This window comes from Anomaloglossus baeobatrachus, chromosome 2 (assembly GCF_048569485.1).
Source record: "Anomaloglossus baeobatrachus isolate aAnoBae1 chromosome 2, aAnoBae1.hap1, whole genome shotgun sequence".
Taxonomy (NCBI): domain Eukaryota; kingdom Metazoa; phylum Chordata; class Amphibia; order Anura; family Aromobatidae; genus Anomaloglossus; species Anomaloglossus baeobatrachus.
The window spans coordinates 142,706,654-142,778,742 of NC_134354.1; positions in this window are offsets into that span (position 1 = coordinate 142,706,654).

The window sequence follows — 72,089 nt, forward strand, 5'->3', positions numbered from 1 at the left end:
CTGTATAATACAAAATGAAGGACACCTTATACATGGAATATAGGGGTGCATTATACATGGAGGAGTATGGGGCTGCATAATACCATCTGAAGTTTTATGGGGTTGTGTTATAATACATATAGGACTATGGGGGCTACATTATAATATATGGAGGACTATGGAGCCTACCTTATACATGGACTACGGGGGTGCATTATAAAACATGGAGGACTATGTGGTGCAGTATAATATATGAAGTACTATGGGGTGAATTTTAATACATGGAGAACTATGGGAAATGCATTATAATTGAAGGGCTACTTTATACATGGAGGATTATGGGGTGCATTATAATATATGGAGGACTATGTGATGCAGTATTATATATTGAGTACTATGGGGTGAATTATAATACATGGAGAACTATGGGAAATACATTATAATATATGGAGGACTATAGGGCTGCATTCTAATATGAAGGGTTATGTGGGACCCTTTATACTATTTGGAAGGCTATGTGGGGGCCATTATAGTATTTTGAGAACTTTATACAAGGGGGGACAAAGATACAAGCAGGGGATGGGAACGTTTTGTGCTGAGGGAAAAAGGCTCTTTCCCTCAGCACCCGGCTTTCCCATGCTCTGCTATACATCTCTCAGCACCCAGCTTTCCCATGCTCTGCTATACATCTCTCAGCACCCAGCTTTCCCATGTTCTGATATACATCTCTCAGCACCCAGCTTTCTCATGCTCTGATATGCGAAAGCTGGGTGGTGAAGACAAGATAAATATCAGAAGATAGGAAAGCTGGGTGCTGATAGAGGGATTTCAGGGTGCTGCGGGTGAGAGCCAAGTGTCAGCGTCATTATCCCCTACCCCGAGTGTCGGTGTATGTGGAGGGGGGGGGCCAGGTCTGAACTTTGCACCGGGGCCTATCCAACTCTAGTTACGCCACTGAAAGCAGCTAACCTCACCCCAAAGTGTAAGTGAAAAATAGCAACAGACCCAACAGACGAAAACAGCAAAGTCATTAGTCAGATACAATGTTATAAGTCTATAGAAGAAAAAAAAATCAGAAAAAATACAATGCTACGCCACATTTACACACAATTGATTATTCTAAAAATGTATCTGAAACAATTTGCTGCATGCTTTACAGAGCCAAATTTATCAACTGCTACCCAATACACATTAGACTAATGCCAACCAAACCCACCAATATCAATGGATTAGAAATACAGTTTAACGTACATGGGAAACTCATACTTTGGACTGACAATTGCTGTGTTCTCTGGATGAAGTCAGCACCAGACATGTCTGGTGATGGCTTTCTCATAGAGACCAAAGGAGCACTTAGCTGAACGATCGCTTCTGTGTGTTGGAGAAATGGCCAAAAAGGCTGCTGGTTGAATGATCAGCCCAACCATTGTCTGGACTACAGCCATCTAATGTGTATTTGGTCTTTAGTGGATTGATAAAAGGTTGATTGATGCGTCTCTTCATGACCGGGAGCTCCACTGTCTAGGTGTGACGCCCTGACAAAATCAGGTTGTCACAGAAGACTGCATCCAGCTTCAAGATGCAGGATTCCCTACGCCTTGTTCTACCAACACAACCCCACACACAGGTACAAACACCAGACACAAAGCCTAGTCACCCCCCAGAACAATAGGGACACACCAGTGGACGGGGCCAGGCAGATGATGACGCCCACCTAGGGGTTCTGAGGTGTCAGTGGAGGGAACACGTCAGTAGAGTGGTGGAGACAGAAAGAGTCTAGCAGTTGAAGTGAGAGGAGGGAAGTGTTAGTCAGGAGTTGTAGCTCCCGGACTACCAGACTACCTGAGCTGAGTAGGTGGCAGACGGCAAAGCAGGGCCACAGGCGATGAAGATCCAGTCGCGGGAGACCTTAAGTTGACCAGTTGCCAACAGCGGGAATCCGGTCTGGAGGCCGTGCACAGTCGGGGTACCTGGACCCCAGGGCGAGGACAGCTGCAAGCACCTTGTCAATTAGCTAGCAGGGGACAAGGTTGCAGCTCTTGTCCCACGAGTAGTCCAGATAGAGCGAGACGGAAGCCCAACGTGGGGGATAGGGCATCTGCAAGTGCCTGCAAAAATCCCAAGGGTCAGATCACGCGGGCCACAGCTCCCACAGCAAAGACACCAGGAGTGGACTTTTCCCATTCCATGCGGACAAGTCAACACACAAGACACCAAACTAGAGTGCAAGAGGAAGGGCCACCTGTTCTGTTCACCGGTGTGCGGGACCCGAGCACACCCCTCCGGAGGCTACCGGTATCCGGCTCTTGGTTTACTACTTGGACTGTGTGACTTATTCAAAAACTGTGAGTTCACCGGTATCATCCGGTCCAGCCTGCAGACTGAGCCCTAGCACTGCACCCCACCTACAACTAGGTCCCGGAACAACACCTCCCCTACCCGTGGAGGGGATACCTTCTTTCTGCCCCGCTTAATCAGCCCCAGGCACCCCATACCAGGGCAGCGTCAGTGTCACTAACTATCACCGCAATCCACGGGTGGCGTCACTGACAAACTCTCCCCTGTAAATAACCCCCCTTTTATTCAGTTTTTAGGGGCGGCGGGCTGCTGCAAGAGCCCCGGATCCGGCTGCCACTCTAGCCACAGCTACGATCCTGGATCCGAGCGTCTCGAGTAGCACCCCCCTGGCCGTGGCCTGCGCCCCTGCCCACAACATAGGCATCTCAGGGTGTCTCCAAATGTGACATGGCATCCACTAATGATTCCAGCTAATTTTGCTTTAAAAATTAGAATGGCGCTCCTTCCCTTTCGAGCCCTGATGTCCACCCAAACACAATTGATTCCACCACATATGAGGTATCAGCGTACACAGGAAAAATTGCACTATACATTTTATGGTGCATAGTTCCTGATATCCTTGTGAAAAAAACTACTTGGTTGAAGAAACAATTTTGTGGTAAAAAAAATATATATATTTCCATGGCTCAATATTATAAACTTCTGGGGAGCCCCCAAAGTTCAAGGGGATCACCAAACATCTAGATAAATTCCTTGTGCATAGTGTATATTTTTTCCTGATACCCTTTTGAAAATGCAAAATTTAATGGCTAAAGTAACATTTTTGCTTAAGAAAGTTAAATTTTCATTTTTTTCCCTTCCACATTGCTTTGATTGCTGTGAAGCACCTAAAGGGTTAATAAAATTCTTGGATGTGTGAGGTGTGCAGCTTTCAGAATGGTGTCACTTTTGGATATTTTCTATCACCTAAGCCTCTTAAAATCACTTCAAATGTGATGTAGGCTCTAACAAAAATTGTTTAGTAAATTTTGTTGGAAAAATGAGAAATTGCTAATGAACTTTGAACCCTTCTAACTGCCTAAAGCGGGCTTTACACACTGCGATATCGGACCCGATATTGCTAGTGTGGGTATTCGCCCCATCTGTTGCGCGACACGAGCAAATCGCTGCCCGTGGCGCACAACATCGCCTGGACCCGTCACACTACTTACCTGCCCGGCGACGTCGCTGTGACCGGCGAACCGCCTCCTTTCTAAGGGGGCGGTCTGTGCGGCGTCACAGCGACGTCACTGAGCGGCCGCCCAATAGAAGCGGAGGGGCGGAGATGAGCGGGACGTAACATCCCGCCCACCTCCTTCCTTCCGCATTGTGGCCGGGAGGCAGGTAAGGAGAGCTTTCTCGTTCCTGCGGTGTCACACGGAGCGATGTGTGTTGCCGCAGGAATGAGGAACAACCTCGTTACTGCTGCAGTAACGATTTCTGAGAATGGACCCCCATGTCACCGATGAGCGATTTTGCACGTTTTTGCAACGATGCAAAATCGCTCATCGGTGTCACACGCAACGGCATCGCTAATGCGGCCGGATGTGCGTCACCAAATCCGTGACCCCAACGAGTTCGCATTAGAGATGTCGAAGCGTGTAAAGCCCCCTTAACAAAAAAAAAATATGTTTCAAAAATTGCACTGGTGTAAAGTAGACATGTGGGAAATGTTATTTAGTAACTATTTTGTGTGACATAACTCTCGGATTTATAGGCATAAAATTTCAAATTTTAAAAATTGCAAAATTTTTTGATATTTTCACAAATAAACACAAAAAGTATCAGCCTAAGGCCTGAAACACACATCCGTGAAACACGTGCAAGTTTGGTCCGTTTCCGTGTATACTGGAGACACGGCCAAACGTGCACCAATGTTATTGTATGATAAAAGCTCCACGTGCGTTTTTGATGCCTGTCCGTTTGTCCGTGTCCGTGATCCGTACCTGTGTGCGTTTTGCACGGCAGCATGTCCGTTTTCTGCACACAACACGCAGCACGGACCCAATGAAAGTCAATAGGTCTGTGCGCACGTCCGAGTGACACGGACGCATCTCTGTTTGCTCCCTGTACGTTTTGTGCTTTTTTCATGTGATGTCGGTCTTTTTTCTTTTTCTGTTTCGTTCTCTCCCTCAGTCCGTTGGTCGGTATCTCTGTCTTATCTGTCCCTCTAGCTGTCTGTCAGTCAGTTCCCCCCCCTCTCTCCTTACTTACTTACCGTTCCCCGATCTCCGGCGCGGCGCTGCACGGCTGTTATAAAAACTTCGGCGGCTTTTACTATTTTGAAAAAGCCGGCCGCCCATTAATCAATCTCGTATTCCCTGCTTTACCCGCCCACCGGCGCCTGTGATTGGTTGTAGTCAGACACGCCCACCACGCTGAGTGACAGCTGTCTCACTGCACCCAATCACAGCAGCCAGTGGGCGTATCTATACTGTGCAGTGAAATAAATAAATAAATAATTTAAAAAAACGGCGTGCGGTCCCCCCCCATTTTAATACCAGCCAGATAAAGCCATACGGCTGAAGGCTTGTATTCTCAGGATGGGGAGCTCCACGTTATGTGGAGCCCCCCACCCTAACAATATCAGTCAGCAGCCGCCCAGAATTGCCGCATACATTATATGCGACAGTTCTGGGGCTGTACCCGGCTCTTCCCGATTTGCCCTGGTGCGTTGGCAAATCGGGGTAATAAGGAGTTATTGGCAGCCCATAGCTGCTAATAAGTCCTAGATTAATCATGTCAGGCTTCTCCACGAGATACCTTCCATGATTAATCTGTAAGTGACATTTAAAAAACACACACACCCGAAAAATCCTTTATTAGAAATAAAAAACACTAACAAAGTCCCTCATCACCAATTTATTAACCCCGACAAAGCCCTTTATGTCCGGCGTAATCCACGGACCTCCAGCTCTGCTGCATGCAGGTGACAGGAGCAGCAGAATACACCGCCGCTCCTGTCACCTCCACGCAGCAACTGAGGTGAGTAGCGCGATCAGCTGCTGTTAGTCAGGTAACTCGCGGCCACCGCTGGATCCAGCGGTGGCCGCGGGTAACCTCAGTGACAGCAGCTGATCGCGCTACTCATCTCATTAGCTGCGTGGAGGTGACAGGAGCGGCGGTGTATTCTGCTGCTCCTGTCACCTGCATGCAGCAGAGCTGGAAGCGACGCTGGAGGTCCGTGGATTACGCCGGACATGGAGAGCTTTGTCGGGGTTAATAAATTGATAATGAGGGAATTTGTTTGTGTTTTTTATTTCTAATAAATGATTTTTTCAGGTGTGTGTGTGTTTATTTACTGTAATTTACAGATTAATCATGGAAGGTATCTCGGGGAGACACCTGACATGATTACTCTAGGACTTATTGGCAGTTATGGGCTGCCAATAACTCCTTATTACCCCGATTTGCCAACGCACCAGGGCAAATCGGGAAGAGCCGGGTACAGCCCCAGAACTGTCGCATCTAATGTATGCGGCAATTCTGGGCGGCTGCTGACTGATATTGTTAGGGTGGGGGGCTCCCCATAACGTGGAGCTCCCCATCCTGAGAATACCAGCCTTCAGCCGTATGGCTTTATCTGGCTGGTATTAAAATGGGGGGGGACCGCACGCCGTTTTTTTTAATTATTTATTTATTTATTTTACTGCACAGTATAGACACGCCCACCGGCTGCTGTGATTGGGTGCAGTGATACACCTGTCACTCAGTGTGGGGGGCGTGTCTCACTGCAACCAATCACAGGCGCCGGTGGGGGGAGAAAGCAGGGAATACGAGATTGTTTAATGAGCGGCCGGCTTTTTCAAATTAGAAAATGCTGCCGGAGCAGTGTGAATGCCGTGCAGCGCCGGTGATCGGTGAGTATGAGAGAGGGGGGGACACTTCAGTCACTCGGGGGATTAGCGGTCACCGGTGAATCCTTCACAGGTGACCGCTAATCAGTACACAGCACAAAGACAGAGCCGCGGCATGACAATGAAGTCGGGTGAAGTTCACCCGAGTTCATTCTCATCCCGCTACTCTGTCTTCCGACATGTAGTAACGACATTTTGCATCACACACGTACATTTCACACGGACAACACACACACGTCAGTTATTTCACTCACACACACACGGACATTCCACACGCACATACGGCTAGCATACGGGATACACACGCAGGCCACACATACCATAAAAACGGACCTAAAAAACGGAAAACGGACCCGAAAAACGGCCCGTTTTACACGGACGTGGTTTTCACGGATGTGTGTTTCAGGCCTAAAGGGTACTTTACACACAGCGATATCGCTATCCATATCACTAGCGAGCGTACCTGCCCCGTCGGTTGTGTGTCACGAGCAAATCGCTGCCCCTGGCGCACAACATCGCTTACACCCGTCACACGGACTTATCTGCCTAGTGACGTCGCTGTGGCCGGCGAACCGCCTCCTTTCTAAGGGGGTGGTTCGTGCGGCATCACAGTGGCGTCACTAAGTGGCCGCCCAATAGAAGCGGAGGGGCGGAGATAAGCGGGACGAACATCCCGCCCACCTCATTGCCAGCGGCCGCAGGTACGGTGATGTTCCTCGTTCCTGCAGTGTGTAATTTGCCGCACCGCCTTGTGAGAAGCCGGGCCTACTACCTCAGAGGATGTTCAGGTCACGGTGTCTCCGATGGCTCCAGCAAATCCACAGTGGACTAGTTCAAGCATTTTTCCTATCCCGGCCTTGGGAAGATGGATGTCACTAGCTGTTGAATTAACTGCGTTTTTCAGTACTCTGTTGTTGAAGAAACGGGGCGCTCTGAATAGGGTGATAATTACACTCCCCGCATATCTCAATGGAGGTCTCTCTTTTTTCTGCTGCATCACAGCAACTCAACCGCATCTCACCGGTTTTTCTTTTTAAACTGCCTCCTCAAGCTCCGCCCCCAACAGCCACTTCCTTGCTTTCAAATCAATTGCAATACCAAAGCAAGGCAGTAGAGGGCAGCACAATGCTAAATAATTTACCTCCTCCCAAGGTGGGGAATAGGTGTCACAAATGTAATCACATTGGTAGTGGCTTTTCTGGTCACTACAGGTGTCATACATAGCAATGTGTGCTACCGCAGGAACGACGAACAACCTGCATCCTGCAACAGCAATGATAATCGGGAAAGGAACAATGCGTCAACGATCAACGATTAGGTAAGTAATTTTGATCATTAACGGTCGTTTGTGCGTTTCACACGCAACAAAGTCGCTAACGAGGTCGGATGTGCATCACGACCGTGCGTCCGGGACCCCAATGACATCTCGTTAGCGATGTCGTTGCATGTAAAGCAGCCTTAAGTTTACCATTATTATGAAGTACAATGTGTCATGAAAACATAATGTCATAATCACCAGTATCCATTGAAGCATTCCAGAGTTATAACCTATCAAAGTGAGACTGGTCAGAATCGTAAAAAATGGCCCGGTCATTAAGGTGCTTTCAGGCCCGGGGGTAAAGGGGATAAAATTGTCTCAGCACAAGAACTTTTTTTTAAACACATTCAATTGTATAAATTATTATTACAAAATCTATTGATTAAAATCAAAGTTGGAATTAACTTTGCTCATGGGAAAACCCCTTTAAAGAAGAACAAATTGTTCTCCAAGAAACCACTTGTACTGCCATCCCAGTGAAACCAGAAGCTCAATCTAGAATAGATCCTCTTCCAAAAGACAGTGGTCTGGGTTTTGTAGGAGTAGTGGAACCTGATGGCTACCCTCGATCTCTCTAGTATTTTCAGGAAGGAGCCAATAAGGGAATCTCATTGCAAGAAGTTTGGAAAAAAGTGACACAGTGATAAAACAAATAAAATAAATATTGGTATGTTTTCACAGTATAAAACTTTCCAGACCTCAATTTTAAAAATTCCTCCATTTTAGCCAGAAGACTCAGATTAAGGATGTCTGCTTAAAAGAGTGATAGTTGAAATATAGTGCAAAAGTGCCATAGAATTCAAATGGCCTTACCACACTTGGTGAGTACTCTGTGATCACCTCTTTTGGGGCACTTCACACTTTGAGATTTCAAAATTACCTAATCTCCTGACTTCAATCCTGGGGTTCAAAATCACCTACTGGATGGCTATATAAGCCACATGCTTAACCCACAAAGTTTCTACCCCGTGTGCATATTATGTAATTCTACTAAGGCAGCCATAATCAAAGCAAACAATGCTAAACTTGAACTTAGCCAAAAGTTTGGGAAGATATAATTTAGACACGGACTCCTGGTCCCACCCTTGCTTCTCCCGTTTAAGTGGGTACTGGTAAGAAAAGTCACAAAATTATGTGACTTTTAATATTGTTTTACGATACAATTCTGAGGTAAACATTTTAATGAATTGCCCCAATTGACTTTCTAAATCTGCTTTACATGTACAGTGGGGGAAAAAAGTATTTAGTCAGCCACCAATTGTGCAAATTTTCCCATTTAAAAAGATGAGAGAGACCAGTAATTGACATCATAGGTAGACCACAACTATGAGAGACAAAATGAGAAAACAAATCCAGAAAATCACCTTGTCTGATTTGGCAATTTTTGTTTTGTAAATTATAGTGGGAAATAAGTATTTAGTCACCTAAAAAAATGCAAAATTTCTGGATCTCACAGACCTGTAACAACTTCTTTAAGAGTCTCCTCAGTCGTCCACTCATTACCTGTAGTAATGGCACCTGCTTGAACTTGTTATCAGTATAAAGACACCTGTCCACAACCTCAAATAGTCCCACTCCAAGACCAAAGAGCTGTCAAAAGACACCAGCAACAAAATTTTAGCCCTGCTCCAGGCTGGGAAGACTGAATCTGCTATAGTCAAGGAGCTTGGTGTGATGAAATCAACTGTGGGAGCAATAATAAGAAAATGGAAACATACAAGACCACTCATGATCTCCCTCGATCTGGAGCTCCACGCAAAATCTCACCATGTGGGGTCAAAATGATCACAAGAACAGTGAGCAATAATCTCAGAACCACACGGGGGGACCTAGTGAATGACCTGCATAGAGCTGGGACCACTGTAACAAAGCCTACCATCAGTAACACACTATGCTGCCAGGGACTCAGATCCTGCAGTGCCAGACGTGTTCCCCTGCTTAAGCCAGTACATGTATGGGTCCGTCTGAAGTTTGCTAGAAAGCATTTGGATTATCCAGTAAAATATTGGGAGAATGTCATATGGTCTGATGAAACCAAAGAAACCAAGAACTGTTTGGTAGAAACACAACTCGTCATGTTTGCAGGAGACAGAATGCTGAGTTGCATCCAAAAAAACACCATACCAACTGCGAAGCATGGGAGTGGCAACATCATGCTTTGGGGCTGTTTCTCTGCAAAGGGACCAGGACGTCTGATCCGTGTACATGAAAGAATGAATGGGGCCATGTATCATTAGATTTTTAGTGCAAACCTCCTTCCATCAGCAAGAGCATTGAAGATGACGTGTCTGAGTCTTTCAGTATGATAATTATCCCAAGAACACCACCAGGGCAATGAAAGAGTAGCTTCGTAAGAAGCATATGAAGGTCCTGGAGTGGCCTACCAGTCTCCAGATCTCAACCCCATAGAAAACTGCGGATGGAGTTGAAAATCCGTGTTGCCCAGCGACAGGCCCAACGTATCACTGCTCTAGAGGAGATCTGCATGGAGGAATGGGAGAACATACCAAAAAAAAACAACAAAAAGAGGAATTAAATCCTCCAATAGCTAAGCAATTACTCACAGAAAAATGGGAGAAGATGTAAACTGCCTGGGTCAAAAAAACTAATGCACTGCCAGGATGCAGCAAGACCTCCAATAAATGGAGGCATCACAGGTGCAAGAGGAGCATATCACTCTACCATTTCCAATGATAGAGGGGAGTGATTGCTTGATGGTAAAATTGCACACTTGTGGCTTGCATGGGGCACCGTTCACACATGCAGATTCACAGTATCTGGTAAGCAGCCAATTACTTACGCCCATCCTATTAGATGCCAGTGGGCTGCGCCAGTACTACATATGTTCACCATACAGGGACAGTGACTAAAGTATGCAAGGCCTAACAAAAAGAGGCCTTACTGCATCCTGTATAAAATGTTCTGTGCAAAAAATATATAAATATATGAGGTATTGGTGGGTATTATGGCCATGACGTGGTAGCCCACAATCCACGTCACGGATCCTCATTCTTGTGGGTCCCTACTCTAATATATATGTATATATAAAAAAACAAAAACAACAAAAAGAGGAATTAAGTCCTCCAATAGTTAGGCAATTACTCACAGAAAAATGGCAGAAGATGTAAACTTCCCGGGCCAAACAAATCATTGGAAAAGGTAGAGTAATTTGCTCCTCTATGCATCTGTGATGCCTTCATTTATTGCAGGTTTTGCTGCATCCTGGTAGTGGATTAGTTTTTTTGGCCCGGGAAGTTTACATCTTCTGCCATTTTTCTGTGAGTATTCACCAACAATGTGTGCCAACCTTGTGAAGACTTACAGAAAACATTTGACCTCTGTCATTGCCAACAAAGGATATATAAAAAAAATATTGAGATTAACTTTTATTATTGAGCAAATACTTATTTTCCACCATAATTTGCAAAAAAAAAATCTTGCCAAATCAGACAAGGTGATTTTCTGGATTTGTTTTCTCATTTTGTCTCTCATAGTTGTGGTTTACCTATGATGTCTATTACAGGCCTCTCTCATCTTTTTAAGTGGGAGAACGTGCACAATTGGTGGCTGACTAAATACTTTTTTTCCCACTGTATCTGATGACTCGAAACAAACAGTATATGTTTTGGGCTTCATCACAATAAAAGTGGCAGCCTTTATGCCCCCTAATATGTAATAGTGTATTGTATTTGTACCCTCTAGTACATAATAATGCTTAGCAATAATACTCTGTCATTGGTACCTGTATCTGGTACTATAGCTATTTAAAATATATGTGGATTGACTTGAAGAGGGCTGTATACAGGAGATGCCATGCAACCTAACAGACCACCATTGGAAGGAAGAGGGGACAAAAGTTGCCAATTCTAGATGTGCCATGCTGGTAGACTCCTACACAAAAAGAATGAATGCTGTCATAAATTTAAAGAATACCTCAAAAAGGTATTATTTTATGGGTGTGGAAAATTTTGTAACCACATTATTTTAGTTCATTATTTTTCTGTTCCCAGCCAAAAAAAGTTTCATTATATTTTTCAATTGAAATGCACAGATTATAGATGAAAATAAAGGTAGAAAAAGTTTTGAAAGGATTCTTCTTGATATAATTTCTTAACATGTCACAAACTAGGCATTTTGTGTAGATTTTTATATCCACTGTAGATAAAAGGTGTTAATACACCAATCTGAGAAAAGTCAGCCCCACAGCAGAAGGAAATCAGTCTGAGATGATTAAGCCTGGTGACATGTATACCGTGCTCTTTTTCTGATGATTTTAGAAGGGTTCAAAACACTTGTTAGGAAACCAGATATTAGCATTTTCTTAATCTTTTTCTCTGCTTGATTTCAAGTTCAAAAAGGTGAATTGCGCTCAGCAGGTGTATTCTTTTGGCTTTTGAACAAAATTCACAATATCGAAAAAATGTATTTACCAGAGAATATCTGACAGAAAAACAAGCTTGTTAACTATTTCTTAGCAGAATCCTTTTTCATTACCGAGTTTGATAGTATATATTCTGCAATATTGTGACACCTTATAGATGGTTAGTATATTAATTTATAAAAGGAAACCTGTCAGGTCCAATATGCACCCAGAACCATGAGCAGTTCTGGGTGCATATTGCTAATCCCTGCCTAACTGTCCCTGTATACACTAGCATAGATAACGAGACCTTTAGAAAAAGCATTCCTAAAGATCTAACATGGTATGCTAATGAGTGAGGGGACTAGTCCCCTAGGCATTAGTTCCCCTGGCTAGTCGGCTCTATTAGCATGTTAGTACGCCCCTGTGGCTAATGAATGTGCAGCATCAGAGGATGATCTCACTCACCTCTATGGCTGCCATCACGTCTGACTCCTGGACTTCACCTCAGTGCGCATGATCCCGGAGTTCCGGTTAGGCCGGATTCACATTTGCGTTGTTTTGACGGAACTGGAATCCAGCACAAATGCAGTACAGTTCATTTATTTACAGTGGAAGCACGACACCATGCGGTTGTGTGCTTTATACACAACCGCATCTGTCCACATGGTGAATCCGGCCTTATGCACATGTGACGCCCTGGCTTATCAGGTCGTTACAGAGTATTGTGTAATCTGCCCTTCAGCACAGTATCCAAGTCCTGCTTGGTTAAGGATCCCTGTCCTTTGGTGTTGCTAAGATCAGAGCCAGTCAAAACCTTGGTACACTTTACACCATACCCACCAGACACACCATTAGGGGGCCTGAAGGGAATAGGGCCGCCCACTTGGCGGGTTGGCAGGGAAGTGAAAAAGTGAAAAGAGAGGGAGAGAAGGGAAAAGGAGTGGAAGGAGTAGGAGGTAGAGTGTGACTCTCTGCAAGGGAGAGGTCACTGGTGAGGAGCAGGGCTCCTGAAGTCTCCTAGGTGGCAGACGTTGGTCTGGGCCTGGTAGGAGCTGGAACCACCGGTCGCAGGGGATTGTGTCAAGGGGCACGGATTGCCAAGGAGGGCAGCCGGTGGCCTTGAGCCATCCCCGGGTAGGGGCCAGGGCACGACGGGGTACGCGGACCCTAGGCCGGGAAGTAGCTTCAAGCGTCCGGGTTATTTACCCAACGGGGGTGAAGTCTTCAAGATTCATCCCTCACCCGCTCCAAAATCGGAGTACTAGCGCACCGATGGCATAGGACTTTTCCCAAAGACACAGTCTATCAAATCCCAAGCGTGAACCCTGAGAGCAAGCTCACTCCATTAGCCACACGGGTTAGCGGGACCTGATTAGTTCCAGACTATAGGGTCCAACAGTGAGAAGATGCCATGGAAAGGGTCACAGGCTAACCAACAACACCAAGGGCATGGATCCAAGCGTGCTCCCTCCTGGCTGCAGTGGTGCTCAGAATTCTGGTTTACATGCTGTCGGTGTCAGTATTCTTGGACTGAGTGAGTACGCAGAGACCCTTTCCCTTCCCAAAGGCACCCCTTCACTGCCATCACCGGGCCCTGGGGCACACAATCCCCTACCCACGGAGGGGTTAAACACCTTGCTGCCATACCACCGCCATCGGGCTCCTCAACAGCAGTGGTGGTACTCCGCCTTACCATGCACCGTGGGAGGCATCACAAACTTCCTGATCCCCTGTACTTAACCCCCCTTTATAAGCCATCCCACCAGTAGTATTACCAAATACAGGTCACATATCCCCTCTTTTGCCTCTGGCAAAAGTATTACGTTAGTGGGTACAAAGCAGAGAGAAAATAGAATATACAGTATTTTACATCACTAATCCACACATACATCTAGTTAAGGCAGTATGATGTAGCCTCTGACAGAAACACCATCAGCTAGAGTGAGTCAGTATTCTGTTCAGTCCACCTCCTTTGCCATAACACTTAATTTTTTTAACAGTGAAATTTCAGTTCAGTACGAAATGACACTGCATCTGTTCAGCCCCATTGCCTCCTGATCTAGAACAACGTGGAAGATAAAGAAGGTACTTTACCAGAACTTCTACTAGTTGATTGACTTATTGGAAGAGATAACCAACCAGCCCATACACAGGGGACATAATGCACTGACGGTGGTACTAGATCTCTGAACCAGGTCAAATCTCTTGTTGTGAATGGGGCTGGTAAATAGCTCATATCATTTTCCACACAAAGACAACTGTCAACCAAGTCAGAAATGCTGATGATGATCATTATTCCATGGTCAGAAAGAGATGGCAAAATGATATGGAGCACTAGGGGGTGATGTCATCATAAGAGGAGAGTGGCCTCAGCGATACACAGCATAGGTGATATGTTGCTAAAAGGTTTCAAGTTTCCACCATTTGGCACAGAAACCAAGTGGACACAGATCTCCAGAAAGCAGTAGTCTAAAGCTCACATGGAAGCACACACAGAGAACGAGTAGTCAGCCAGCCGAGTCAGGACCAGGAAGTCATGACTGAACAGAGGGGATGAGCAAGCCGTAAACCGGGTGGAAGCATGAGGGTCAGGAGCTGAGAGAGCAAATCAATACTAGAGCAGGAAGCAGAGCCAAGGACAGGAAACGTTACCAAAGTCAGAAACCGGGAGATCAGTCAGAGCAATGGAGGGCACAGGGACCGGGATCAGGAAGACAGTGAAGACAAACAGAACATGGGAGACGGAAGTCAGGGAAAGGTCAGCTGGGTAGCGGGATGGATTAGGGAACTCACAAAACCAGAACTGCACACTGTAAAACAGGAGCTATCACTGGCAACGCTCCGGGGGAAGCCATGCCAAGATAAAGCAGCGTGAGTCATGGAGCAAGGATCCAAAGAGCAAGCCCCACCCACCAGACTTATCCCTGCAGGGACAAGCAGCAGTCATGACAAAAGGTTCACTAAGGAAAAATCTGATAGTTGGGCAGTCGGCTCTGGAGCAGTCGATGCCGCATATTTATTGTATGATACAGGTGCGGCTGGTAACTGGTAAGGTGAGTACCTGAAACTTCTTTTCTTACTTTATTTGTTGTAGCTGTTTTGTTCTGACCCAAAGTTAGATTCCGAGATCACCAGTAAGGCTCAAATAAAGTTTGTAGTCCCATAGAAAACACATTACTTAGCGGAAAAAACAATTCTGTTTATTCCCGCGAGTAGTTTCATTATACTTTTTACAGACAAATGTAATTCATATTTGATCATTTCCATTTTCCATCCCTTCCAACGAACATGTTATGGATTCTTTAACCTATTATGTCTTTTCTCAATGAACTACCCATAGCACACAGTTTATCTAAACATTACACATAAAGTTGGAAAATATTAGACAAAATATGAAACCCTAAGAAATTAGTAAACATATTGAGAGTACAAAACTGAATAATTTGACATAAAATAATGAATATCAAAAATATAGAAAAATATTAACACTTCTATAACATTGTATCTGAATAGATAACGTAGCCTTTAAAGCAATCATCTGGTTGCCTTCAATTGTCAGTACATTGAAAAGAAACAATGTTACAATATATTTTGGTTGGAGCTCCATTTTTCTGATACAGAACTCCAAATTCTTCCCTCCACCCAACAACTGATAGCGTAGAATCAGCATCATTGGGAGATAGCTGAAATGCAGAATTTTTAATAGAACCACTTTAATTGCATCTGTGATAAGCTTAATTTGTGATCCATCCTTTCAGCTTTTTATTTCCCTTTAAGAAATGTTCACACAGTGATGTCACAGCGCAACAGTTAATTGTCTCTGGGATGTCACAGCATGTAGACACTTATACTATGACTGGCAGAGCGAGCAGAGGAATGGGGAGTAGAAGCCAAAGAGCAAATGTGATGGGCTGGAAGGTTTATCCCAAGGGACAAACATCTTCACAACACTTTCATCTTCAAGACAGACTATTTCTGTGTAGCAAATAGTTTAACTTTTCACAGAAATACATCTCATAGATATTGTACTCGAGGATTCAGCAGCACTGGGGAGTCGGCATTTAGGGTTGACAAATAAACATATACTAGAAGAAATACGTACACGTCAATGGCATGTGTTTTCTTTTTACTTTTTATATATTACAAAAGATGAACAGTATAAATAAAATGGGAAAATGGTTTAGGCAGATATTGTTTTACTTCCAGCACAGGTCTACATTTTTTTTTTTCCGGTGACAAGGTTTTTTGAATGGAGTTACATTATTTTTAGGGTACTAAATTAGAAAACGTTCCATTACTTTGGGTGAATTGGTTCTAGTTTTTGAGATAATGGACATCCATGAAAACAATTCATTCACACAGTGGGATTTGTGTGTGATAACAAATACATTCATTTTTGGTCTGTCTTTTAACTCTTTAACAGTGTCTATGGTAATAAAATATTCCATATAATTATTTTGCATTTTAATTTGTAGGCCTACAATGCTATAAAAGCGACTTTTTGAAGACAATATTCTACTGTGAATTTGCTGAGGAAAGAAGTTGGCTAGAGGTAAAGTTATTCATTACAGTCTGGTTAACAGTTCTTTCTTAATAAGTATATAAATACATGTAAAAATGATGACTTCATCAAGAAGAGCTTGCATCACCAACCCTAATGTATTCTACTAAATGGTTGAAAAAAAAAGAAGAAACATCACAGTCTTTGTGTATTGAGCATACTTGAATTATTTTGGAGTACAGCTTGGAGACTAAAGGGGGTGTTACACGCAGCGATATCACTGGTGAAAGCACCCGCCCCCGTCGTTTGTGCGTCACGGGCAAATTGCTGCCCGTGGCGCACAAAATCATTTGGAGCCATCACACGGGACTTACCTGCCTAGCGACGTCACTGTTGCCAGCAAACCGCCTCCTTTCTCAGGGGGCGGTTCGTGCGGCGTAACAGCTGCGTCACTAAGCGGCCGCCCAATAGAAGCGGAGGGGCGGTGATGAGCGGGACATAACATCCCGCCCACCTCCTTCCTTCCTCATTGCCGGCGGCCGCAGGTAAGCTGTAGTTCGTCGTTCCTGAGGTGTCACATGTAGCGATGTGTGCTGCCTCGGGAACGACGAACAACCTGCGAGCTCAACAATCAACAATGTTTTGAAAAGGAACGACGTGTCAACGATGGACGATAAGGTGAGTATTTTCCATCGTTAACAGTTGCTCCTTGCTGTCACACAGAACGACATCGCTAACGATGCCGGATGTGCGTCACGGAATCCGTGACCCCGGCGATATATCGTTAGATACTTGAGTGAAAGTCTGGCTCACTGAGGAAGGTGCTCAGGGGAAATAACAATTGAATAGAAAAAGATAACCCCGGCACACAAAGATGAAAATACTTAGAATGTTGTGTTTTATTCAGTTTTTATTAACGTTTCGGCAAAATTGCCTTTTTCAAAACTAATTCAGCCTGTAAATATATTTTATCTTGTGAAGCAAATCATTGGACTTCATAAAGGTTTTGTCTAATTCAGCCTGTAAATATATTTTATCTTGTGAAGCAAATCATTGGACTTCATAAAGGTTTTGTCTCAAATGGCACAAAATGGAGAATCCTGGTGAGGATATAGGATACAAATACCGCTAATAAGATAGCTGTGCCTTGGGAGATCAGTGGTGGAGTCCCACTCCACCACTGATCTCCCAAGGCACAGTTATCTTATTAGCGGTATTTGTATCCTATATCCTCACCAGGATTCTCCATTTTGTGCCATTTGAGACAAAACCTTTATGAAGTCCAATGATTTGCTTCACAAGATAAAATATATTTACAGGCTGAATTAGTTTTGAAAAAGGCAATTTTGCCGAAACGTTAATAAAAACTGAATAAAACACAACATTCTAAGTATTTTCATCTTTGTGTGCCGGGGTTATCTTTTTCTATATCGTTAGATACGTCATTGCGTGTAACAGGGCCTTTAGATAGGTCTTGGTCTCTATATATGTTTTGAAAAATGTGTGTGGAGCACCTATGAAAGTGAACAAATGGTGAAAAAAAAAGCTTAAACCTTGGTGTGCCAATGGTATGGAGAGAACCAAAAAACCACCATGATTGGTATCTTTGTGTTGTAAAGATTAAAGGGTTTAATCGCTACAGGCAGGCATGTTGGGATTATCCTGATTAGGAAAATGACCTAATCCACATGGCAATGACATTCCCATACCAGTATTTACCAGACGACCAGACCATCCACTGTCACACTCTGAAGAGACAGTATGCAGGAACCAGGAGAAAACCTGGATTATAACTGCTCTGCTGATGAAAAGAAGTTCCAAATCACCGGATAGTAGATGATGGTGCTTTATTTAACGAGTTTCACAGTGTTTTAACCTCATTTCTTTCATTTTTTATTTTTATAGTCTTCAGTTTTTATCTTTATTTTCTCCATTTCAATGTTTTTCCCTTTTTGTTTCTTTTATTTCCTTTTTTAATTTTGTTACACATCTTTTTATTTATCACTAATATTTTTTTTAATGTTTTCATATATTCCAAGCATTAGAGCAGGGTTGCTGGTGGTAACCCCTTGAACCCTGGCTTATAGTCATGTGTTCAGTTGACTCTTTTTTTATTTTGTTTTGTTTCAATTTAAACTAGACAACTGTTATAGTTCTGTAATTCAGTGCATCTGATGAAGAAGTGAGGTTACACTTTGAAATCCCTTGAATAAAGCGCCTTCATCTACTATCCAGCGATTTGGATCTTCTTTTTTCCTATGTTTTCTACTGGTTCCTGCATACTGCTCCAGCCTCTGAGCTTTTAGACCTCGCTGTAGCAGTTTTGGACCTTCAGTACTGGTTGAGGGTGACACATACACACAAGGTGAGCAATATGCTATCAAAATATTCCCCTTTATATTGGGATAAGACTTTATTGCACTTGTTTGTCCACAGCAATTTAGATTCTGAAGTAAGAAATGGATTGTAGTGTATGGCAAGTATTAGCAGTGGAGGTAAATTTGAGGGAATCTCTTAGGTGGTCTTTGCATATTACGACATTGCAAGCCGATGCTGCGATGTCGAGTGCGATAGTCCCCGCCCCCGTCGCAGGTACGATATCTTGTGATTGCTGCCGTAGCGAACATTATCGCTATGGCAGCTTCACATGCACTCACCTGCCTTGCGACCGTTGCTCTGGCCGGCGACCCGCCTCCTTCACATGGCAGGCGGCCAATAGCTGTGGAGGGGCGGAGATGAGCAGGATGTAAACATCCCACCCACCTCCTTCCTTCTCATTGCAGCCGGGACGCAGGTAGGAGATGTTCCTCGCTCCTGAGGCTTCACACACAGCGATGTGTGCTGCCACAGGAACGAGGAACTAGATCGTACCTGTCTCTGCATCGGCATTATGGAAATGTCCGAGAATACACCGATGATACGATAACGACGCTTTTGCGCTCGTTTATCGTATCAAAAAGGTTTTACACACTACGACATCGCAAGTGACGCCAGATGTGCGTCACTTTCGATTTGACCCCACCGACATCGCACCTGCGATGTCGTAGTGTGCAAAGCCGCCCTTAGAGGCCTCAACCATTAAGACAAAAAGAACTCAATGACCTGATTTGAGACTCAAAGGAGTTTTTATATATATATATATATATATATATATATATATACTGTGTGATGGCCGTACAAGAAGAATGGGCAGCTTTACCATTTGAGAAAATAAAGATCCTTATCCACAACTACCACAAAATACCTCAAGCTGTCATTGATGTTAGAGGGGGCAATACACAGTATTAAGACCTGGGGTATGTGAACTTTTGATCAGGGTCATTTGGATGTTTTTGGTTGTCATTATGATTTAAAAAGAGAAAACACAATAGTTTGACAATACATAGCTTCACCCAACCATCATATTCTCTGAAAAAAGGCCAAGAAACCAAAAAAATCTGCCGAGGTATGTAAACTTTTGAGCAAAACTGTATATTGCTAATTAGCACCATAAACATAATATAAACGTGTTCAGACATTGTTGACACCAAAATCCACTTTAAATGATTGTAATTAGAGTGTAAGAAAAATATTTTTAGGTTATAACTTCTTGATAATAGATAATCTTTTTAAAAGTTGGAAAACATTTAATTTTTACTAAACAATTGCATTATCTCAATTTTCTAACCATTTTAGTCCCAATGTTCATTTTTAAGCATTTTTGTACTCAAAATTTGTTAGTTAAACAGTTTTTCTGCTTTCTAAATCATAAAAGAAGAGTGAATAAATTAAAAGCCTCCATGCATATTATCTTTCAAAGCTGTAATTCATAATTCTCACTAAGGAATGGTATGTCAGAATCACCCATGTTATTAATAGATAACGAGAGAACAACAAAAAATATGCAAATAAACATATCAAAAAACAACAGCAGGCGAGATAGTCACACGCCTTATTACTGTGACTTGCAGGAGAATAAAATGCTTTAAATATATTCACATAGAAGCAGCAAACAAACATAAGGACGAGGATTGTGTTCTGTCTTTGAATTAATGTATAATACAAAGGAGAAACAATACTGTTAACCCAGCAAATTTATAATAATAAATTGCACATTGTGAAGACTAAACACATTGTTCAACACCTGTCTATTGAAATAAACACTATCTAATATGGGATATCCAAACCTAGATGAAATGTGGTATTTCTGCTGGGCAAGAATGTAATATCTAATGGCAAAGAAGAATGTGTATAAATACCAATATAAAATGTAGAAACCATGCTGGACTTACATACAGTAGCTTTTAAAGTGAACCTGTCAGGTGCAATATGCACCCAGAACCACGAGCAGTGCTGGGTGCATATTGCTAATCCCTGCCTAACCGTCCCAGCCTATAGTAGCACAGATAAGGGAATCTTTAGAAAAAGTATTTCTAAAGATTATTTGTAATATGCTAATGAGGCCAGGGATTAGTCGAAAGTGCATTACTTCCCCCTACTAGTCCATCCTATTAGCATGGTAGTATGCCCACAGGGAAGTACTAACATGCTACTCAATGCAGCATCACCAGCGGTGACATGCGTGCATGTGTCCACTGTCTCCACTGTTCAGAAGTACCCAGCATTTCCAGTCATGCGCAGTATGAAGCTGGATGTACACGTCCCAGCTTCAGCGAGTTCTTGTGTGCATGACCGGAAGTGCCCTGGACTTCTGAACAGTGGAGACAGTGGATGCAGGTTCGCACGTCACCGCTGGTGATGCTGCATTGAATAGCATGTTAACACACCCCTGTGGGCATGTTACCATGCTAAGAGGGCTGACTAGTCGGAGGAAGTAACACTATGGCGACTAGTCCCTGCAATCATTAGCATATAATAAAAAATCTTTAGAAATACTTTTTCTAAAGATCTTTATCTATGCTTCTAGATACAGAGACGGTTAGGCCGGGGTTAGCAATTAGAGATGAGCCACCACCCTAGTTAGTGATCGAGTTCGGTTCGGTTCGTCAAATGGAGGGTATGTTCGTTGAACCCCATTGAAAACAATGTCAGGCAAACACAAACAAATACAAACACATAGAAAACACCTTCTAAGGTGTCCAAAAGGTGACAAACAACTCAGAAGACACCACAAACACATGGAAAACTGAAAAGTACATATATTCATGCTGAAAGAAAAGAGCTGGCTGAATAAAAGGAGAAGACACAGATATAGGCATGTCATGCCCTTCTAAAATCATGTAAAACACAGCAAGTGGACTCCAACAAGAGTCTCCATTCTTTCAAAAAATTTGGCCACAGACACCACTTAAGTGGCATCAATTGTCCCACAGTTGCAAACTTCAAATGTTGATTTGCATGAAGCACAATCAAAAATACACAAGCCTTTACTCTCTCCAGGATGACACAGGGGTAGAAAAGTCCTCGCGGATCCATGACTTGTTCATCTTGATGAACGATCATCTAAAACACAGCAAGGGAACTCCAACAAGAGTCTCCATTTTTTAAAAAAATTTGGCCACAGACACCACTTAAGTGGCATCAATTATCCTACAGTTGCAAACTTAAAGTGTTGATTTGCATGAAGCACAATCAAAAATACACAAGCCTTTACTCTCCCCAGGATGGCACAGGAGTAGAAAAAACCTTTCGGATCCATGATTTGTTCATCTTGATGAACGTTAGTCTGTCCACATTGTCAATGGACAGACACGTGCGCTTGTCTGTCAGCACACCCCCAGCAGCACTGAATACACAATCCGAGAGAGCGCTGGCTGCGGGACACGACTAGAGATGAGCGAACCGGTCCCGGTTCGGCTCGAGGCCGGTTCGCCGAACGGGGGTCCCGTTCGAGTTCGGTTCGTCGAACGTTCGACGAACCGAACTCGAACGTATAGGCTATAATGGGAGGCAATCACAAACACATAAAAATGCATTATAAATGTACACAAACAGTTAATAAACATTGCCATAACACTTACCGGTCCTCGCGATCCCTTCTGCACTCTGTCTCCTGCCGCTATTCCATCCGATGATCGCTGAATCCTCCCGGTGACCTGCACTGCCAGCAGAGAAGCAGGACCTATCGTGACGTCAAAATAGCCATGTGACCAGTCACGTGGCTATTATCTCATTGGCTACAGACTGGTCACATGACTATGACACGTCATGTAGGACCTGCGAGTGCATCTCTCCGGTACACGGTGCACATATGTGTATCGCCGTGTACCGGCGACATGCTCTAGCACACGGTCGACTCCCCGTTCCGTTAGGGACCGGCTGACACAGCCGGTCATTAACGGAGATCACCGTTGCCATAGCAACGCAGTTAGCGGTGACGTCACCGCTAACCGCGGCTCCGGGAGCACCGTTGCTATGGTAACGCGTCTGTCAGCGTTACCGCTAGCAGCCAGCAGTGATCACTCACGGAGTGAAGGCTGCACGCTGCTTCCCGATTGTAGTGAGCATTGTAGTTAGGATGGAGGTTCCCCAGCCCCAAGTGATGCCCCTCACTACAATCGTCACTACTACTACACTAGAAAGAAAGAAGACAGAAGAGCAGGATCGTGGAGGGCTGACAGGGGTAATAAAGATGGAGTCTCTAATGTGTCTGTGTATTTATTTCTATTAAAGTATTTTTTCTCTGTGTGGTGTCTTTTTTTAACCCTTTATTGGAGATTCTTAATGGCCGGGTCAAACGTGCCTGACATTAAGAATCTCTGGCTTAATACTGGCTGGTAAAACAAAGCCAGTATTAACTCATGATTACCCAACAAGCCACCCGGCTCCAGGGCTGTTGGAAGAGTTGGATACAGCGCCAGATGATGGCGCTTCTATGAGAGCGCCATTTTCTGGGACGGCTGCGGACTGAAATCCGCAGCAGAGGCGCCCACAAACCTCGGGCTAACCTGTGCTGCGGATTCCAATCCCCAGCTGCCTAGTTGTACCCGGCTGGACACAAAAATAGGGCGAAGCCCACGTCATTTGTTTTTTAATTATTTCATGAAATAAGTGAAATAATTAAAAAAAACGGGCTTCCCTATATTTTTGGTTCCCAGCCGGGTACAAATAGGCAACTGGGGGTTGGAGGCAGCCCGTGGCTGCCAGCTGTACCTGGCTAGCATACAAAAATATGGCGAAGCCCACGTCATTTTTTTGGTGGGCAAAAAACTTCTGCATACAGTCCTGGATGGAGTATGCTGAGCCTTGTAGTTCTGCAGCTGCTGTCTGCTCTTCTCCATACAGACAGACAGCAGCTGCAGAACTACAAGGCTCAGCATACTCCATCCAGGACTGTATGCAGAAGTTTTTTGCCCCCTGAAAAAATTATGTGGCTTCGCCATATTTTTGTATGCTAGCCAGGTACAGCAGGCAGGTACGGCTGCCCCCAACCCCCAGTTGCCTATTTGTACCCGGCTGGGAACCAAAAATAAAGGGAAGCCCTTTTTTTATTATTTCATGAATTTCATGAAATAATTAGAAAACAAATGACGTAGGCTTTGCCCCATTTTTGTGTCCAGCCAGGTACAACTAGGCAGCTGGGATTGGAATCCGCACCACCGGTTGGCCTGAGCTTTCTGGGCCCCACTGCTGCGAATTGCAGTCTGCAGCCACCTCAGAAAATGGCATTTTCATAGAAGCGCCATCTTCTGGCGCTGTATCCAACTCTTCCAGCACCTGCCTGCTATACCTGGCTAGCATACAAAAATATGGCGAAGCTCACGTCCTTTTTTTGTAGCTTTTTGGCAAAAAAAAAAAAAAATGCTTCCCTGGATTTTCCATTGCCAGTGAAGGTAACACCAAGCAGTGGGGGTTAGCAGCCAGTAGCTGCTTGGATTACCCTTAGCTAGCAATACAAAAAATGCAGTGGGAGCTAACATATATTTTTTTTAATTATTTATTTAAATAACTAAAAATAAAATGGGCTTCCCTGTATTTTGATTGCTGGACATCACAGTGCTGTAAAAATAAATCTTTAAAAAAATGACGTAGCGCTCCGCGGTATTTTTGATTCTCAGCGCAGATAAAGCAGACAGCTATGGGTTGCCACCCCCATCTGCCTGCCGTTACCTTGGTTGGCAATCAAAATACAGGGAAGCCCATTAATTTTTTCTATTTAAAAAATAGTTAAAAAAAAAAATTACGTTGGGTCCCCCCATTTTTGATAGCCAGCTAGGGTAAAGCAGACGGCTGTAGCCTGAAAACCACAGCTGGCAGCTTTACCGTGGTTGGGGATCCAATGTGGAGGTCCCCTCAGGCTCTTTTTTATAATTATTTTATAAATATTAATAATTACACAATAAAAGTAGGGGACCCCCCAAATTGGATCACCAGCCAAGGTAAAGCGGACAGCTGTGGTCTGGTATTCTCAGGGTGGGAAGGTCCATAGTTATTGGGCCTTCACAGCCTACAAATAGCAGGCCGCAGGCACCCCAGACGTGGCGCATCCACTAGATGCGCCAATCCTGGCGCTTCACCCCAGCTCATCCCGTGCCCTGGTGCAGTGGCAAACGGGGTAATAAATCGGGTTGATACTAGCTGTAAAGTCACCTGAGATCAAGCCCAGCAGTTTGTGATGTCATGGCGTCTATTAGATACCCAACATCATAAACTGTCAGTACTAACAAAAACAAAAAATCGACAAAAGAAATTTATTTGAAAAAACAGTCCCCAAAACATTTCCTCTTTCACCAATTTATTGTAAGAAAAAAAATAAAGGGGTCCCACGACGACTCTGGACCGTCTAGAATATGGGGGGGAGACACTCAGGGAACGTATCCCCCATTTTCTAGGAGTGCGGACCCTTCATGTGAGGAGTGTGGGTGCAATGAATCTGCACTCACTCTCCCCGGGTCCACAGCAGCAGAGTCCATGTCGTAATGGTTGCTACCAAAGCTGCAATGCCCTGCTCATGAGGTAAGGGCATGCCTAATCAGGAGAACTACTGTAGAGGAAGCTCTGCTCACTGGTATATAGGTGCTCAGAGGTAATAATAGATAAAATTAGTGAGTAACCTCGGCACTCTATATCTCCCAGACTAAGTCAGTAAGTCACAACGGATAGTAATGCAAAATCACTCTTTATTGGTCCGTATTAAGAAAAATTTTTTTTCATAAGCATATATGTTTTTGTCCAAAACAAGTTACAAATGACGTTTCGGCCTGAGCCTTCGTCAGATTGGACTTATCTGCATGTAATCATGAAAAATGACAATAATCAGTATCACATAAGAGTGAGAGAACAATAACATAAACTCGAACAATGTAGAGGTACAATTGGGATGCAGCAAAAAAATTGCAACACAGCAAGAAATGAAACACATGATACAAATGTCATAATACAGTACAAGGACAATATAGTAATGACAAATATGGGGTCAGAGTAGACTTAGACAGCTCTGGTACGAAAGAGATGTCAATCATAAAGTAACATGTGCAGTAGGTGTAGAGCTACACTATGCATGGCAGAGCTAATGGGTAGACCGACCATAGAAAAAGTAGAGAAAAAGTGGAGAAAAAGTGGAGAATAAGTGGAACATAAGAGGAGAAAAAGTGGAGAAAAAGTGGAGAAAAAAGTGGAGAAAAAGTGGAGAAAAAGTGGAGAAAAAGTGGAGAAAAAGTGGAGATTAAGAGGAGAAAAAGTGGAGAAAAAGTGGAGAAAAAGTGGAGCATAAGAGGAGAAAAAGTGGAGAAAAAAGTGGAGAAAACGTGGAGAAAACGTGGAGAAAAAGTGGAGAAAAGGTGGAGAAAAAGTGGAGAAAAAGTGGAGCATAAGAGGAGAAAAAGTGGAGAAAAAAGTGGAGAAAACGTGGAGAAAAAGTGGAGAAAAAGTGGAGCATAAGAGGAGAAAAAGTGGAGATTAAGAGGAGAAAAAGTGGAGAAAAAGTGGAGAAAAAGTGGAGAAAAAGTGGAGAAAAAGTGGAGAAAAAGTGGAGCATAAGAGGAGAAAAAGTGGAGAAAAAAGTGGAGAAAAAGTGGAGAAAAAGTGGAGAAAAAGTGGAGATTAAGAGGAGAAAAAGTGGAGCATAAGAGGAGAAAAAGTGGAGAAAAAAGTGGAGAAAAAGTGGAGAAAGTGGAGAAAAAAATGGAGAAAAAGTGGAGAAAAAGTGGAGAAAAAGTGGAGAATAAGAGGAGAAAAAGTGGAGAAAAAGTGGAGAAAAAGTGGAGAATAAGAGGAGAAAAAGTGGAGAATAAGTGGAGAAAAAAATGGAGAAAAAGTGGAGAAAAAGTGGAGAGAAAGTGGAGAAAAAAATGGAGAAAAAGTGGAACACCCTTTGGTACCTTTCATGTGGCACTAAGGGGTGCTTAGCTTTGTATTTAGCCAAAAAAATGAAAAAAAAATGACATAGGGTTCCCCCTAGTTTTGTAGCCAGCTAGGGTAAAGCAGACGGCTGCAGCCTGCAGACCACAGCTGGCAACCTCACCTTGGCTGGTAATCCAAAACTGAGGGCACCCCACGCTGTTATTTTAAATTAAATAAATAATTAAAAAAAAAAACACGTAGGGGTCCCCCAAAATTGGATCACCAGCCAAGGTAAAGCAGACAGCTGGGGCCTGATATTCTCAGACTAGGGAGGTCCATGGTTATTGGAATCTCCCCAGCCTAAAAATAGCAGGCCGCAGCCGCCCCAGAAGTGGCGCATCCATTAGATGCGCCAATCCTGGTGCTTCGCCCCAGCTCATCCCGCGCCCTGGTGCGGTGGCAAACGGGGTAATATTTGGGGTTAATACCAGATGTGTAATGTCACCTGGCATCAAGCCCTGGGGTTGGTGAGGTCAGGCGTCTATCAGATACCCGACATCACCAACCCAGTAAGTAATAAAAAAAAAATACACGACAAACACATTTTTATTTGAAAAAACACTCCCCAAAACATTCCCTCTTTAACCAATTTATTAGATTGAAAAACAAATCCAGGTCTGGTGTAATCCAAGGGGTTGCCATGACGATGCACACTGTCCCAGTCAATGAAGAGCAGGATGTTCCCCATTGGCTGGGAGAGCAGTGCAGTGACCTGAGCTAACTTCAATGGGTCAGCCCAGGTCACTGCAGGGGGGTGACAAGTGCTGCTGTCAGTGAGGTACATTACCTGCGCTGATCTCCAGCACACTGACAGCCCCTGTCACTGAGGTCAATGACCGGCGCCTTCACATCAAGTATCGCGAGAGGTCCGTGACGTCACCGCCAGTGTCAGTCTCGGGTCGGAAGCGATAGGTGATGTGACAAGCGGCGGCCATGGAGGACAGTGACAGCGCTGAGGTCGGGATGGCGGGACTTCATCACCGCAGGTAAGCCGAGCGAGCGAGCGAGCGGGCGGGCGGGCGGGGGGGGGATGGGGGGTGGGTGGATGTGTGTGTGTGTGTGTGTTTGTGTATGTGTATGTATGTGTACATGCCGCGGGCAGGAGGGGGTGGAGCGAGCTGAGCGGGAAAGTGTGGGCTTCCTGCACGTAACTAAGATAAACATCGGGTTACTAACCAAAGCGCTTTGCTTGGATACCCGATGTTTATCTTGGTTACCAGCTTGTGGCAGGCTGCCAGCGATGGCTCCTGCTCACTGTAGCTGTAAAAAGCCCTGCTTTTTGCTGCTAGAACCGTTCTCGAACGTATCTAGAACTATCGAGCTTTTAGCAAAAAGCTCGAGTTCTAGTTCGATCTCGAACAGCCCAAAAATCACTCGAGCCTAGAACTGGAGAACCACGAACCACGAACCGCGCTCAACTCTAGACACGACAAGATCTCCAAGGCGTAAGTGGCGAGCTCAGGCCATTTTTCCAGATTGGAAGCCCATAATGAGCAAGGCTCCAGTTGCACAGTCATGGCATCGATATTCACTTGGAGATACTCCTGTATCATCCTCTCCAGGCATTGACTATGTGTCAGACTTCTTGTGTCTTGTAGCCTTGCAAAGTATGGTCTAAAGAAATTCATAAAACGATTCCATAAAATTGCTGTTACCACCAGATACGATGTTGCTGGTACAGTTTGAGTGATGATGACTCGACAGTCCCATGGTTGGCAAGTTAGAACTGTGAGATTCACTCTGTGCACCACTGGTGTTTAGTGAAGATCCAATCTCATATTGTGTAACAGCTTCTGCTGATACTCCTGCATACGTGCATCCCTTTCTATGGCAGGAATTATTTCGCCAAATTTTGACTTGTACCGGGATCTAAGAGTGTGGCAACCCCAGTAGTCAGCATTACTTTGAATTCTGAGAATCCGAGGGTCATGTTGTAGGTAGTGCAGCAAGAAGGCGCTCATGTGTCTTGCGCATCTAGGAGGACCAAGTCCTTGCTGTGTTGGTGGTGGCGAGGTGAGAATCATGCTTCCTTCCTCTGCCCTCTCCCCCCAACCTCGCACAACAGAAATGTGATCAAGGTCTCCCTCATCTGCTGAGTCTTCCATGCCCATCACCAGTACATCCTCCATTTCTTCCTGTGCTCCTGCACCTTCCTCAACAGTTTGGCTGCTACCATGCGCCCATGTTAATCCCTATCCCCCACCGTCCCATGCCTGCCGCCTTGGTGCTGCTGACCATCTGGACCTTGTAGATCTTGGTATCCCTTCCGCATATGAATCCTCCTGTACTTCCTCCCCTTCCTCTTGTCCCACCACCTGACTCAAAATATTGTTTAGAGTGTGCTCCAGCATGTAAATGACTGGAATTGTCATGCTGATAATGGCATCGTCAGCGCTAAACATCTTTGTCACCATGTTGAAACTGTGCAGAGGTGTGCATAGGTCCTTGATCTGAGACCACTCCATCAGTGTGATCTGCCCAACCTCTGGATCTTGTTGGCCCAGGCTATACGTCATAACGTATTGCACCAGGACTCCGCGGTGCTGCCACAGTCGCAGCAACATGTGGAGAGTCGAATTCCAGCGTGTCGGCACACCACATTTCAGCCAGTGAACCGGCAGGCCAAAAGACTTCTGGAGCGATGCAAGTCGTTCAGCTGCGGGGTGTGAACAGTGGAAGTGAGCACATAGTGACCGTGCCCTCTGCAGAAGCCCATCTAGGCCGGGATTGTGGGTTAAAAATTGCTGGACAACAAGGTTTAACACGCGAGCCATACAAGGCATGTGTGTCACATTGCCCCGGCAAATGGCCACACCCAGGTTTGCAGCATTGTCGCACACGGCCTTCCCTGTCTGTAGGTTGAGTGTAGACAACCATTGATGAAACTCAGTCTCCAGAGCTGACCACAACTCCTCAGCTTTGTGACTCACATTTCCCAGACATTTCAACGTAAAGACCGCCTGATGCCATTGAGCTCTGCTGCCAGCATAGTAAGAGGTGTGCGGGATTCCTTGTGTGCAGTTCCAATGCGGGTGGCCTGACCAGACAGGCTTTGGGTGGAGTTGGAGGACCCAGATGAGGTGGAAGAGGCAGAAGCAGTTGATGAACTTCTACATACAGAAGATTGACGCACAACTCGAGGGGACGATAAAACGTGTACAGCAGACCCTTCTCCATCTCTCACCATAGTTACCCAGTGCCCAGTAAGCGACATGTAATGCCCCTGTCCATGCTTACTGGTCCAAGTATCTGTGGTGAAATGCACCCTGTCACACACAGAGTTTCTCAAGGAAGCGGTGGTGTTGTGTGCGACATGCTAGTGTTGCACAGGCACACCTTTCTTGGAAAAGTAGTGGCGACTGGGCATCTGGTACTAGGGCACTGTGACGGACATAAGGTCTCAAAAATCCTGTGTGTCCACCAGGCGGAAAGGCAGCATTTCTGTAGCCAGCAGCTTGCAAATGCTGAAAGTCAACCTCTTAGCTTTGTCATGGCTAGGAGGAAATAGTCTTTTACTTGTCCACATTTGAGAGACCAAGGGCTGGCTGCTGTGCTGATACGGCATTGAGTAGGGTGTCCCTGGCAAACTGCTGGTCAGTGAGGAAGGTGCAGGCGGAGATAGAATGTTGCCTTCATCCAAAGGTGGTGCTCTCGATGTCTGAGAGAGCTCAACAACACCAGCAGCTGTTTCCACTTCCAAAACAACTGACGACCTGCCAATTACAGTGCCTGTTGCGGGTAAAGTGGTGGAAGGTCTGCGTTGAAAAACATGTGTGACTGTTGTCCCCACAGTCTCAGAGGATAAAGAGCGCGAGGATGCACTTGATGGGGCAGACGGTGGTTGGGCTGCCCCGCTAGGCCGCATTGTAGCACAGTGAGCTTCCCACTGCGACTTATGCTTCATATCCGGTGACGGTTCATGGACGAAGTACTCAAACTAGTGAGTTTTTGGCCTCTACTTAGACATTGGTGACAAATCTTACAGATGACATGAGTTGGGTGATCCTTTGCGATGTTAAAAAAGGCCCAGGCTAGGCAAGGCTTAGAGCCCATGGGAGCTGCAGAGCCATCATCACTTCTGCTCAGAGGCGTGAGGATGCAGTTATTGACGTGATTCTAGTACTCCGTCTCTGTCCAGGATGGAGCAACCTAACCTCGTCGTCACTAGCATCCTCCTACACCTCCTCTGCTGACCTCATAGACTGCCTGTCTGTGGGTTGACAGTAAGTGGGATCTACAACTTCATCATCACCCTGTGTGCTCTCACTCCCCTCGTCCTCAGAGCCAACCTCTTCCTGCCCTGACCGAATAGTTAAGTTGTCATTCCAATCAGGTAGCTGAGTCTCATCAGCTTGTGCCTCATTGTCTCCACCAAGAGTAGTTATAGTTTGGGAATGAGGGTCTACATTATGCTCAAAACCTTCTTCATCTGGGCCTGAATCCGACTCACAAAAGCTTCTGGGCATCAGTGCAGATCATTTCCTTGTCTGGACTCACTGCAGCTTTAGAGCAGACCGCTGATTCCCAGGCTATAGTGTGACTGAACAGCTCTGCAGACTCCACCATCTCTGTTACCCCATACACAGCAGGGCGGGTTGACATTTGAGGTATGGTAGGAATCAAGTGTGATTGGGGTGACACCTCAGAGGACTGGAGTATTTGGAATGTTGATGAAGTTGAAATGGAGGAGAGGCCACTTGATAGAGCACTTGAGATCCATTCAAGCACCTGCTCTTTTTGTGCCTCATCTACATTTGGTAGCAATGGTCGTGTCCGTATGAAAGGGATCATATCAGATTGTCCACGAAAAGAAGTAGACATCCTATTTTGGCTGGAAGATAGTCTTTCTTCAGCAGATGTTACTGTTGATTTACCACCTACCCTATGGACTCAAACGTTTTTTCCCTTTCCAACACGCCTGTTCCCCTTTCCACCAGCATCTGGCCTTTTGCCACTAATTTTGTATGTGAACAAATTGGCAACTGTTTGTTGCAATTAAAAATTGGCTACTTCAGATGGAGAGGTGGGGTAGCTTTCTTGACAGCAGTGCTACGCCAATGACTATCACACACTGATACTATGCCCAAGGGATTGCCTGGACTGGCTGCAGTTAAAAATTGGCTACTACAGATGGATAGGTGAGGTAGCTTTCTTGACAGCAGTGCTAATCCACTGACTATCACACACTGATACTATGCCCAAGGGATTGCCTGGACTAGCTGCAGTTAAAAATTGGCTACTATAGATGGAGAGGTGGGGTAGCATTCTTGACAGCAGTGCTACGCCACTGACTATCACACACTGATGCTATGTCCAAGGGATTGCCTGGACTAGCTGCAGTTAAAAATTGGCTACTACAGATGGAGAGGTGGGGTAGCTTTCTTGACAGCAGTGCTACGTCACTATCACACACTGATACTATGCCCAAAGGAATTGCCTGAGCTGATTTGGACAGATGCTGAGAAAAACACTTGCACAGCGCTGGCATAGACCTGCCTAACAAAAATTGCTATGAACTGCTCTAATCTAGGGCTGAAATTACAACTAGTCCCTACTCCCTAAACCGATGTCTCGATTGCACTTTATAGCACCCATATCAGCAGCAGCAGCGGGAGCAGTAAGTGACACAACCGCAGCACTGAGATAATGGCGTTGATGGGGAAAATGGCCGGGTCCTATAGGGCAAGGACATGTGACATACAAAGCCAATGACACATGCCCTTGCTTGTCTGCCAAAAATGCACTTTGCTGTGTGTGTGTCTGTGATTGGATGACAGCCTGGCCCGCCCCACTGGACGTGCAGTTAGGAAAAAAAAATGGCGATCGCAATTCTTTCAGCACTCAGCAGCACTGATCTAAACCCCATCCCTGCCGCACACTATACGCTGAATTTTGATAATATTATTATTAACATTGAATGACAGTATTACAGTGAAAAGCCAGCTAGTAACTAGCTACGCTTTTGGTGATCGAAACGTTATCGCATGGTAATTCAAACTGTCGAACGTGAAGCTAATCGTCTGAGTTCGTCGAACGACTCGAATATCGCCAAAAACAGGTCAAATTTCACATTGGCGAACAGTTCAATTAGAACACCGCTCATCTCTATTAGCAATATGCACCCAGATCTGCTCGTGGTTCTGGATGCATATTGCACCTGACAGGTTACCTAATAAGGCATTTGCTGAAAGCAACAATTTAATCTCAATACAGTGTATGTATATAAATGATGTGTACTAATATGCAAACTTAGAGAAAAATGGCAGGAACAATGGGAAGGCTGTAGAGAATGTGTTGGAGATGCACGATAATGTTTTACAAAATTGGCCCTAATGTGGAGAATGTTCTAAAATAAATAAATAATAATTACTTCTTAAATCAGCTGTTTTTCTAATGCTCCCAGCTAGACATGAGCGAACCATTCAAAGTTCGGTTCACCGAGCGTTATCGAACAAACGCTTTGTTTGCCGAACCATTGGCCAAACCGAGCTCCAACCCTTTTCAATGGGAGGCCAAATGTAAGGCAAAGAAAACACCTTTACGGATATCTAAAAGCTTTCAAAACAGCAAAAATGCATTTTAAAGTGCAGCCCCACTGTTTCAGTATAGCCATTGGCTATCTAGACTACTGACATAAGAATTGTAGACATGGATGAGAGACAGGTTTAGGGATGGTGCTCCCATACCCTACCAGTACGAACAAGACACAGCTAGGAGAACCATCTTGGAGTCTTGACAATTAAAAACTATTCAGGCTGAAAGCAGGACAGTGGCATTGATTGCCCCCCCCATTTCCCCATTACCCCATAGTGTGTTTGCATAGCAGGGAATTATTATCCATGCAATGCAAAGGATGTGGGCTGGCGGACTTTCACAGCTTGACACAGCCCAGCATCTCGTGCCTTCTCTCCTTCGCTGCAGAGAGTCGCAAGCAGGAGCGATGCTGGCCTGGGACAAGCAGTGAAACTCCGCCCACAGCCCAGTCACTGAGGGAGACTGAGGCCACCTCGATGATGTTGGGTCAACTGGAAGTTGACGTGATATCACCAGAACTCAATGATCACGGAGCCCAGGATCATGTGATGGGGATGAGCGGACCACAATAGCACTGCTCAGAGGCACAATTGACTACACAAGGTATTTGATAACAACCTTCTCTATGAGCTTTACATCAATGTGTGGCCACCATGCGGTGTAGTGGACCACCCCTTTAACAGTTTAAAAAGGTCAAACTGGTGACAGATTCCCTTTAAATGTTATGATTTTTTCATGCTGTTCAAATTGACTCTATCTTAAGGAGAAAATCTCTTTATACTATCCGTACACCCAGTGCCATATGCAGCATCATATAGTAGCATATGAAGTGTCTATGGTCATAGTATAGAGATGTAGGTGCAGAGTAACTTAAACCAAGAACCAAGGAGAATGCATCATAGAAACAAAATCAATGGTATTGATATTAGAGACAAGAAAAACAATTATTTAAAGCAGCGTCTTAATTTTAAGGTATAATATGCAAGCAACTTTAAAGAAAAGACTAACAAAATGTAGGTATACTCTAATAATTAGAGTCTTATTAGTCTGTATTTATAACAATGCAATGTAGGAATAAGGCCGTATAAAACATTAGCAGTGCAGGGCTATGTATTAAAATATTCACGTTTGTCATGTGTTGACGTTAATTGAGTTAAAGAAACTCTTGGGACAGAGTAAGCTAAAAGGTTTGTCAATGCACTGTATATGTTAATTAGCACCAATGAGAATTCCAGTAAGCTATCACATCAGGCTGAAATCAATTCTTACTAATTGTCCATATTATAGTCAGAAATAAACATTAAGCAAATAGCTGTCATGTGCCTGTCATGGTATGATGTATGAGCCACATATGATCAATTACCTCAGTATGCAGTAATAGGAGACTAGGCACCTTATGGCGAGTGTACTGAATGATACAAAATATTTAAACATTTATTTGTCCTAAGGAAGGAAATAAACTGCTGCATTACATATAGAGAGATGCAAGGTAGTATTTAAAGGGTGGAAGTTCCTAATGTAGTTTACTACAAAATATTTCCAAGTCATCCATAGAAATGTCTGCATGCCAGATGCACCTGTTCATGAGGACAGTGGATCAAGAGAGCTGCAGGCAGCAAGAATATTTTAAACGTAGATTTAGAGATATGAAAATGATATGCTAATATAATAGAAGCTGTCATATAGAGTAGGAAGAGAAAATCCAGTAAGAGGATTCACTCTGTAGCAGCACATAGTTTACAAACCTCAACTGAAAGGACAGTTATATTTCCTTAGAGGCCAGATGATACTTAACCACTTCATCGCCTATGACTTACCCATACGTCATAGATGGGAAGGGGTTCCCGACCTATGACATATGGGTACGTCATGGCAATTGCGCGGGTGATCACAGGAGCTGTGCCCACATTCAAAGCTGGGAATTTAGCTTATGTAACAGCCAACACCCGGCTTTCACAGGCAGGAATGCTGCATGCACTGCCCCAGGATGCATTCTCCTTAAATGCGACAATCAATATCGATCACAACATTTGGGTGGATGAGAGAGGGAGCTCTACCATCCAATTGACACAACTGTGACATCATCACAATGAATTGGCAACCTAAGGTTGTGATGACGACCTTTGTGGCACCAGCTAGGACAAGCCTGTAAGACCATGACAGCAGCTGTAAGCTAACCTGCACAGACTGACAGCTTGCTATGTACTGATACACACAGAGCCAGTTATCAATCAGTGTCAGGCCATGCTTACAGGCAGCTGCCACTGTCATGGCTGTTAGCCTACATGACTGAAAGCCCGCAGTTACCAGGTGATATAAAGTTTATTTTATTTCTTATTGGGCGCAGATTTTTAATATTATGACAAGGCACCTTCATAATGCTATTAACCTGTAGTTTAACATAATATATGTAGGTTAATAGTGTTATCAGACCTGACAAGTTCCCTTTAAAGCTGGCAGAAGAGCTGGAGTGCGCAGATAACTCATATCCCACCCAAATTCAGGGCAGTGTTTACAAGTTAGATAGCAGTGGTGATCGTTCGCCTATTGAACACCACAAAAGCAAAAGAAAGAGTTAATTTCTCAAGAACAAATGAATATTTTAATAAACAGTAAATTGCAAAAGTGTTCTTTTTTTGCAAACACTATCCAACAACACTCATCTATGAAGATGGGAATAACCTTTTAAGAGGCACTGAAGCCATTAATAACACAACGCTTAACAGGCTTCTATATGGAGATAGCGTAAGACAATATACAGTACATCTCCACAGAATTTGTGATTATGTTTTGTGAATATTTGGTAATTGTGCTCAACACAGAAATGCAGATCCATGTATTCTGACATATCTGCCTGCAAATGTTGCTCTTGCCCTTTTCGTGAATAAATGTCTTTGCATATATTTTGCTATCTTGGTATTTTTCAAATTAGTTAGTTGATGTTTGACCTTTGATTATGTTTTGTATTTTCCATTTTATTTTATAGCACAATCAGCTTATACTGTCTTCACTCTCCATGACTTGCACACAGATCATAGACACATATTTTTCTCAATCCAGTTATTTTATTTTTATATTTTTCCAGAAAATTTTAATCAGTTTTTGTAATATATTGTATGTAAATTACTAAAAAATTGCTTTGCTTTAGCAAAAAATATTATCTGGATTTTAAAGTGAAAAGTACACACCAAAAGCACTTCGCACCTATACAGAGGAGATATGGAGAAAATGTATGATCATCAAGCATTATGTGACACGACCTGTACTGCATATGGTTGACTGACCATCCCTTCTTCCATTATCTATGCGAGCAATGATCTATAGCACTACCGATCTCATAGCATGGTCCCTTGTTCCTCCCCATTCCACTACTATAGACAACTGTGACCTCCATTGTCTAGATTGGTGGGTAATCCAAGCAGACAGATCCAACTGAAATATACATTTATCACCTATCCTGCAGATAGATAAATATATTGTTGGTGGGCTAACCCCTTTATGGCAACAACATCTGAACAACAGGAAAAAGGGTGTAGTAGTGACCCACAATGTGGGTCCAAACACTCAATTTGCTAGAAAAGGACAAAATAATAGGTAGTGACTTAGGACGCAATTCAGACCTATAATTATAAAGAGTCATATGTCCACCAAAGTAAATAATCAAATTAGTTTATTAAATAAACATCATGATGGGGTCACATAGTACAAAAAGAAAAAACAAGGTGCTGAGTGAGAAATACAAGAGAGGAGAACACCACATTACAGATTAAACTAACACAGGGTTTATGTCAAGTGCACAGGCATGGTAGCAGCAACAGTACCCGGTTCCACAACAGAACCGCCCCCTAGAACATAAAGTGCAGGTGCAAAATAGCAGCAAAAGCACTCAACTCTCAAGTGAGTGACACTCACCAATAGTGCCTTTGACTCTGCAAGATGGTGTGTTTCCATGACCCCTACGCGTGTTTCGCATGTGCTTCTTTGGGGCTAATTCCATCAATAACCTTTAAACTTAATTATTGTTATTAGAGATAATGATAGTGCACAGTCAATATCAATATAGCAAAGCTGATGTTGTAAGAATTAAGAATAGATTTATGCCACTCATTCATGTTTTATTTTGCTTGTTGTTCAGGTTTGTCTGCTTGGAGAGTCCCATAATATGGAAAAAGCATTTCATTGTTCTGTAGCTTAATGATGGTGTCCAAAAATGTGAATTTCAGTAAATGAATAGTTGAGTTTTAAGTTGATGATGGTATGTAACTGATTAAAGTATTTTTGGAACATCTTTAGCTGTTGATCAGAATCAGTCCAGATGATTAAAATTAAAATATTGTCAATGTAATAGTATTACGCCAGAGGGCAAAAATATTACATGGATATTTTGACCGGTGCAGTTTTTTTTGCTAGCAGCATGTTACCTTTATCTGTAACTTATTACACTCTTTGATTCCTGATCTATTTGGGACTGGCACTGGCTATTGATGGTAGGTGGTATCTGATAGCTGTGGGAGTTTTTTGCTTTTTTTGTTTTTTTTTCTTTATGTCTGTGCTGTTATCATTACTTGGACAGTGGTTTCCTCCATCTGCCCTGGAATCAGTGTGATCGCAACCTGTTTTTATGGGAGGCATCACAAATGTGATATCTGTGAGCAGACCTATTTAAAAGGTTAACTGGTCTTTCCAGCATTTGCTGTGTTTACTGGATCCCTCCATTTTTAGTTAAAAGAAAAAGGTTTTGGTACCGTGTTAGCCAGTTGAAAAATGATTGATTGCAAATCAATCATACTGGATCCCTGTTACTCCTGCTGCACCAACTTACTGTCACGGCCGGGCGGTCGGGCAGACCCAGGAGGTGGATCCACTGGACCGAACTCGAAGATGGTGGTAGGGAGTCCGGCAGCTGAAGCACTGATGGGCAGCAGAACAGTCCGTGCAAGTGAAGGCAGCGGAGGAGTCCCTGGGACCACGGAGTCACAGATGGTAGTCCTGGTGACGTAGCTCAGGTTCGGAAGCCGAGATGATATCAGGCGGGGTCCGGAACCTCAGGAGCGAGATGACGGGTCACCGCAGGGATCCGAGATGGTACGGACTGTCAGATGGCAGACGGACAGTGTGCGGGGTTCAGGATACGGCTGACTGGATGGCGAGGCAGGTACGGCTCTACAAAGAGAGATAGGTGAGTACAGGCACATAAACACCAGGAGACCTGACTCCTAGCTCAGGGAACACGAAGATCAGGCCCCGCCCCCTTGGACAATAACCCCCTTTATACCCAGTACCTGTTCAACCTCATTTCCTGTTAATGGACGCTGGCCCTTTAAGAAAGGGTCAGTGACCGCGCGCGCGCCCTAACGCGCATGCGCGCCGCCCGGGTGCCAGAAGCCAGGGAAGGAGGCTGAGAGGAGGACGCAGGAGAGCCGGCCAGGTCCTGGGAAGCCGTCGGGCGCCGGGATCGGGGACCAGGGGGCCTGGGACGGACGGAATTCGGGGGCTGAGGAGCGGGCAGCGTGGCAGGTGAGCCGGGGAGCGGGGGTGAGGACCCGGGGAGCGTGACAGTACCCCCCCCCACGCCCCCCACCCCGCAACCGGGACATGAAGGCACGGATAAGAGGAGTGCCCACGTTCTCCCTGGGCTCCCAAGACCTATCCTCAGGACCATACCCTTCCCAGTCCACCAGGAAGAACTGCCGACCTCGAACAGTCTTCATGGCCACGATATCCCTTACCGCATAGATGTCGTCATCGGCAATAGGTGGAGGGGCCGGACTGGCAGCATCGGAGAAGGGACCAAGGATAACCGGCTTGAGCAGGGAGACGTGGAATGAGTTGGGTATCCTCATCGTGGCCGGGAGCTGTAGCTTGTAGGAAACCTCATTGATCTTGCTGAGGACTTTAAACGGCCCAATGTAGCGAGGACCCAGCTTGTATGATGGTATCTTCAGGCGGACGTACTGGGAAGCAAGCCAGACGAGGTCTCCAGGAGAGAAACACGGAGGGTCCAGACGTCTCTTGTCGGCGTGTCTTTTCATCCGCAGGGAAGCACGCCCAAGGGACGATTTGACAGAGTCCCAAATGTTTGCAAAGTCACGGGCTACTGTATCTGCAGCAGGGACATCCGAAGAGGGGGATACAGGCAATGGGATGGAAGGCTGAAGCCCGTAAACAACATGGAAGGGAGAGCTGGAGGACGACTCACTGAAGTGGTGGTTGTGGGAGAATTCAGCCCAAGGTAGAAGGGCGGACCAGTCGTCATGATGGGCATTGACGTAGTGACGTAAGAAAGAGGTCAAGATTTGATTGACCCTCTCTACCTGGCCATTAGACTGAGGATGGTATGCAGATGAAAAGTCCAGAGTCACTCCCAGATGGTTACAGAGAGCCCTCCAGAAGCGGGAAGTGAACTGAGTTCCTCTGTCTGATACGATGTGTAATGGAAAGCCATGCAAGCGGAAGATGTGTTGTATATAGGCGTCCGCGAGTTCCTGAGCAGAGGGCAGTCCAGCCATAGGGACGAAATGGGCCATTTTAGAGAACCGATCCACCACGACCCATATGACTGTGTGTCCGGATGACAATGGCAAGTCCGTAATAAAGTCCATAGCTATGTGTTGCCACGGAACTGAGGGTATCGGTAGAGGCAGAAGACGGCCATAGGGCAGGTGTTTGGGCGTCTTGTTCCTGGCACAAGAGGAGCAGGCAGAGACAAAGGCGGCGACGTCAGTGCGAAGGGATGGCCACCAGTAATGGCGTACAATCGCACCCCATGTTCTCTTCTGGCCTGCATGGCCGGCTGTTTTTGAGGCATGACCCCAGTGTAACACTTTTAGCCTGTCGGTCTCCGAGACATAGGTCTTCCCGGGTGGTATTTGGGCCAGAGTGACGGGAGCCACCGGAACAATCTTGCTAGGAGGGATGATAGGTTGGGTAGTCTCTTCCTCCTGCTCCATGGGCATGAGGGACCTAGACAAGGCATCGGCGCGTACATTCTTGTCCGCGGGTCGGAAGTGGAGCTGGAAGTCAAACCTGGCAAAGAACAAGGACCACCTGGCTTGCCGTGGGTTCAGTCGCTGAGCGGACCGCAGGTATTCCAGGTTCTTGTGGTCCGTGTAGATGGTCACGGGGTACACTGCTCCTTCCAGGAGGTAACGCCACTCCTCCAGAGCTAGTTTGACCGCCAATAATTCTCGGTCACCGATGGTGTAATTCCGTTCAGGTGCTGAGAAGCTCTTAGAAAAGAAACCGCAAGTCACCATCTTCCCGGAGGAGGATTTTTGCATGAGCACTGCTCCGGCTCCTGAGGAGGAGGCATCCACCTCCAAGGTGAACTGGCGGTTTAACTCCGGTCGGTGGAGTACAGGAGAGGAGGCGAAAGCTCGCTTCAAAGAGCAAAACGCGGCGTCGGCCGCAGGTGACCAGTCCTTTGGTTTAGCCTCCTTTTTGGTCAAAGCGGAGAGAGGAGCAGTCAGGGCGGAGAAGTGCGGGATAAACTGGCGGTAGTAGTTGGCGAATCCCAGGAACCGTTGGATTGCCTTCAGTCCAGAAGGAGGAGGCCAGTTGAGTATGGAGGAGACCTTCTTTGGATCCATCTGCAACCCAGTACCCGAGATGATGTATCCCAGGAAAGGAAGAGAAGACTGCTCAAAGACGCACTTCTCATATTTGGCGTAGAGACGATTCTCTCTCAGTCTTTGTAGAACCAGCTTTACGTTCTCTCTGTGGGTCTGGAGGTCCGGAGAGAAGACAAGGATGTCATCCAGATAAACTACTACACAGAGGTAGAGGAGGTCCCGGAAAATGTCGTTCACCAGTTCTTGGAATACGGCAGGAGCGTTACACAGACCGAAGGGCATCACGCAGTATTCGTAGTGCCCGTCGCGAGTATTAAATGCGGTCTTCCATTCGTCCCCAGAGCGGATACGAACTAGGTTGTAGGCACCCCGAAGATCCAGTTTGGTGAACACACGGGCTCCTCTGAGCCGGTCGAACAATTCGGGGATGAGCGGTAGGGGGTACTTGTTTTTTATGGTGATCTGATTCAAGCCCCGGTAGTCAATGCATGGGCGAAGGTCACCCTCTTTCTTTTTAACGAAGAAGAAGCCTGCTCCCGCAGGAGAGGAGGATCTCCGGATGAATCCCTTTGCCAGGCTTTCCGTGATGTATGTGGACATGGCCCTGGTTTCAGCTGTAGACAACGGATATATCCGTCCTCGAGGTGGTGTTGTTCCTGGGAGCAGGTCGATGGCGCAATCGTAGGGACGGTGTGGCGGAAGTACCTCAGACTCCTTCTTGTCAAAAACGTCCGCGAAGGACCAATAGGCCGAGGGCAGTTCCGGTAGGTTCTCTGGAGCCGGGGGACGTCGGATTGGTTGTAGGGACTTTAGACATCTCTCATGACAGGCAGAGCCCCAACGAGTGATTTCGCCAGTACCCCAGCTGACTGATGGTTCGTGTGTCCGCAACCAAGGAAGTCCCAGCAGGATTTGATGGGACATGTGTGGAAGGACGTAGAGAGCGATGTTCTCGGTGTGCAGAGCACCTATACGCAATTCCACCGGCTTGGTGATCCAGGAGATGGTATCAGAGAGGGGTCTCCCATCCACCGAGGCAATCACTAGGGGCTTATCGAGTGGAGTAACAGGCAGCTGGTACTTGTCCACCGTGGCCTGCTGGATAAAATTGCCTGCTGCTCCGGAGTCGAGGTATGCCTCAGCCGTGAAGCGCGTCTCTCCTGTTGACACTTGTACCGTCCACATAACTGGGTCTGAGAGAGTCCCAGCACCTAGGGTGGCCTCTCCTACCAACCCTAGGCTTTGGAGTTTCCCGGCCTTTCCGGACAGGAGCGTAAGAGATGAGTGCCCTCTCCGCAGTAAAAGCAGAGGCCTTTGGCGAGCCGCTCTGCTCTACGTTGGTCAGACTGTCGTACTCGGTCAACCTGCATGGGCTCGTGGACAGGAATCCCAGCTGTTGATGAGTGAGGCACAGAGGACTTCTGTGGAGGAGGGGAGTGCCGTACTGCACGTCTCTCACGATACAGCTCTTTGGAGCGTTCCTGGAAACGAATGTCCACTCGAGTGGCTAGGGCAATCAGGGCATCTAGGGTGGAGGGCACGTCACGACCCGCCAACTCATCCTTGATGCGACTCGAGAGTCCTTCCCAGAAGGCGGCTGTCAGGGCCTCATTATTCCACCCGAGTTCAGAAGCCAAAGTACGGAAACGGATGGCATATTGGCCCACCGTCAGTGTTCCTTGACGTAGGCGGAGGAGGGATGAAGCAGACGCAGAGGCGCGTCCCGGCTCGTCGAAGGTGCTGCGAAAGGCCTGCAGGAAGTCTTGAAGGTTCTTGGTCATGGGGTCCTCCTTCTCCCACAAGGGGTTCATCCACGCCAGCGCCTCGCCCTCCAGATGAGACATTATAAAGGCGACCTTGGCTTGGTCAGAGGCGAACAGATGTGGCAGCTGCGTGAAATGAAGGGAACACTGGTTTATGAAGCCCCTGCAGGTCTTGGGATCTCCAGCATAACGAGGTGGTGACGCCAAACGGAGACGGGAAGCATCTGAAGAGGCTGCCACTGGTGCGGGAGCCATGGCTTGCCTAGCTGGGGACCTGGGTGCCGCAGGCGTCATTGATGCTTGTAACGTGTACAGGCGGGTGTCCACGGAGGTCATAAATTGCAACATGCGGGTCTGGACTTCATGCTGACGTTGGAGTTCCTCTTGCAAGGCCGCTAGTGCTGCAGCGGGATCCATGGCCTGATCTTACTGTCACGGCCGGGCGGTCGGGCAGACCCAGGAGGTGGATCCACTGGACCGAACTCGAAGATGGTGGTAGGGAGTCCGGCAGCTGAAGCACTGATGGGCAGCAGAACAGTCCGTGCAAGTGAAGGCAGCGGAGGAGTCCCTGGGACCACGGAGTCACAGATGGTAGTCCTGGTGACGTAGCTCAGGTTCGGAAGCCGAGATGATATCAGGCGGGGTCCGGAACCTCAGGAGCGAGATGACGGGTCACCGCAGGGATCCGAGATGGTACGGACTGTCAGATGGCAGACGGACAGTGTGCGGGGTTCAGGATACGGCAGACTATATGGCGAGGCAGGTACGGCTCTACAAAGAGAGATAGGTGAGTACAGGCACATAAACACCAGGAGACCTGACTCCTAGCTCAGGGAACACGAAGATCAGGCCCCGCCCCCTTGGACAATAACCCCCTTTATACCCAGTACCTGTTCAACCTCATTTCCTGTTAATGGACGCTGGCCCTTTAAGAAAGGGTCAGTGACCGCGCGCGCGCCCTAACGCGCATGCGCGCCGCCCGGGTGCCAGAAGCCAGGGAAGGAGGCTGAGAGGAGGACGCAGGAGAGCCGGCCAGGTCCTGGGAAGCCGTCGGGCGCCGGGATCGGGGACCAGGGGGCCTGGGACGGACGGAATTCGGGGGCTGAGGAGCGGGCAGCGTGGCAGGTGAGCCGGGGAGCGGGGGTGAGGACCCGGGGAGCGTGACACTTACCTCTTATACATGACGTGACCCGTGTATAAGGGGTAAGCCACCATTACAATGTGAGTCTTGATTTGCCTCTCATTGTTCAATATTTACAAGTGAGCTCTGTCTTTAATCAGATGCAGGTTCTGTTTGGCGGGCATGGTGATTTTGGAACTACAGGAAGGACCTTGCACAAAAATATATTAAATATGATCCAGTTTTTCATATCCATAGTGTCGGTCCAAAGTGGGGTTGGTATTTATATCTAGTCTGTTTAACCCATGATTTCTATTTGCGTTCTGTGATTAGGCAGATTTATATTGCTATGCAGTAACATGTATATTTATTCTTTTTTTCATTTTTAGAGCCATTACCACTAGACCTTCATATGACATTTGTGGACATTTTCATGTATCAAGCTGAAACCCTGACAAGCCTCCTGATGATCCCACTTTCTCATGTATGTGGGGCAGAGAAACGCGTAGAGGCAGATATGGTCTGAGAATTTTTCTGACTATATATTTGTTCACTGTCATTTTATTACTTTTGATATTATTTGTATATCATATTGACACTGTTGAGTCACAGATACAAGTGACTTTGTGGAAATCTGCTATTTTAACCATGTTATATACCGTATTTTTCAGACCATAAGACGCACTTTTTTTCCCCCAAATGTTGGGGGAAAGTTGGGGATGCGTCTTATGGTCTGACTATAGGGCTGCGGCTGGGAATGAGGGTGCTGCGGGTCATCGGGGGCACGAGCAGGCAGCAGCAGCGCCTGCCATGACCACGTGGGCCCGCTCATTACATATGCACGCCCATCCTCCCGCCCATCTCTCAGCGCTGAAGCCGGCACTGACAGGTGGGCGGGAGGACGAGCGGGGACGCGCGCATAGCAAAGAGCCGGCTGCATGATCACCCCTGGCAATTACAGCCTGGAGTGATCATGTGCGGCTGTATTCACTGCCCCCCGCGCGTCATTACCAGCGCGGGGTGCAGTGAATCAGTACACTCACCCGTCCCCGTGTGTGGAGCCGCCCCCCTGCTGCACACGATGTCTTCCTGTCTGTGCCGGTCAGCTGATCTGTGCTGAGCTGGTCAGCTGATCGGCACAGACAGGAAGACATCGCGTGCTGCAGGGAGACGGCTCCACACACGCAGGTCATTGCCGGTGAGAGGAAGATGATCGGTGCTGGAGGGAGTGAGGAAAATGTGAGTATAAACGTTTATTTTTTTCTCTGTGCTATAGGATACAGGCCATATACCAGGATGGTATATGAGCACGATGGGGGCATATAGCAGGATGGGAGTATATGAGCAGGCAGGATGGGGGTATATGAACAGGATGGGGGTATATGAACAGGATGGGAGTATATGAACAGGATGGATGGGGGAATATGAGCAGGATGGATGGGGGGTATACCAATAGGATGGGGGTATATCAATAGGATCGGGGTATATGAACAGGATGGGGTATATGAACAGGATGGGAGTATATGAGCAGGATGGGGGAATATGAGCAGGATGCTGGTATAGGAGCAGGATGGGGGTTTATAGCAGGATCATATACAAGGCAGGAGGATCATTACCAGGATGGGGTACCTTAGTAGAGAATTTGGGGACATTACCCCATAACAGTGTCAGCAGCAGATCCTCGCCCCATAACAGTGTGTCATGACCACATTTTTTGCTTAAAGTTTTATTTTCCCATTTTCCTCCTCTAAAACCAGGGTGCGTCTTATAGTCCGGTGCGTCTTATAGTCCAAAAAATACGGTAATATGCATTTACCCCCTTCTGATGTATTTTTATCCTCTGCCTGCATTTGAGCAATAGGCTCAGTGAGGGTAAGCCTTTGAGGAACGGGAGCACTATTTCTATTGTTTAGGGCAATTTCACTCTGTGGTTAGGAAAGTGACAGCTTTTTGAGGGTTAACTTAGGCCCTTATCATCTCCCTGGTATTGGTGAGACGGCATATGTTTTCCAAATATGTCTTGCATTGTCTGAACTTTAAATAAAAAGGATAGGGACAATAGGGCCTGTCATGGTGAATGTACAAAGTCACTAGACCCCATAATGAAATTGTAGAAAAACAGGAGAAAACAGGGGGTTTCTACTAGTGAGACCACAAAGTGGTCAGAAGAATAATGATGCAATAAATCAACCTCTTAAAAATACAATGAAGATTTTTATTAATAATACAAAATTACAGCCATAAGAGGAGACATTTTATTCAGTAATGGTATAAGTATAATACACGATCAGGTAAAGACTAGGAAAAAAACAGGAACCAAAAGGTCGAGTAGTGCACATAGGGGATGACCCAGAAATGCACAAGTAACAGCAAGGTACATATATATGTTAGATTAATCCAGGAAAGGACAATGTCTGAGAAAAATATATAAATATGACTCCCCAGAAGAAAAAGGGGTGGTGAAGGTCATCAGAGAATCTAAATAGGGAATATATCAGACACATGTCAACATCCATGATGCGCAGCTCCCCGAGGAAGGTCACGAAACATGCGCGTCGGAGCACGCCACGTCGGGTAGATAGCACTATGGGTATGTGTTTCACATGTTTTATGGCTCCCTAAATCCAAATCTGGTTGGTAACTCTCCTTGTGATTTCTTATGTGAAACGGAGCACTTCGCTCCCTATACAGTTAGGTCCAGAAATATTTGGACAGTGACACAATTTTCGCGAGTTGGGCTCTGCATGCCACCACATTGGATTTGAAATGAAACCTCTACAACAGAATTCAAGTGCAGATTGTAACGTTTAATTTGAAGGTTTGAACAAAAATATCTGATAGAAATTGTAGGAATTGTACACATTTCTTTACAAACACTCCACATTTTAGGAGGTCAAAAGTAATTGGACAAATAAACCAAACCCAAACAAAATATTTTTATTTTCAATATTTTGTTGCGAATCCTTTGGAGGCAATCACTGCCTTAAGTCTGGAACCCATGGACATCACCAAACGCTGGGTTTCCTCCTTCTTAATGCTTTGCCAGGCCTTTACAGCCGCAGCCTTCAGGTCTTGCTTGTTTGTGGGTCTTTCCGTCTTAAGTCTGGATTTGAGAAAGTGAAATGCATGCTCAATTGGGTTAAGATCTGGTGATTGACTTGGCAATTGCAGAATGTTACACTTTTTTGCACTCATGAACTCCTGGGTAGCTTTGGCTGTATGCTTGGGGTCATTGTCCATCTGTACTATGAAGCGCCGTCCGATCAACTTTGCGGCATTTGGCTGAATCTGGGCTGAAAGTATATCCCGGTACACTTCAGAATTCATCCAGCTACTCTTGTCTGCTGTTATGTCATCAATAAACACAAGTGACCCAGTGCCATTGAAAGCCATGCATGCCCATGCCATCACGTTGCCTCCACCATGTTTTACAGAGGATGTGGTGTGCCTTGGATCATGTGCCGTTCCCTTTCTTCTCCAAACTTTTTTCTTCCCATCATTCTGGTACAGGTTGATCTTTGTCTCATCTGTCCATAGAATACTTTTCCAGAACTGAGCTGGCTTCATGAGGTGTTTTTCAGCAAATTTAACTCTGGCCTGTCTATTTTTGGAATTGATGAATGGTTTGCATCTAGATGTGAACCCTTTGTATTTACTTTCATGGAGTCTTCTCTTTACTGTTGACTTAGAGACAGATACACCTACTTCACTGAGAGTGTTCTGGACTTCAGTTGATGTTGTGAACGGGTTCTTCTTCACCAAAGAAAGTATGCAGCGATCATCCACTACTGTTGTCATTCGTGGACGCCCAGGCCTTTTTGAGTTCCCAAGCTCACCAGTCAATTCCTTTTTTCTCAGAATGTACCCGACTGTTGATTTTGCTACTCCAAGCATGTCTGCTATCTCTCTGATGGATTTTTTCTTTTTTTTCAGCCTCAGGATGTTCTGCTTCACCTCAATTGAGAGTTCCTTAGACCGCATGTTGTCTGGTCACAGCAACAGCTTCCAAATGCAAAACCACACACCTGTAATCAACCCCAGACCTTTTAACTACTTCATTGATTACAGGTTAACGAGGGAGACGCCTTCAGAGTTAATTGCAGCCCTTAGAGTCCCTTGTCCAATTACTTTTGGTCCCTTGAAAAAGAGGAGGCTATGCATTACAGAGCTATGATTCCTAAACCCTTTCTCCGATTTGGATGTGAAAACTCTCATATTGCAGCTGGGAGTGTGCACTTTCAGCCCATATTATATATATAATTGTATTTCTGAACATGTTTTTGTAAACAGCTAAAATAACAAAACTTGTGTCACTGTCCAAATATTTCTGGACCTAACTGTATATGCACATGTACAGCAGGTCCCTGTTTGACACTGTCGACTTTCTATTAATTGTTAAACTAGATCTACACCTTTGTTTATGGTGGTGGATTTGGTTTAAATCTCCCCTATCTGGGTATTTGGTTCAGGTCACCAGTATCTGATATTGAACTGCTCAGGTATTTTTTTTGTGGATATATTTGACTTATGTTTCTGTACAATTTTGCTTGAGCATTTTCATGGATGTTGACATGTGTCTGATGTATTCCCTATTTAGATTCTCTGATGACCCTTCACCACCCCTTTTTCTTCTGGGGAGTCATATTTATATATTTTTCTCAGACATTGTCCTTTCCTGGATTAATCTAACATATATATGTACCTTGCTGTTACTTGTGCATTTCTGGGTCATCCCCTATGTGCACTACTCGACCTTTTGGTTCCTGTTTTTTTCCTAGTCTTTACCTGATCGTGTATTATACTTATACCATTACTGAATAAAATGTCTCCTCTTATGGTTGTAATTTTGTATTATTAATAAAAATCATCATTGTATTTTTAAGAGGTTGATTTATTGCATCATTATTCTTCTGACCACTTTGTGGTTTCACTAGTAGAAATCCATTGTCTGAACTTTGTCTCGGGGTTACTAGTTTTTGTCATCCCTTACTTTTTTATACTTACCAATTAAGGTTATATTTTAATACAGCTTGAGGTAGTTTTTCTAGTTTAATATTATGCCAGAGGCCTGATGGCTCAAAAGGAAAAAAAATTTCTTTCCAGCTTGGTCATAAAAAGATATGCATATTATGGTGCAATTTTATTTCCCATCGCTGTGCCGGTCTCATGTAAATATATGTGATAATTTTGGGTTAGGATTAATTTTATGTTTCACCAAAGAGGCAACATTAATTCCTGTATTTTCCATGAACACTTTTCAGGCATTTAATCCATCCTGGTGTGGTATAATAGGATACAGAGTTTCCACACCCATGGTGGCAACGATCATTCCTTTTGGTAGAGGATATATTTCTATTAGTTTATTCAATAGGTCCATTGCATCCTGAATGTAGCTGTGTGTATCGAAGACCCTCTGGTCATCTACAAACTTGCTCAGAAAGAGTGCCCACACATGAAATGATTGGTCTTTATGAATTTCCAGATTTTTGAATTTTGTAAAATATATAAAATGTATTCTTGCACTCTCTGGTATCAGGTCATCAGCTCTTATGGATTTGTCAGGTTCACAAGAGAGCAACTTCTTTGGTTCCTTGTAGTTCTGTGTAGAGTCAGACTCTAATTTTTGGTAGTAGCTCGTGTCCATCAGTTGTCTGTTTGTGTCCCTCATGTAGTCTGATGTGTTCATCATAACTATTGCACCATCCTTGTTTGCAGGTTTAAAATGGTTGTTTTATTAGTGTTCAAATATTATATGGCCCTCCTCTCCTGAGGCACTGATGTGGGATGGTTGTCTCCTATTTGTGTCTAGGATGGTGGATTTTACCAAATATCTGAATGAGCCTAAATATTAATTCACATGAGGGTTGCATCCAGATGGAGGTGTCCCTTCTGATCTCTTTTTGGCTGTCAAAATCCCTCTTCCTTCAGTCCAGGTGGGTTCTGAAACTTCTGTGTAATTGAAATATTACCTCAGTCTCCTTAAAGGAAATCTGTCAGCAGGTCTTTGCTAAGTAATCTGAAAACAACATGCTGCAAGGGTTAAAATATAGAATTCAGGGTTCCGTGACTTGTCAAGGTCCGTTCTATTGTTTATTTAGTATGATTGTTTAAGCAGCAGAACTTACCATTGCTCAGACTACAATGTCACAAGCAGGGCTATCCAAAACACCTATTCCTCTGACTGACACCTCAGTGTCAAAGTACAATCTCTGTTAGGAGCCTGGTGTGGGCAGGGGCAGGTCTTTCAACTCTACTAGATGGCTAAATCAAAACATTCTGATTGTGTCAGAATAGATACACCCAGTAATCTGAGTAATACCTCTTTGGATTCAGCAACTCTTTGCCTACATCATGCTGCTATCAAATGAGGTAGCAAAAACATGCTGACAGATTCCCTTTGAGGTGATCCAACCAGAAGGAATTTCATATATAAAGTAAAACCAGTTCTATACTGGCACTAGGAGGCTGAATGTAAGCATACCTTTTGTTCAGAGATTGGATGTTTTATTTCAAAATATGTGCAAGTAAAGGTACAGCAATGCATTGCTATTTGATTGACAAGAGCAATAGGAGCGGGAATATGTTGGTTGGGTCTTGCCATCTATTCCCGCCCCTGTCTGCCTGGCCTTCCTTCCCCTGTCGCCATCATAGACGTTAATTCTAGCGCAGGCAGACAAACAGGGGTGGGAATAGATAGCAAGACCTGACCACATATTCTTGCCCCTGTTGCACCTGTCAATCAAATAATAGTGCATTGCTGTAACTTTACTTGTACATATTTCAATCAAATAGAGTTCTCTAGAAAGCACAGGAAGTTACACTTTGTTGGATTTATAAGATTACCAACACAGTTAGATGCTTTTGTGCCCGGAATGGACTAGTTGTCCAAATTGTCAGACTTTTTGAGGGCATCACAGCCCCAAACCAGACTTCAATCAGAGGACTGTAAAACTTTCACAATCCTTATCTATGAACTGCACCAATACCTACTGGCATAACTGTTTTTCTCCTTCCCATTTTGAAATTTCTGCTTTACATAGTTACATAGGTTGAAAAAAGACCTAAGTTCATCTAGTTTAACCTTCCTCCACTAATTATACACTGTCATTAAATAATTTATAATAATACATTTATTATATATTAAATGAAATAATTTATAATAACCAACAATGTTGTATGTACTGAGGAAATCATCCAGCCTTATTTTCAAAGTTGATATAGTGTCTACTTTTACTAACTCTTGCAGTATGACTGCTCTAACTGTAAATAACCATTTCCAATTTAGCTGCCGGAATTGCCTTTCTTCCACTCGCAGTGAGTGCCCCCTGGTCCTTAGTATTGTTTTTGGAAGGAATAAGTCATGTGCCAGTCCTTTATATTAACCACACATGTATTTATACATATAAATGAGATCTCCTTTGAGACGTCTTTTTTCCAAGCTAAACAAATCCAACTTTTTCAACCTCTCATCATATGTGAGGTCTTCCATTCCTTGCAGTAGTTGCCCGCCTTTGAAATGACTCTAACTTTTGAATGTCCTTTTTAAAATATGGAGCCCAAAACTGGATCCCATATTCCAGATATGGCCTTACAACTCATTTATAAAAGGGTAACAATACCCCTTGCATTGTCTTATTTACTGTACTATTCCAATATACTATTTATTATTCCAATATACTATAAATATTATATAGTGTATAAATATTTCACACTTCAGATTTTGTGTTATACTTGTCCTGATGAAGAGACTTGAGTAGTCTTGGAAGTTGCTATTTGTTATCATCTTTTCATTTAGCCATTAAATTTAAAAGGTATCAAGTACTGAGGACTCATATTTGTTAATGATCTAGACAGCATGTAATACTTTGATTCCCTTGCCGTGCAGGGGAGTTGAACCCTTTAACCAGCTGTAGCGCCCCTGAGACCCTCAGGGCACTACAGGGAACTGCATCCTCTTGAGGATGCAGGACCTACCCCCTGGGACCTGGAGTACCACTGCCTTTTCCACCAAAACACAATTTAAACCCTAGTTCTCCTCTCCACACTGAGAATAGAGGGTTAACCACGTAAGGGGATGTCACCATGGGAACGAGTTCCTGGGTATAGCCAGCCTGGTGGGTGGGGTCAGCAATCAGTAGTGAGGAGAGAGTCGAGTAGCACACAGGAGACGTCTGCGGACATCCCTGAGCTAAGTCCGTGTAACGGTGGTCCCGGGGGCACAGGAGAGAGGTCGCCAGGACAGTACCGAGATACCACTGGGACCGGAGCATGCACAGGGCACAGGGCCCTAGGTCAAGCGCAAGTTTTACACTGTTTGGCAAATTGCAAGGAGAACGAGGAAGAAAAGGCACAAAATTATATGCAAAAAATATGATTTTTATTAACTAGAATAAAATACAATATGAAAAATATCAAAAATTATTTTTCAAAAACAAATCAGCAAGACAAGGTATAGTGGTCACAATGGTGTGGAAGATCTAGACAATAAAAGTTGGAGACATGATTTGGCATAAAAAATACCCATACCACCATTATAGAGTATATAATATTGTGTTCAACACGGATCCAGATAAATAACAAAGAAATCAAAAGTCAATTAGGTCCATGAAAAACAACAAGATATAAACGCCAAGGAGTATAAGATGGTAGTTATATGCCAGGTAATGGCCAAAACAAGATGAAATCAATAACCCCTAGGAAGCAAGAGGTTTTAGCAATGTATGACAGTAAGGGGCATACAGGGTCAGAGTGTGTTACTCAAGTTAAGTTTGTGCTTTCTCTGCATTCCTGATCCTTTATCCATCTGCTTGCATTATTCAGGGACATGTATTTTTATTTTTATTTTGCTATTGCATGTGTCTTTTAATATTTCCCTTCTTAGTCATTTGTTATTTTTTCTTTTGTCTAATTTTTTGTTTATGGTTCCTTGTTTTGGTCATTTTATTGGAAAAACTGTTCTCCTGCATTCCATTGTGCATCGTGATTCCATCTTTCATCCATTGGTGGACTACATAGATTTTTTACATGAAAATATTTTGGAATTTCTATTTACATGCAATTATTCACTGTTGTACTTTATATGTGACACCTCTGTATACTTACCTGACTTTGATCTGCATATAGTGTTCTACTGCGGTCGTGCACATCCTCCGGTCAGCTGACTGCCGATGTGCGCTGTGTGACGGTGCCCACCTTGGTGCGCATGCGTGGGAGTCAGGGAGACGTCCCGTCCTCCCGCGCATGCGCCCTCTAAACGTTCATGTCCCTGTCTCCTCCGCCCCTTGACCTCTGCTCACGGCGCATGCGCAGTACCGGCGGCAGTCTGACTTGATTGATTTCACATGTGCTGGCTCAATATAAGGAGCCAGCATGACAGATCCGATATATCCCCTCGAAAAGCGCCGTTCGTACCGGACGTTGGGGCCTCCACCCGCCACCATTTTCTACGCCTCTCTCACCAGGTATTCAGCCATAATTTGGATCCTTATCATCAGTGTTTGTGACGGTAATGAACTCTCTGCCGTACACATGTTGATTCCACAGGGTCACAGCACTGCTACCACCATTATAGCCTAATATGTGCAGAGCTATTATTACATCTGCTATTTGTGGCATCCTGCTCTATATTTAATGCAAACTTTGTTACATTTGGTTTCATTTGCTCTGCGCACTCTACATGTAGTTTGCATGTTATGGTGGTTTACTACATCCAATTTTTTCCCCTTTGGTATTCCCTGTTTGACAGGTTTATACATCTGGGCTATTCATGCCAACTGATCCTATTGGTACACAAAAATTGTTTTCTATTTAATATCTTCCCTTTGGTATTCCCTCTTTTCAGGTTTATACATCTGGGCTATACACAAAAATATTTTTTGATTAACTTAAGGTATCCCCTGTTATATAACTAGTCAAACTGATTTTTTTTATAGGTTTTCCCTGTTATCCAGGCCTGTGCAATTGGTATATATATTCACACACTTTGTGTGATTTTTCTTGGGTTTCCCTGTTAAAAAGGCCATTTGACCTCTATTATCTAACCTATTTTGGACTATTAACACCTTTGGGTATCCCCTGTTATACAGGCCTCTTTAACTTGAGTAACACACTCTAACCCTGTATGCCCCTCACTGTCATAAATTGCTAAAACCTCTTGCTTCCTAGGGGTTATTGATTTCATCTTGTTTTGGCCATTACCTGGCATATAACTACCATCTTATACTCCTTGGCGTTTATATCTTGTTTTTTTTCATGGACCTAATTGACTTTTGATTTCTTTGTTATTTATCTGGATCCGTGTTGAACACAATATTATATACTCTATAATGGTGGTATGGGTATTTTTTTATGCCAAATCATGTCTCCAACTTTTATTGTCTAGCTCTTCCACACCATTGTGACCACTATACCTTGTCTTGCTGATTTGTTTTTTGACAAATAATTTTTGATATTTCTCATATTGTATTTTATTCTATTTAATAAAAATCATATTTTTTGCATATAATTTTGTGCCTTTTCTTCTTCGTTCTCCTTGTTTGCAATGTTTCTCTATGAAGTTGGCACCATTCCTGGGGGATACTATATAGTTATTCCCCGAGTGTATAATTGAATTAGCCATGCATTTTTTGTTTCTAAACTGTTTGGCAAATACCTGCCCGGTGAGGACAGCTTCACGGACTTCACCGAACCAAATAATCTGGAGGCATCAGCAGTAAACTAGGATCGGGGTTCAGACACTTACCTCCCCGCAGGATCCTTACTGCCCGCCGTATGGAGAAGGAGACTGTACCCCACAAGGGACAGTCGGGGTCCCCAAATGCTCCATGCTACGGGGACTCAATCTACAGAGAGTGCCGGGGACAGAGCAACCTGGGTCACTACATTGGCACTGGTCCTCCGGGGACCTGAACCAGCAATCCCTGGGTCCGCAGTGAGTTGAGACTGTTAAAGACAACCTGGTGTGGTCTCCATTATTGCCCCTTTACATCTCCCAGGCACAGCCCTACTTTTGGAGGGCCTACCATCACAGCTGCCACTACCACCAGCCCTGGGAGTACCTACGCTAAGCAGCGGCAGTTCTCCATCCCTAACAACAACCCGCTGGTGGCGTCACATGAAAAAAACTCTTATCTCCCCTGTAAATACCCCCCATTAACAAAAGAGGCCCAGAGCACGTGACCGGGCAACGGCTGCCAGAGTGACATTCCTATTTGTTACTGCCCGGGACCGAGTACCCCCTTCTCTGGGTGCTACACAGCAAATTAGTGCACATTATTGAGGGACTCAAACAACAGTATCACAATTTCTGAGTTTTATTTTTCAGCAACTCTTAGAACAAAAGAACTGCACAGATTATGACATGGTTGTTGTTTAAAATATTTTAAACTGGAAATATCTTAGAAAGCTTTAATTTTTAGAATTTCTGAATCTTATTCATTAGTGCAAGCAAATACTTTTTTAAGTATCTTAATAAATCATCTGTAGATTTGGATGCCTTAACTACATCACCCAGTTGTATCGGAATATAATGCAATTTACTTATAATGCCAAAGAAAAATTACCCAATTAATGCACAATTAATTCATGGACAGATTTTTAGAATGCAGTTAAAATGTAAAGGAATCTGCATAAAGTCTTTTTTTGTTTTTCACAATTAATAGACACAGTTGAAGCACTACTCCAGTGCTTTGTTTTTTTATTTCTCCACTGGAGGGCAGCTTTTAATCTAAGTCCCTTGCTCAGTGCCTTATACTTATCTTGTGGCATTTTCATCTCTTATCGACATTAGACTTTAAAAAAAGACTTAAATACACTGTCTTTAAAGATAGAAAGAGGTTTTTTGCCCAGCTCACCTGTGTGATGGAAGCCAGTAATCCTGGGCTGTGCACGGAGAAGAGGTTTGGAGAGCAAGTCCATGTGCATTGAAATTGGTTAAGGGATTTCACCAGCACAAAACTCCAGGCATTTTGTTCTTTAAAATAAAACTTCCTTTATTTTCTTATCATTAAAAAGTCCATGCTATGGTGGTCAAGCCCATGTCAGAGAGGACGCGTTTCGAACATCCAGTTCTTATTCAGTCTCTAAACCATCTAGTCACAGAACTGTTTAAAAAGGGCTGAACCCAAACATGTGATCAAATGCAAGGAGAGAGCAAGACAATTACAAAAACATTAACCCCTTGAGTTATATCACTCCATATAATGCTTATAACACTTATATATATACAAAGTATTTTTTTAGCCAGATTAATATGCAAACATCAATTCATTTCTTTTATTTAAACCTTTCGGAAATCTTGTGCCCATTAAAAACATCCATTTTATTTCTCTCTGAAAGAGGATATCTTTCAAATTTCCACCCCTTCTAGGTAGTTGAATTTTTTCAATGGCATTGACTTTCATGCCTGTTAAATTACCTGCATGTGCGTCGCGAAAATGTTGAGACGCTCCTGATAATTTTCTGGTGGTGGCATTATTAACATCATAAATGTGTTCAGATATCCTCTTTCTGAGAGAACGACAAGTGCTGCCTATATATTGTAACTGGCAAATAGTACACGATATTAAATAAACCACATGGTCTGAACTGCAGTTTATGAGTGACATTATTTTATACGTTTTTTTATCTGTAAATGAAGAAAATTCCTTCACATTTGACATATAACCGCATAGTCCACACGATCTGTGGCCACATTTGAAAGAGCCTGTGCTGGGTAACCAATTGCCAGTGTTTTTTTCTTTTTTAGTGGAACCGCACCTATTCATATGATCACTTGGTGATAACATGGATCCCAATGTAGTGTTCCTTTTTGAAACAAATTTAACTCCATTTTTTAAGATTTTGTGTAATGTGTCATCTGTAGATAAAATGGGTAAATATTTTTTAATAATTTTGATTACATCATAATAATTTTTACTGTATGTTGTTGAAAAAACAACTGACAATTCTTTCTGGGGATTATCTCTGGTTTTATTCATGTCCAAATATTGTGACCTACTCACTTTGATTGCCTTGGTTTTGGCTTTCTGGAGATTTGTCATTTTATACCCTCTTGCCAAAAACCTTTTTTCAATAGTGCTGCATTCTACCTCAAAACCATTTTGGGTGTTGCAACATCTCCTAGCACGGACATATTCACCTGTAGGGATGTTATTTATAACATGCTTTGGATGGCAACTTCCCGCATGTAACAGTGAGTTGCCTGATATGGGTTTTCTGTAAAGACTACAATTAATTTCTCCATTGTCACCCTTCCCATGGAATTGTATATCCAAAAAATTAATTTTTGATACATCATGAAAAAAAGTGAAAAAAAGATTATGGGCATTATTATTAATGTATGATATAAAATCCTCAATTTTTTTGTTTGGATTTTGCCATACAATAAGTACATCATCTATAAATCTCAGATATAATGCTATATCCGAGAAAAAAGGATTGCACTGATTAAAAATATATTGTTCTTCCCACCAAAACATAAATATGCCTGCTAGAGAGGGGGAAAACCGTGCGCCCATTGAACATCCCTGTAACTGAATATATCCTTTATTTAAAAAGGTAAAATAGTTGTTTTTGAGTAAAAACTCAGTTACGTCAATCAAGTAGTCCTGTAATTCAAGTGAGTAGTCAGAATATTTTTTGAGCAAATCTTTCAACGCTAAAATGGCAAGAGAATGTGGAATGGATGTATACAATGATTGCACATCACAAGTTAACCAACTAAAATTGTCCTGCCATTTCATCTGAGAAATAATATTCAACACATGTTTGCTATCCAGGACATAGCCAGGAGACATTTTAGGAAGAAATTGAAGGTGGTTATCCAACCACTCTGCTAGATGTTCAGTATAAGAATCTATACCTGAGACAATCGGTCTCATTTTTGGGGGAAATTGGTTTTTATGTGACTTGGGTAAGGCATGCAATAATGGTATTAAACAATAAGATGGATTAAGATAATCTCTCAATTTTTCATCAATTAAACCCAAATGTAAGCCTTCTTCTAGAATTTTTTCCAAGGATTTTTTTATATCTGCAGAGGGGTCATGATCGACTCTCCTGTAGGTATCACAATCCTGTAACATAGTCACTACCTCCCTTTCATAAAGTCCAGTATCCAAAACTACGACTGCCCCCCCCTTGTCAGAATTTTTTATTATGATGTTAGAGTTTTTTTGCAAGGAAATAATCGCATCCTTCTCAGTCTTAGACAAATTTTGAACCATAGGTTCTTGTAAATGAGAAAGAGCAGTTAACTCCTTTTCTACTATGTTCTGGAAATCAGTCATCTGATCACACCTCGAAGGTATGGGATAAAAACTGGGATTAGGAACATTAAAGTGGGAAACCGCACAGTGTGGATTGGGTCCGCCACCACTATCACTTGACAAATCATGCAAATCTTGTAAAGCCATTTGTTCTTTAAATGACATAGGAGAGAAAAAATGTCAGCTGATGCATTTGAAACATTAGGAACATTAACCTCATTTTCATCGTGAAAGAAGTGTTTTTTTACTGTTAATTTTCGGATAAACTTATTAACATCTAGTATTGTTTTAAAAAGATCAAACCTCTTGTTGGAAACAAAATTTAAACCCCTTTTCAAAACACTAATTTCACTACTGTTTAAAATGCATGCTGACATATTTATAACAGAAAAATTATTATTATCAATATTCATTTCCTTTTCCCCCTCGTGAAATGATTGTGTTGGTACACATGACTTTCTATGTTTGCGGCCGCTCCTCCTTGTTTTTTTCGATTTTTTTGAAAAAACGGCTGGTTTTTCAAGTTTTTTGACACACTTGAAGAAGTGGATGGAGTGTCAAAATTATTATCGGGCGTATGGATATATTCAGTTACAGGGATGTTCAATGGGCGCACGGTTTTCCCCCTCTCTAGCAGGCATATTTATGTTTTGGTGGGAAGAACAATATATTTTTAATCAGTGCAATCCTTTTTTCTCGGATATAGCATTATATCTGAGATTTATAGATGATGTACTTATTGTATGGCAAAATCCAAACAAAAAAATTGAGGATTTTATATCATACATTAATAATAATGCCCATAAGCCAAAACCAAGGCAATCAAAGTGAGTAGGTCACAATATTTGGACATGAATAAAACCAGAGATAATCCCCAGAAAGAATTGTCAGTTGTTTTTTCAACAACATACAGTAAAAATTATTATGATGTAATCAAAATTATTAAAAAATATTTACCCATTTTATCTACAGATGACACATTACACAAAATCTTAAAAAATGGAGTTAAATTTGTTTCAAAAAGGAACACTACATTGGGATCCATGTTATCACCTAGTGATCATATGAATAGGTGCGGTTCCACTAAAAAAGAAAAAAACACTGGCAATTGGTTACCCAGCACAGGCTCTTTCAAATGTGGCCACAGATCGTGTGGACTATGCGGTTATATGTCAAATGTGAAGGAATTTTCTTCATTTACAGATAAAAAAACGTATAAAATAATGTCACTCATAAACTGCAGTTCAGACCATGTGGTTTATTTAATATCGTGTACTATTTGCCAGTTACAATATATAGGCAGCACTTGTCGTTCTCTCAGAAAGAGGATATCTGAACACATTTATGATGTTAATAATGCCACCACCAGAAAATTATCAGGAGCGTCTCAACATTTTCGCGACGCACATGCAGGTAATTTAACAGGCATGAAAGTCAATGCCATTGAAAAAATTCAACTACCTAGAAGGGGTGGAAATTTGAAAGATATCCTCTTTCAGAGAGAAATAAAATGGATGTTTTTAATGGGCACAAGATTTCCGAAAGGTTTAAATAAAAGAAATGAATTGATGTTTGCATATTAATCTGGCTAAAAAAATACTTTGTATATATATAAGTGTTATAAGCATTATATGGAGTGATATAACTCAAGGGGTTAATGTTTTTGTAATTGTCTTGCTCTCTCCTTGCATTTGATCACATGTTTGGGTTCAGCCCTTTTTAAACAGTTCTGTGACTAGATGGTTTAGAGACTGAATAAGAACTGGATGTTCGAAACGCGTCCTCTCTGACATGGGCTTGACCACCATAGCATGGACTTTTTAATGATAAGAAAATAAAGGAAGTTTTATTTTAAAGAACAAAATGCCTGGAGTTTTGTGCTGGTGAAATCCCTTAACCAATTTCAATGCACATGGACTGGCTCTCCAAACCTCTTCTCCGTGCACAGCCCAGGATTACTGGCTTCCATCACACAGGTGAGCTGGGCAAAAAACCTCTTTCTACCTTCACCTTGAGCTGCTATACCCGTGCTCCCTGTGATTCATGAATTGGAACTGTCAGTAAGTCAATTATCATTGTTTTGGATCTTTTCAATAAGAGACATTGTATACTATATATGATGAAATTGCATGACTTATAGTTCTTTATATAAAAAATTGTGTCATAAAATGGAAGACCAGAGGAATGAAGCTAATAGCAATCAGATTTTTGTTACTTCAGATAGACTACGTATGGAGAGAGCAGCAAAAATGTTTTCATTGAATAAGCAAAATACCCCCTTGGAAACGCACACAGAAATGAATCAAATTATGTGGGAATTAGAAAAAGTGATGTCAGCGAGAATTCGTACCTGGTGGGACAGTGAGACCTTGCAAGCATATCTTGACAAAAATATGGTTCCCAGGGGACTTCGGCTGAACAAAAGACCCACAGTTGAATTTAATCAAGAATTTGTTGCAAAATGGGACACTATCTTATCTGAATGCTCCAAAAAACTTATTCAATTAATTATAGAACAAGAACGAAATAAAATAGGTGTGTTGGAGAATAAGATTAAAGAAATTGAAGTTTCCCTTGCACAATATTCAGGTCTGGATGCTTATAAGACCACGAAAGACCAGATCAACACTAAAATCATTGCCCTTGAGGACACAATCACTGCATTTAAAGAAAAAAAGTTTGTTCGTGATTTAAGGGACTATGAGGATAATAAAATCTACAATTGGCATAATTCCAGGAGATTTTTCCAAGCTGGTCCCAGATCCATATTGAAAAATCATAAAAGACGCAACAATTCTACCCGTGTCAATTTTTCTTCTACGGACTTTGAAACGACTGATGTGGACTCTACAGACTATAATACTGACACGTCCGATAATAATTTTGACACTCCATCCACTTCTTCAAGTGTGTCAAAAAACTTGAAAAACCAGCCGTTTTTTCAAAAAAATTGAAAAAAACAAGGAGGAGCGGCCGCAAACATAGAAAGTCATGTGTACCAACACAATCATTTCACGAGGGGGAAAAGGAAATGAATATTGATAATAATAATTTTTCTGTTATAAATATGTCAGCATGCATTTTAAACAGTAGTGAAATTAGTGTTTTGAAAAGGGGTTTAAATTTTGTTCCCAACAAGAGGTTTGATCTTTTTAAAACAATACTAGATGTTAATAAGTTTATCCGAAAATTAACAGTAAAAAAACACTTCTTTCACGATGAAAATGAGGTTAATGTTCCTAATGTTTCAAATGCATCAGCTGACATTTTTTTCTCTCCTATGTCATTTAAAGAACAAATGGCTTTACAAGATTTGCATGATTTGTCAAGTGATAGTGGTGCCGGACCCAATCCACACTGTGCGGTTTCCCACTTTAATGTTCCTAATCCCAGTTTTTATCCCATACCTTCGAGGTGTGATCAGATGACTGATTTCCAGAACATAGTAGAAAAGGAATTAACTGCTCTTTCTCATTTACAAGAACCTATGGTTCAAAATTTGTCTAAGGCCTCTGCCACACTCACGTGAAATTCACGCACGTACCGAGAGACACGTATTTTCCCTGCGTGTTGCGTGCAGGTAAGTACGTGTCTCTGGTACGTGCGTGACACGTGTGTTCTACGTGTGCTATCCGCGATAGCACACGTAGAACCGGTAATTATTATACTCACCTGGTCCTTCCTGCTGTCCGCGCTGCTGTCCGTGGTGCTGATCCTCGGTCTCCAGCCCTCCCGTCTCCCCGCTGCTGCTGCTGCCAGGCAGTGAAGTGAATATTCTATGAGATTAATGAGCGGCGGTCGGCAGCAAGAGGCAGCAGCGGCAGAGACAGGAGGGCTGGAGAAGGTGAGTTAATGTTTTGTTTTTTTTTCAATGACATGTGTGTTTTCTCCGGCGCGTGTCACACGGGACCGCATCCACACTACACCCGTGTGGTGCGGGTGCGGGCCGTGTGACACCCGTGCTGCCGGTGAAAAAACGGACATGTCAGCGCTTTCAAAAACGCACACACGTACAAACGCACACGGACACACGTTCCGTGTGGTTTTACGTGTGTGTGCCTGCTACAATAGGGTAGCATTTGTTAAAGTGTCTCCGTGCCGCCGCTACGTGTAAAAAATGACAAACACGTGCCGGAGGCACGGATGTGTGGCGCAGGCCTAAGACTGAGAAGGATGCGATTATTTCCTTGCAAAAAAACTCTAACATCATAATAAAAAATTCTGACAAGGGGGGGGCAGTCGTAGTTTTGGATACTGGACTTTATGAAAGGGAGGTAGTGACTATGTTACAGGATTGTGATACCTACAGGAGAGTCGATCATGACCCCTCTGCAGATATAAAAAAATCCTTGGAAAAAATTCTAGAAGAAGGCTTACATTTGGGTTTAATTGATGAAAAATTGAGAGATTATCTTAATCCATCTTATTGTTTAATACCATTATTGCATGCCTTACCCAAGTCACATAAAAACCAATTTCCACCAAAAATGAGACCGATTGTCTCAGGTATAGATTCTTATACTGAACATCTAGCAGAGTGGTTGGATAACCACCTTCAATTTCTTCCTAAAATGTCTCCTGGCTATGTCCTGGATAGCAAACATGTGTTGAATATTATTTCTCAGATGAAATGGCAGGATAATTTTAGTTGGTTAACTTGTGATGTGCAATCATTGTATACATCCATTCCACATTCTCTTGCCATTTTAGCGTTGAAAGATTTGCTCAAAAAATATTCTGACTACTCACTTGAATTACAGGACTATTTGATTCAAGTAAAATATATCTTTGTACCGTGTTAGCCAGTAGAGATAAAAAAATTGTTTAAAAGAACAGAGAGTCCTCAGTGGTTGATACCTTTTAATGGCTAACTGAAAAGATGGTAATAATTGCAAGCTTTCGAGACTACTCAGGTCTCTTCATCAGGCATGGTATAACACAAAATCTGAAGAGTCACGTATTTATACACAACAGGACTTAGAATAGTGCAGTAAAAAAAAAAAAAAAAAAAAGAACAAGTTATATAACTTGTTCTTTTTTTTTTTTTTTTTTTTTTTTTTTTTTTTTTTACTGCACTATTCTAAGTCCTGTTGTGTATAAATACGTGACTCTTCAGATTTTGTGTTATACCATGCCTGATGAAGAGACCTGAGTAGTCTCGAAAGCTTGCAATTATTACCATCTTTTCAGTTAGCCATTAAAAGGTATCAACCACTGAGGACTCTCTGTTCTTTTAAACAATTTTTTTAGGACTATTTGATTGACGTAACTGAGTTTTTACTCAAAAACAACTATTTTACCTTTTAAAATAAAGGATATATTCAGTTACAGGGATGCTCAATGGGCGCACGGTTTTCCCCCTCTCTAGCAGGCATATTTATGTTTTGGTGGGAAGAACAATATATTTTTAATCAGTGCAATCCTTTTTTCTCGGATATAGCATTATATCTGAGATTTATAGATGATGTACTTATTGTATGGCAAAATCCAAACAAAAAAATTGAGGATTTTATATCATACATTAATAATAATGCCCATAATCTTTTTTTCACTTTTTTTCATGATGTATCAAAAATTAATTTTTTGGATATACAATTCCATGGGAAGGGTGACAATGGAGAAATTAATTGTAGTCTTTACAGAAAACCCATATCAGGCAACTCACTGTTACATGCGGGAAGTTGCCATCCAAAGCATGTTATAAATAACATCCCTACAGGTGAATATGTCCGTGCTAGGAGATGTTGCAACACCCAAAATGGTTTTGAGGTAGAATGCAGCACTATTGAAAAAAGGTTTTTGGCAAGAGGGTATAAAATGACAAATCTCCAGAAAGCCAAAACCAAGGCAATCAAAGTGAGTAGGTCACAATATTTGGACATGAATAAAACCAGAGATAATCCCCAGAAAGAATTGTCAGTTGTTTTTTCAACAACATACAGTAAAAATTATTATGATGTAATCAAAATTATTAAAAAATATTTACCCATTTTATCTACAGATGACACATTACACAAAATCTTAAAAAATGGAGTTAAATTTGTTTCAAAAAGGAACACTACATTGGGATCCATGTTATCACCTAGTGATCATATGAATAGGTGCGGTTCCACTAAAAAAGAAAAAAACACTGGCAATTGGTTACCCAGCACAGGCTCTTTCAAATGTGGCCACAGATCGTGTGGACTATGCGGTTATATGTCAAATGTGAAGGAATTTTCTTCATTTACAGATAAAAAAACGTATAAAATAATGTCACTCATAAACTGCAGTTCAGACCATGTGGTTTATTTAATATCGTGTACTATTTGCCAGTTACAATATATAGGCAGCACTTGTCGTTCTCTCAGAAAGAGGATATCTGAACACATTTATGATGTTAATAATGCCACCACCAGAAAATTATCAGGAGCGTCTCAACATTTTCGCGACGCACATGCAGGTAATTTAACAGGCATGAAAGTCAATGCCATTGAAAAAATTCAACTACCTAGAAGGGGTGGAAATTTGAAAGATATCCTCTTTCAGAGAGAAATAAAATGGATGTTTTTAATGGGCACAAGATTTCCGAAAGGTTTAAATAAAAGAAATGAATTGATGTTTGCATATTAATCTGGCTAAAAAAATACTTTGTATATATATAAGTGTTATAAGCATTATATGGAGTGATATAACTCAAGGGGTTAATGTTTTTGTAATTGTCTTGCTCTCTCCTTGCATTTGATCACATGTTTGGGTTCAGCCCTTTTTAAACAGTTCTGTGACTAGATGGTTTAGAGACTGAATAAGAACTGGATGTTCGAAAAGCGTCCTCTCTGACATGGGCTTGACCACCATAGCATGGACTTTTTAATGATAAGAAAATAAAGGAAGTTTTATTTTAAAGAACAAAATGCCTGGAGTTTTGTGCTGGTGAAATCCCTTAACCAATTTCACTGTCTTTAAAGAGTACTTATACCCCGTGAACTGTTCTACATTTTTTCACATTACGTCCACAAATTTATTGTCTTTTGTTGGGATTTTATGTGATATACCAACACTAAGTACTATTTGTGAAGTGTAAAAGAAATGATACATAGTTTTCTAACTGTTTTAAAAATATAAATCCGAAAAATTATAATTGTGACTTGTGTTTGTATTCAGCCCCCTCTCATCTGATACCCCTAAAAATGAGTGACCAAATGCTTCCAGAAGACATTTAATTAGTAATCTAACTTAGTTAGAGTCCACCTTTGTGTAATTTAATTTCTGTATATCTATAGCTTTTCTGTGAAGGCCTTGGAGGTTTTTTTGAGAACACAAGGGATAAAACATAATAATGAAAACCAAGGAACTTATCAGTAAGGTAAGGGATAAAGTTCTGGAGAACAGTAAAGCAGGGTTAGGTTTTCCATCCTCCAACAATGGAAGAGATATGTGCAACTGTAACCCTAAAAAGACATGGCTGTCCAACTAAACTGACATTTTAAGGATGGAAGGCACTAATTAGAGAGCAGCCAAGAGGCCCATGGGCAGGCCAGAGCATTCCACTACAAATTGGGCCGCCAGCTCTTTAAAACTTCTACTTGCTTGCATTTTGTGTGCAGGCGCACACATTCACAACTCTGCTTCTGTGCAAACAGTGTTGTTTCTTCAACTGAAGCTGACCAGTACCAGCATAGAGACGTCATATTGTGGGCAGAGTTTCCCCATCTTCTCTCCAGTAAATGCTGGTAAGCTTAGGGAGTCTTTCCCTGTGCTTCATCTTCCCCTCCATCTTACTGACTAAGGCAATACAGCAGTCGCAACCCCCTATAAAATGTATATAGACTTCTGTATACACATTATAGGAGACTGCGACTGCAGTATATAGAATTTATAGGAGGCTGCAACTGCTGTACATACATTATAGGAGGATCCAACTGCTGTATACACAATTTACAAGAGGCTAAAACTGCTGTATATAAATTATAGGAGGCTATTATTGCTGACACTGCCTCCTATAAAATGTATATACAGCAGTTGCAGCCTTCTATAATGTATGTACAGTAGTCCCAGCCTCTTATAAAATAAAATAGAGAAGTTGCAGTCTTCAATAATATATATGCAGCAGTTGCAGCCGCCTATAAAATGTATATTCCACAGTCGCAGCCTCTTATATAACGTATATACAGCAGACACAGCCTCCTATATAATGTATACTGTGTACAGCAGATGTAGTATCCTATAACATATCTACAGCACTTGCAGTGTGTCCTATGAGATGTATGAAGCATAATATAGTATATATATCAGTCTATATAAATAGATGCACCAACAATGCCATAATGACAAATAAACCACAAGGTCATAGGGTGATGACTCTTGTGTTGAGTACAAACTCCATATAAAACATTAACAAAAAAGTAGGAACAGGATTATAATGTACAAAATAGACAAACTTTATTTGAACAATCTTATATTAAAACATGGGATGACAGTAATCAAGGAAAAGGTGAATGTGGAATATACCCATTTGAAATACAACTGCAGCTACTGACCAAATGAGGTGACATATAGCAACAACTGGGCAAAAACAAGCTTGTATAGTAATAGTATTGATATGACTCTGGCACGATACTGTGATAAAAATAGGAAATAAATTCCAAATAAGAAATATAAAAATCATTTACATCCACAGTGTGTGCCAGTAGTAATGACAAGTGTAGAAGCTATGAATGGTGCCCCAGAGTGTAGAGTTCTACTGACCCAATCACCTATGAAGACCATTGGGACATATGATGGGAACCACCATACCCCGTAGAGGCACATGTGCAGGCAGCCAAGTCTGCCAGTGTGGGAGCAGGGATGTGTCACCATGGCTCCCACGCATGCGCATGTGGCTCATTGACATCAGTTGTCTCCCCAGCGCCAAAGCTGTTAGCGATGGGCACATATGCACAGCGGCCAATAGTGTGTAGAAGAAGAAAGTTTGCATATTGAGAATGTAAGAATGTCAGAGCTAGTGAAGAGCCAAACCACTATAAATATAGCTGCATAGCTCACAAATGCAGGCACCAACAGATAAAATGCATCATTAGTAATTTAGCAATATAAAATATATATATATACTGTATATATATATATATATATATATATATATGTAATAGATATTAAATTAGAGACATGACATGTATAGTTAAACATAGTCTATAACCAAATAAAAATATAGCATGATAAGATAAATGCCAAACATGTCAGCAGGTCTATGGGAACCCCAGCTGTAATGTCAGGTGAACTCAGTGACATCACCGCTCACACCTGCAGCTCAGTCAGTGAGTCATAGATGGATGCACTGAACTGTCAAGTTTTCTAATATGACCACGTACTGCAACCTCAGGATGTAGCAGAGCCGGGATCGTTGTGGGGCCTCATGTGAATTAGGTTGGATTTGCAGGGTGTTTGTGGGTTAATAAATTGGAGAAAGAGGATGTTTATTTCGTAATTTTTTTTGAATAAAAAAAATTTCTCTGTGTTTTGTGTTTATTTCTTAAGACTTACAGGGTTAGCAATTGGGGGGTCTCATAGACCTCTCCCCATTATTAACCTTAGGCTTAATAACAGCTGTGATTTTTCGACAATTCTCAGCTGTCAATAACCGTTTATATTACCTCGATTGCCACATCCAATGCAACCTTGATAAGCTGGGTAAAGTGCCAGAATTGTCATATCTAATAGATGCGACAATTCCAGGTCAGCTGCAGGCTGCTATTTTTACCATGGGGGGACAATAATCATTGTTCTCCACAGCCTCAGAATACCAGCCTGCTTTATGTTGGCTGTGTCTAAAAATTGGGGGGGCCACATGCCATTTTTTTTACATTTCTTTATTTACATCAGTTTTAAAAAATTGCATGGCGTCTCTCATATTTTGATACACAGCCATGATAACGCACACAGCTGGGGCTACAGGCTGTAGTTGTCTGCTTTTTCTGTGCTGGGTATAAATATATGGGGGACCCTGAGCAATTTTTTTCTAACTCTTTATTTATTATTCCACTCCACAGCCAATCACAGACACCGACACACCCGCAATCTGACTGCAACCAATCACAGATGCTGTCACAGAGGGTTTGCAAGGGTAGCAGTGAATATGCATAAAAGCTAATGATCAGACCTGGAAGCGGAGTGACAGCCAGGTTGGAGACTCGGTAAATATAATCATCCTGCTTTGCAGCCCCCTAGCCCTTGCAAGTACCATTTTACAGCACACATGTTCAGGTCCCCATAGTCTTATATGGGGATTGTTGTTCAGTGTCAAGTTCGGCTGCCAAAGCCAATTTTTTTAGGTCTCTGTGCTGTTTCGACGAACCAAAATATCTTCGGGTTCACTCATTGCTAGATAGCATACTTTGATATAATGTAAAGTAGTGCACAGCTTGTAGCCTCTAAGGGAATATGGCCAAATTGTGCCCAAAGTATCAATATTTTGTGTGGCCACCATTATCTTCTAGCATTGGCTTAATGCTCTTGGGCATGAAGTATACTAGAGCTTTGTAGGTTGCCATTGGAATCCTCTTCCACTTATTTTTGACCACACTAGGTAGTTGGTGGATGTTAAAGACTTCCATTTGAGGATGCTCCACAGATGCTCAAGAAACGTTTAGGTCTGAAGACATGCTTGAACAGTCCAGCACCTTTACCACAGTTTCTTTAGCAAGGCAGTTGTCATCTTGGAGGTGTTTGTGGTCATTATTATGTTGAGATACTGCCCTACATCCCAGTTTCCAAAGGGAGGGGATCATGCTCTGCTTTATTATGTCACAGTACATGTTGGCATTTGTGGTATCTTCATTGAACTGTAGATCCCCACAGCCAGCAGCACTCATGCAGCCCAAAACCATGAAACTCTCACCACCATGCTTAACTGTAGGCAAGAAACACATGTCTTTATATTCTTCACCCGGTGGCTGCCCCACATACTTGACACCATCTGAACCAAATAAGTTTATCTTGGTCTCATCAAACCATAGGACATGGTTCCAATAATTCATTTTCTTAGTTTGCTTGTCTTCAGCACGATGTTTGTGGGCTTTATTTTACATCATCTTTAGATTTGGCTTCTTTCTGGAATGACAGCCATGCTAACCAATTTGATTCAGTGTTCGGCATATGTTCTGAGCACTGACAGTCTGAACCCCACCCATTTCAACATCAGCAGCAATGCTGTCAGTTCTCATACATCTATTTTGAAAAGACAACCTCTGGATATGACACTGAGTATGTGTGCACAACTTTTTTGGTCAACCATGATGAGGCCTGTTCTGAGTGGAACCTATCTTGCTAAACCACTGTATAGTCTTGGTCACCAAGCTGTAACGCAATTTCAGGGTGTTGGCAATCTTCTTATAGACTAGGCAATCTATAAGTAGAGTGACAATCATTTTTTTCAGATCTTTAGAGAATTCTTTGCTATGAGGTGTCATGTTGAACTTCCAGTGAACAATATGGGAGAGTGTGTGAGCAATAACACCAAATTTACCACACATGCTCCCCATTCACACCTGAGACCTTGTAACACTAATGAGTCACAAGACACCGGGAACAGAATATGGCTAATTGGGCACAATTTAGCCATTTGTACTTGGTGGTGTACTCACTTTTCTTGAGGTTTTGACATTAGTGGCTTTGTGTTGCATTATTTAGAGGGCATACCAAATTTCCTCTTTTTACAAGTTGGACACTGACTATTTTACATTGTTTCAAAGTTTCATACTGTATCTTCAGTACAGTCAAATGAAAAGATATAATAAAATATTCAGAAAATTGTGAAGTTTATTCACTTTTGTGATATACCGTGTGTGTGTGTTTGTACAGCATATATATATATATATACATATATATATATATATATATATATATATATATATATACACACAAATATATTCACAGAGCTCTCTCTCTATTTCAATTCCATAAAAGAGAAAGTTTATTTTATAGAAACGTTGCCACGTAGAAAATATGGTCACTTATGGAAGATTGCATCCAAACAGTAGTTTTCCATTATATATGAGGTATCAGTATACTCAAAAGAAATTGTACAACATATTATATGCTGCCTTTTTTTCTGTCACCCTTCATAAATACAAAATTTGAAGCTGACTCAACATTTTTGGGAAAAAAATGATTTTTTTTATTTTCACGGCTCAACACTATACAGTTCTGTGAAGCCTCTTAGGGTTTAATGTGCTCACATCTCATCTAGATAGTTTAAGGGGTCTAGTTTCCAAAATGGGATCACTTATTGAAGATTTCCACTGTTTAGACACATGAGGGGGCTCTCAATGCGTCATGGCATCCGCTAATGATTCCAGCTAATTTTGAGATCCAAAAGTTAAATGGTGTGCCTTCCTTTCCAAATCCTGCTGTGCACTTAAACAGTAGTTTTAGACCACATATTAGGTATCAGCGTTCTCATAAAAAAATTGCACAAAAAATAGTATGATGTTTTTTTTACCTGTTACCCTTGTGAAAATGCAAAAAAAAAAAAAAAATCTCTGGTCAATATTATAAAATTCTATAAAGTACCTGGAGGTAAAAGATGCTCACCACACATTTAGTTACATTTCCTGAAGGGTCTAGTTTCTAAAATGGAGTCACTTATGAAGGGTTTCCACTGTTTAGGCACATCAAGGACTCTTCATATGCAACATGGTGTCCATTACTGATTGAAAATGGTGCTTTTTCATTTTAAGCCCTGCCGTGCACCAAAACAGTAGGGTTTTTTACCACATATGGGGTATCAGTGTACTCAATAAATTACACACGAAATTTTATGATCCACTTTCTCCTCTTGCTCTTGAAAAAATGAAAACATTTGGGGTTAAAGCTACATTTTTGTAGTAAAAATTTATTTCTTTCATGATCACAGCTCAACGTTATAAAATATACAGTATATTTATTCATATATATGTATTAAACAATGTAATATACTAGTTGTTTAATTCAGTAAAGCAGAATGATCAATGAATACTTGGTCTCTCTATTTTGCTTAGCATGAGTATCTGTCATTTCCAGGACAACACTTTTGGGAGTAAATGAGCATTTAAAGTTGTTAACTTGATAACCTTTTAAAATGACATTTAAATACTTTAGAAAATAAGTATCAATGTAAATGTACTTTAAGTTTGCTTGTAAATCTAAAATTTAAAGTTTCCTCTTAACCTACAGTATTTAAATATGAATATTATATATAAAAAAAATAACTTCCCTATCTTGTCTGATTTTGCGTATCATTCTTTTGCAAATCCTAAAAATCTACTATACATTATTCGGTTATGGATAAACATGTATTTCCAAGAGTGGCTGCAACTAAAAAACCTAAGTTAATGGAGAATACACCTGTAGCTGAACATACTCAATGTTCAAGGCTCAATAGTTAAAAAAAAACAAGAAGAAAAACAACTAACTTTTTAGGCAAATTGAGTATTGTATTGATTAATCTTTTATTTACATAGACATTATAAAGGCAAGAATTAAAAAACAATCAACCAATGAAGTGTAAATAAAATCAATATTTCAAATATATATTTCTACTACCTTAGGTAATTAATAATGGTTTATGACTTTAATTTAGATTAATTTTACTACTGTTTACAAAGTGACTTAATTTGGGTTAAGCTAATGTGCTTTAGAGGTGAAACCACCATTCTTAAATCAGTAGTGCTTCCATGGTTTCACAAGCCTTCAGAGTCAATGTCACTGTTGCTTATTTTTAAAATATGTATAGAGACAATAAGCTTGAAACAGGTGAAGTCTATAGCCCCTGCTCCCCCAAACACTGGTATATTCAGAACTAGAGATGAGCAAACCTCATTTTTGAGGCTCGAGGCTCCTGGTGAGTATCACATTGTGCGGGTGTCTGAGTGCTGCGCAGCATTGTGTGCACTGTGGGAAGTGTGTGATCAGCTCAAAATTGACTTACATTCTGCTTTCTAAGTTGTAATGTTCATGGAAAAATTAAAAAAAAAAAAGCACTGCCCACCCACCTCCGGAAGTGTTTTGCTTGCAGCCCACAGCTTATCACTTCCGGCTTAACACTTCCGGCGGTGGGTGGGCAGTGCCTTTTTTTTATTTCTCCGTGAACACTACATCTTAAAATGCAGAATGTAAGTCAAATTTGAGCCTATCACAGACTTTCAGCAAGCGCACACAATGCTGTGCATCACTCAGCCACTAGC